Source organism: Heterodontus francisci, chromosome 15 (assembly GCF_036365525.1).
Source record: "Heterodontus francisci isolate sHetFra1 chromosome 15, sHetFra1.hap1, whole genome shotgun sequence".
NCBI classification, from domain to species: Eukaryota; Metazoa; Chordata; class Chondrichthyes; order Heterodontiformes; family Heterodontidae; genus Heterodontus; species Heterodontus francisci.
The window spans coordinates 37638736-37710824 of NC_090385.1; positions in this window are offsets into that span (position 1 = coordinate 37638736).

Below are 72089 nucleotides of genomic sequence, written 5' to 3' on the forward strand. Positions count from 1 at the left end.
ATGGATGAGCTGGGCTTACAGCCAACAAAATCGGAACTCAGTGATGCCATTGATTCTCTAGCCAGCGGAAAAGCCCCTGGGAAGGACAGCATTACCCCTGAAATAATCAAGAGTGCCAAGCCTGCTATACTTCCAGCACCACATTAACTACTTTGCCTGTGCTGGGCTGAGGGAGCAGTACCTCAGGACATGCGCGATGCCAATATCATCACCCTCTATAAAAACAAAGGTGACAGCGGTGACTGCAACAACTACCGTGGAATCTCCCTGCTCAGCATAGTGGGGAAGGTCTTTGCTCGAGTCGCTCTAAACAGGCTCCAGAAGCTGGCCGAGCGCGTCTACCCTGAGGCACAGTGTGGCATTCGTGCAGAGAGATTGACCGTTGACATGCTGCTCTCCCTTCATCAGATACAGGAGAAATGCCGCGAACAGCAGATGCCCCTCTACATTGCTTTCATTGATCTCACCAAAGCCTTTGACCTCGTCAGCAGACGTGGTCTCTTCAGACTACTAGAAAAGATTGGATGTCCACCAAAGCTACCAAGTATCATCACCTCATTCCATGACAATATGAAAGGCACAATTCAACATGGTGGCTCCTCATCAGACCCCTTTCCTATCCTGAGTGGCGTGAAACAGGGCTGTGTTCTCGCACCTACACTTTTTGGGAATTTCTTCTCCCTGCTGCTTTCACATGCGTTCAAGTCCTCTGAAGAAGGAATTTTCCTCCACACAAGATCAGGGGGCAGCTTGTTCAACCTTGCCCGTCTAAAAGCGAAGTCCAAAGTACGGAAAGTCCTCATCAGGGAACTCCTCTTTGCTGACGATGCTGCTTTAACATCTCACACTGAAGAGTGTCTGCAGAGTCTCATCGACAGGTTTGCGGCTGCCTGCAATGAAATTGGCCTAACCATCAGCCTCAAGAAAACGAACATCATGGGGCAGGACGTCAGAAATGCTCCATCCATCAATATTGGCGACCACGCTCTGGAAGTGGTTCAAGAGGTCACCTACCTAGGCTCAACTATCACCAGTAACCTGTCTCTCGATGCAGAAATCAACAAGCACGTGGGAAAGGCTTCCACTGCTATGTCCAGACTGGCCAAGAGAGTGTGGGAAAATGGCGCACTGACACGAAACACAAAAGTCCGAGTGTATCAAGCCTGTGTCCTCAGTACCTTGCTCTATGGCAGCAAGGCCTGGACAACGTATGTCAGCCAAGAGCGACGTCTCAATTCATTCCATCTTCGCTGCCTCCGGAGAATACTTGGCATCAGGTGGCAGGACCGTATCTCCAACACAGAAGTCCTCGAGGCGGCCGACATCCCCAGCTTATACACACTACTGAGTTAGCGGCGCTTGAGATGGCTTGGCCATGTGAGCCGCATGGAAGATGGCAGGATCCCCAAAGACACATTGTACAGCGAGCTCGCCACTGGTATCAGACCCACCGGCCGTCCATGTCTCCGCTTTAAAGACGTCTGCAAACGCAACATGAAGTCCTGTGACATTGATCACAAGTCGTGGGAGTCAGTTGTGAGCGTTCGCCAGAGCTGGCGGGCAGCCATAAAGGCGGGGCTAAAGTGTGGCGAGTCGAAGAGACTTAGCAGTTGGCAGGAAAAAAGACAGAGGCGCAAGGGGAGAGCCAACTGTGTAACAGCCCCGACAAACAAATTTTTCTGCAGCACCTGTGGAAGAGCCTGTCACTCTAGAATTGGCCTTTATAGCCACTCCAGGCGCTGCTCCACACACCACTGACCACTTCCAGGCACTTACCCATTGTCTCTCGAGATAAGGAGGCCAAAGATGAGATGATGTGGGTTTTTGTGATAACGTAAACTAGAACATATATATGCAGCTACTACAGGAGCACACCAACACATGTGTCACTCTGTTGAGTTACACCCACAACTCTCTAGTCATGTGTGATATGACCTCACTTCCTCCAGTGACTCTTCACTTACAGCCTCTTCAAGGCATATCTCACATGTGACTGAATGGCATGTGGATGACAAAGTGTGCCACTTACAACCATTGAACCCTATAGTAATGAGAAGCTTTTTATGTTGTCTGATACAATATTCTTGAAAAGTTTTGGCACCTCATAGCGAATAGTTAACAGACAATGCCTCAACTCATTCCTCCTCTGCCTCTTCGGGATATTGCGTGTCCTTCGCCTCTCCTCATCCTCCATGTCTGAAGGCTTGGGGCTGCAGGTTGAGGACTTGTTGGGGGAAGAGTTCTTGGTGTCATGGAGATACCTGTCCATTCTGGCTGGTTGTGGTGCTGGCAGTTCTCTAAAGAGCAGAAGTGAAGGTGCGGCATAGTTGTTCTGTTGCTGGATTTCCAGACTGCACCATTTGATCTGGCCAGTGTCTGCGAACAGGTGCCAGTCCTTGGAGATTTCCCCTTGGCGATGCTCTCGTGGATTGTTGTGATGTTGCAGTTTTTACACACTGGTAGTCGTGCCACTGCTGGTCCGCTCATGTCTACTAGGTAGAATGTTTGTGGTTTCCGTGCCAACTTGCCGTAGCTGTATTGCATTGTCAATGTGCCACTGCAAGGGTTGGGTGATCTGTTGTATGCAGATAACTTGGCAGTTGTCGGTTGTATCATAGACTTCCAATGACTCCGGTACATATCTTTGAGGATTCGGACTGGTAGGAATTTTGCACTAGTGCCGATGTCAATCTTCACCTTGAATGTATGTTTGCCAGCTTTCTTTGGGCACATGATGTTAATAGTGGTGAAAGCTTCCAATTGTTGGACTTCATCAATGTGATGTGTCAGGTTCACAATGTGGAATGCCTATTCGTCTTCTGTCTGAGTCTTGTCTCGGGTCTGCTTTGCTGTGGACCTTATGTATCGGCTTGTGTTTACGCAGGTCTCTGCCGCTTTCCTTGCTGCTGTTGCCATGTTGTTGCACCTGTCTTCTGTTGGCTCATGTCCTACCAGGGCTTCTGGCTGCGACCTTCAAGCCAGAGTTCTTGCATAGACAGCCCAGTGTCCTTTTGCACTGCAGCCTTGCACAGATATTGAAATGCAGGGCAATTTCGCTGTGAGTTGGACAAACTGCAATTATCACACAGCTTGCTTGCTCTCCTTGACCTGATTATGGTGCCAACACTGTTGTCTGTACCTTGTGCGTGTTGGTGCTGTTGCCCAGCTACAATGGCTTCATATTTCTTGCCATCTTCAAGTAGTGTATCAATCCTGTGACCTTTCTTTGACCCAAAAGTTCTTTCTGAAATGCTTCAATGGGCGTTGATACAATAACCAGCTCTATTATTCAGTCTGACAGCTCAACTTCTGAAAAATTGCATTTGTTGCCCTTATTACCCATCTGCTGATGAACTGGTAGATTGATTCCTGTGGCTGTTGCCTGTAGAACATCAATTCCAGGTGGTGAATTTGAAAATTCACTCTAAATCTGAGCTGATCATCCAGCACTTTCCATATCTTTGTGGGATCTTTCTGGTCCTATTCATATCATCCAGAAGTATTTATTCTGTGCAATCTCTCATTTCCAAATGCTATCATTATTTTTACAGCCTGTTATTCTGGTTCCATAATTACTTGGTCTGTAAAACATAATTGTGTCCTCTGTTGGAACAATTTCAACTCAGATAGGATATCCAAGACTTTCCAGTTCATGCTGGGAAAATTGGTATCCATCATTCTGCTGTTCTTTCGCTTTCCTACTAGCTTTAAGAACCTGCTTTATGACTCTGTACTTGTTTCCCCTTTAAAAACTCTCTTGGCTGCTTTGATTGGCAGGAGCAGGTGTTTGTAAGTGATTTCTGTTTATATAGCTTCCAGCATTCCAGTCTGTTTGTTTATACAGTCTTTCAATCGGCAATTCTTCACACTTGAGTTGTTTTATGTTTTTTTAAAACTTCAGCTGAGTGAATGAAAGCTCTTCAACATTTGAGTGACTTAATGGTTTCTTTTTATAGCTCTAGGTGCAAGCTGCCTTAATGGAGGATTCCTGGACTTTTTGCTGTCGGGCGCCTCCTGTAAGGGAATGGACCCGATCAGCCTACATAAGGGATTGGGTCTTCCCCATTTTTTTGTTCTCCCAGCGAGCCTTTGACAGAAAAAAAAATCATTTTTTAAGGATTTCAAGGCTTCTCTTTTTTTAAACTGGGATTTCTCTACCGATGGCACACTGACTTACCCAATCACAGCGATTGATTTGCAGCCTGTCGTTCAGCTCTGTCTTCTGCAGTTGGAGGTCAGTTTTTTCTTCTTCTTTACAATGTTTGGCCCAGTGTTCCTTTTAACTTTCTCTCTTTTAGTTTTAGGTAATTTTTAAAGCTGTTTTCCTGTGGTCGTCAATCTTGGATTCTGTCTTCTCACCACAGCTGTCACCATGTAATGAGAAGTTTTTTATGTTGTCTGATGCAACATAAACAAGATGCATGGAGTCCAGGTTGTTGAAGATCTCAAGCAGGTTTATTAACAGCTAGCAAGTATGTATAATGCAGAGCTAACCATTTACAGGACTTGGCTCTTGGTGTTACAGTAGCAGAGTGCCTCTGCTTCCAAGTCATATGACTGCACCTGGCACTTAGCTCATTAGTATTCTAAGATCTTAAAGGGATATCACTCTTAAAGGCAATCACACAACACCTATGAATGGCAAGAACAGCAGTTAAGGACAATGAGGCATGTGATTCTACTCGAATTGTGATGAAGAGAATCATAGAGATCTTAAAGAGGCATTTTTGCTACCTTAATAGATCCAGAGGAACTCTCCAAAATGATCCAATGCACGAATCCCACATAGTTGTAGTTTGCTGTAGGTTACTTCATTATGCTATCCAAACAGACCTGGGCATGAATATTCCTACAGAAGTGATTCCAGGGGTTTTGGAGAGGGACAACATGAAGGGAGCATCAAGAGGACTGGTATGTGGAGGAATCCTCGAGGGTTGCTGTGAAGGCATATAAAATAAAGGGAACTTATCACTGAAGTATTCTAATCTGTTTAATCATCTTCCCTTGACACCACTTCTATTGCTCAAATCCTACACCTTCAGATAATTCTATCAATGTAGTACACATCCTAGAACCTCACAGCACCTCTGACTTCTTTGTCTTCACCCAATCCTGCACATATCTACAAAGTTAGTTTTTTTTATATGACTACATCTCTGTAAAGCCATAAGCACAAGCTAAGTCGGCCTTCTCTTTCATTGCAACCACTTCTAGCATGATGATGAGCCATTCTACTTCTCTTGAGACCATTGTTCTCCTTGTCTAAATGTGCCTTGCTTTTTCCTATTCTACTGCTTCTCCTAGGTGCAACTTGTGAGTCAATATTGTGGGAGGTGGTTGACAGTTCTTGTGGTTCAAAAGTCTCATGAGAATGAGCTGGCCATCTTATGGCAGCTTGGTCCTGGGAAGGAGCCACTGTTGGTTGCATCAGTGACATGTTCTGAGAGAAGGTTAGATATCTTACATGCAGTTGCTCTGAGAAATAATAGTATTATGTCTGAATAAACATTCAAATAAGTGTAATAATAAATATCTTTTTAGTTCCAGATCCTCAAGAATCTTCTGTCAAAGAATAACAAAGTAATACAAGAGAGATAAAAACAGAAAGTGCTGGAAATACTCAGCAGGTCAGGCAGCATCTGTGGAGAGAGAAGCAGAGTTAACGTTTCAGGTATGTGACCTTTCTGACCCAGTTCTGATGAAGGGTCACAGACCTGAAAAGTTAACTCTGTTTCTCTCCCCACAGATGCTGCCTGATCTGCTGTGGATTTCCAGCACTTTCTGTTTTTTTTTCAGACTTCCAGCATCTGCAGTATTTTGCTTTTAATACAAGAGTATAATTGCTGCAATGTGCTTACATCTATCAGGGGCCCATCTAGTGGTCACTTAACAACATGACCAGACATATCAGGCAGCATCCTATAGTTTGACTCCAGCCATCATGATTCTAGTGAACCCTGGATCTGGTCCCCACAGGTTAGTAGAATGATTTGTCTCAGGACTGCTATCAAATCATGAGAACCCTGAGAGACAGTAGTCTGCATCTAGGCACCAAGTATCAGAAAGCAACTCTGCCTAATCTGTTCCCCCCTGCCACCAAGGCTGTAGTCTACACTTGCATGAAGATGGTGACATTCAATGGTCCCAGCAGCTTCTGAGGTAGGGTCTGGCACCTCACACCATTGATGCCAGCATTGAGAAAAAATGATTTCCTGACCATACTGCAAATGAGGACTGTAAACTCCAGAGACCCAACTACCAGTTGTGAATCATCCTTCAGTACTGATCCTCATATGATGTTCCTCAAACAGGTCATGCTTTTTTCAAGCACTGGCCTGCAGTTCTGAAGGTGAGAAAGGTGTCACTTATTGCATCCACATGGCACACAAGACATTTTTCTGAGGTTTGGTCCGATGGGCACCCAGCATGCGTTCTCTTTGTTGCAATTTATCCTGGAGAATTTGAAGGTCGGTCTTAGTAAAGTTTTGGGCATTTCTTTTATGCTTCCACTCAATTGCCTGCTGCTTTTTTAGGTGCTTCTGCCAGATCTTAAAGTTGAAAAATTCTTCAAAAATGGCAAAGAGTTTCACATGAACCCATTTATTATATCTATTAACAGTCAAATCAGTGTTGCATAAAATGTAATACTTACCTGCTTCTTCCTTAGTTTGCTGCTGAACTCTTCAACCACTGTAGAATTTTCAAAGGCTGCACGACTTGGGATGAAAGAGAGGTGAAGACATTTGAGGAAGGAATTCCAGAGCTTAAGGCCTAGGTAGCTGAAGGCATGTGATCAGTGATTAAAACCAGGGATGTGCAAGAGGCCAGAATTAGAGGAGCGCAGATATCTCAGAGGGTTAAAGGGCAGGAGGAGGTTAGGGATATCAGAAGGGGTGAAGTCATTGAGAGATTTGAAAACAAGGATGAGAATTTTAAATATTGAGAGGTTGCTCAACCGGGAGCCAATCTAGGTCAGTGAACACAGGGGCGATGGGTGAACAGAACTTGGTGCGAGTTAGGACACTAAGCAGAATTTTGATCAGCCTGAAGGTTATCAAGGTGAAAGATAAGAGGCTGTCCAGGAGTGCGTTGGAATAGTTAAGTCCAGAGGTAACAAATGCATGGATGAGGGTTTCAGCAGTAGATGAACTGAGGCAGGGCCAGAGTCACAAAAGAAGGAGGCAGTTTTAATGACGGCATGGATGTGGTCAGAAATGAATCTTGGGTCAAATACAACACCAAGTTTGTGAACTGTCTGATTCAGCCTCAGGCAGTTGACAGGGAGAGGGATGGAGTCAGTGGCTTGGAAACGGAGTTTGTGGATTTTGGAGTTTAAAAATCATGAGCAAGCTCCTCAAACTGATATTAAAGTTTTCAGGAGGCACAGAAGATGAGTTGAAAGAATTAGAAAGACTAAAGTTAAAGCAAGTAAAAGCACAAGGTCTGGATGGACTTCACAGAAGGGAACTTAAAATAAAAAGCTAGCAAAATCAGTTGTGTCCTTGCTGCTATCATATTGGAATGTATCAAACAGAAAAACAGCATAGATGTGATGCAGGAAACTACAGGACCAATTTAAATGTGACTTATTTCATTGGGCAGAAGGTAGGCACAGAAAATATGGTGCCTGCCCAATGAAAATGGTCAGAGGTTTGAATAATTTTGATAGTCAGAGTGATCTAGCTAGGAAACGAAGTTATGCTGTGAGTTGATCAGAAGCATTTAGTTGTAGTTCTGACTGACAACCTGCCCACACAGCGGGCTGGATTTTGTAGTCCCATCATGACAGCCATCCCCCACGGGACCAGTGCCACCGCGCTGCCGCGATTACACTGTGGGTGGCCACTTTACATATTGATGGTGGCCACACCCTCCAATCACGTGGCGGGGGTGGCCTCGGTGATGCTATGTGTCATTTGATTCATGAGCAGGTGCTGGTGCCCTTTTTAAAAGGCTGCTAGCCCTGCAAACAAAATGCAGAGATGCACCCCCCCTTGCTCCTTGTATACACTGAATGCAGAGTTGACTCCTTCCCCCCCCCCCACCCCATCTATACTCAAAATGCAGCGATGACCCCTACAACTCCTTCGTGGCACCAGCTTCTCCTGGGCAGGAAATCAAAGGTGCTTGAGTGCCACACGTTGTTCTGAAGATTGGGAACGGATGGAAAGATCGCAGCAGGTGACGTGGTAATGTTTTCAGAGAGGTATTTTAAGGTTCTGTTGCAGAGCGGTGGAGGGGCCACCACGGATCTTCCCCGCCGTCGGGAAGATCGAGCCTGGCAATTCCATCATTGGGTTCTGTGGCGGCCGCTGCAGCTCCAATTCTCTGCCCCGCCCCGCCACAAATCCCGATGTCAGGCTGAGAACAAAATCCAGCCCATAGAAAGGCAACACTTTCAAGATGGCTGGAGAGCTACTTGCTTAGAATGAATTCAAAGAAGAGTTGAATTGCCATTATCCATAATGTAAGGGCCCAACAAGAAAGAGTTCCACAGTTTTGGTACAACAATAACTTAGGCACAAAAATGAAGACTGCAAAAACAAATAGCGAAGGGAAATTATGTGGTTTTATTTAGCAAGAATAGATGAAATACAAAGAAAAGTACAGGCTATGCAATGAGACAATATAACTCAAACCTTTGTCCTACCAAATTGGGAAGGAAGATAATTAGAGTATGATAATGGAGGTTCCACTGTAAAATAATTATGGATTGCTGATTGGCAGATAGCTGGTGGTTACAATCACAGTATCAGTAATTTTACTGTCAACAATGCCAATTAAGGAAAACAACTCATTTAAATATTTCAATTCCAATGGTGCATTAAAATGCAAAGCAAAAATGGAATTGACAACTCAGTGTAACCATCATGCTGAATATAATAAAATCATATTTACATGACAAATAGAAATAGGCACAGTGGCGCAGTGGTTAGCACCGCAGCCTCACAGCTCCAGTGACCTGGGTTCAATTCTGGGTACTGCCTGTGTGGAGTTTGCAAGTTCTCCCTGTGTCTGCGTGGGTTTCCTCCGGGTGCTCCGGTTTCCTCCCACATGCCAAAGACTTGCAGGTTGATAGGTAAATTGGTCATTAGCAATTGCCCCTAGTATAGGTAGGTGGTAGGGAAATATAGGGACAGGTGGGGATGTGGTAGGAATATGGAATTAGTGTAGGATTAGTATAAATGGGTGGTTGATGGTTGGCACAGACTCGGTGGGCCGAAGGGCCTGTTTCAGTGCTGTATCTCTAAACTAAACTAAACACTCTTTCACTCACTTAAGCAAAACTTTAGGTAGCTACCTTTGACCTCGGTAGAGCTGCTAACTCAACTGTGGAGTATTATTATTTTATAAGTTTCTAATCCATTATTAGGCAACATAATGCTATAAAAAATAACCCAGATAAAAAATGAGGGCAGTAAATTAACTGCATATTGTATTTGTACAACAATGAATAATGCATACAATCTTCTACCATACAATTATTCTTATACCTGCAGCAGTATTACAGAGGAGTGTGATACCCATCTCTGAACATAATTTGTGTAGCACACTAACATTGATAAATCATATTATATTCACCAATAATAATTGCAAGAAACAAAGTTTATATTAACAGGATAACGCTCAACTTTTAAATGTAGCATTTAACATTAAAAGTAAAGATGTCAATAACTAACAATGTGGCTGTGAATAATTAAAATTGTTTCATTTTAAAAAAACTTTCATTGCTACATTTAATAAGTAATATTTCAGTATTGCTGTTTAAGCAGCTTATGGAGATTTAATTAACAGTGGGGCAGATTTTAACTGCTTCTGCCCAGTATAAATATGGTGTTAATAGCCTGGAAATGGCATTGGGTTATTTACCATTCTGCTTACACTGGTGTTCCAGCCACTACCAAGTTGGGTAGGGTCTTGAGAAGAGTGGCAGAAGCCTCAACCTGTTTCAGGGAAGACACCACTTTTAAGATGCAAATACCGGTTGTATGATATACATAGGAACCCAATTACAATTTTGACATGCAAGTAGTTTGGCCACTTGCTGCTCACACTCCTCCTATTTGTACTGGGATTGAGCAACCTGCAGTGGTTGTTACAGGGGCTGCTGGAGGTCAATCAAAAAAATAGCCTGCTGAAATTAGTAATTTTTCATTTTATAGGGCCAGGAGGAACCTTCCTGCTTTTCTAAAATATAGTTCAGTCTGTTGCTGGCCCAGCGAACCAACGGTTTCCTGCCCTCCCCAACTAGAGAAATGCATTGAAGCAAATTTGGAATTTCAGAGCCAAAGTACTTTAAAATGTCTCTTAGAGACATGGATGTGGATGATTTCCTCCAACGGGGTTTCTGATGGTAGCCAGAGTATGCAACATTGGTCAGCCAACAGACAGGATTTGAAAGCTTTCAAGCTGCAATGGAAAGAGAGAAAGAGAGAGACCCCCACTTGGGTCTGCATGTGTCAGAGTCCAGTTGCTTCTCCTCTCTGTGCTGCAGAAAGACACAAGCTTAAAACCACAGATGGGGAGGGGCTTGTCACATGACAGTCACTCAGTCATTCAAACATAGCAGTTAGCAGTATTTCTCTCTTGCTAAAAAGAATAGGTAGTTCCTTTAAATTTCCTGGGTCTTGGTTCTTGTTGGAGCATGAGTAGACATTTCATCTCCCTCCTCACAAGCATTGCAGTGTTGCAAATTAGGTAACCATCTTAAACTGCCAGCAAATTCATCCTTTTAGCTGGTCTCTTTAAACATGTCTTTTCAAAGACATATAAATTCAGATCTCCAGTCAGTGGATTAAAGGAAAATTATCATTCAACAAAGCACATTGGCGTAACATTGATGACATCAACTGCAAAGGTTTCTGCTTCCTCACCAGTTACTCTGCAATGCATAAAGAAGGATCTTACAGATAAATGCCCAATACAGGCCCCACCACTAACACTGTGCCCACTTATCCCAGACAGCTGCCTCAGTAAATGGTGCTGACCAGTTGTCATTGCCATAAGTGTCACTTAGGAAGGCACTGCTTAAACCTGTTAAGTGCGCTAACTACTTTGGGCAGTTTAAGCAGCTGTTTGCATCTTGTTAAAGTGCAATAACCTGTCATTAAGTTCAACCCTCTCTACCCCAGTGGTCACTACAACTCCTGCCACTGATGCAAGTCCTTCTTGCCAGCTTCTTGAGCTGGACACCATCTGGTTCGATTTTAAAAGTAACATGACAGTCTGACCACCTCTTAAGTGATTCTAAGTCTTTAACCTATTACTTTGTTTTAATTGAGATAGAACTATCTTATTGTGTCATACACTGTTTCAAATTCAGGAGCCTACCAATTACTCATTATGTTGTAACCAGGGATTAAGTCAGTGTTGCTTACTCTGGTTCACCATTAGAACACATGCAGTCTCTGAGCCCTGCAGTTGTTTGACTGCTTTCATAGAATCATAGAATGGTTACAGCACAGAAGGAGACCATTTGGCCCATCATGTCTATGCCAGCTCTCTGCAAGAACAACAAAGCTAGTCCCATTCCCCTGCCTTTTTCCCAAAACCCTGCAATTTTTTTCTCTTCAGATAATATCCAATACCTTTTTGAAAGCCACGATTGAATCTGCCTCCAGCACACTCTCAGGCAGTGCATAAAAAGTTTTTCATCAGGTTGCCTTGGTTCATTTGTCCTCTGGTTTTTGACACTTCTGCTAATGCAAACTGTGTCTCCCTATCTACTCTGACCAGACCCCTCATGATTTTGAACACCTCTATTAAATTTCCTCTCAACTTTCTCTTCTCCATGGAGAACAGCCCCAGCTTCTCTAATCTATCCGTGTAACTGAAATCACTCACTTTAGGAACCATTCTTGTAAATCTTTTCTGCACCCTCTCTAAATGCCTTCTCATCCTTCCTAAAGTGTGGTGCCCATAATTGGGCACAATACTCCAGTGGAGGCTGAACCAGTGTTGTTATGCCAATGTGCTTTGTTGAATGATCATTTTCTTCAATCCATTGACTGGAGATCTGAATTTTTTTAAAGACATTTTTAAAAAGAAAAGGTACAAGGATGATTTTGCTGGCTGCTTAGGATGGTCACCTAATTTGCAATACTGTATCCTACATTGTAAGGGTTATGAGGAGGGAGGCAAAATGTCTGCTCATGCCCCAGCAAGAATCAAGACCCAGGAAGTTTAAAAGAACTACCTGTTCATTTTAGCGAGAAAGAAATATTGCAAACTGCTATGTTTGAATGACTGAGTGACTGTCATGTGACAAGCCCCTCTTCATCTGTAGTTTTATGCTTGTGTTTTTCTGCAGCAGAGAAAGGAGAAGCAAGTAGACTCTGACGTGTGCAGACCCAAGTGGGGGTCCCTCTCGCTCCATTTCAGTTTGAAAGCTTTCAAATCCAGCCTGTTGACTAACCACCTTTGTATACACCAGCTACAATCAGAAACTCCATTGGAAGAAACCACCTTGCTGTCTCCAAGAGACCCACTGAACCAGGCATCTACCTCTTTAAACTAAAAGCCTCAACCACCGAATTCAGCTAGAAGCCAGCCGAATCACCAAATGCCACAGACTGTGCACCCCTTTTTCTATGGACTCTAACTCAACCAATCTAACGTTCCCCACTCTGTAACCTATTTGTGTATGTGCAAACATCTAGTGTGTGAGTGAGAGTGAAAGTTGGCACGTTGTTTATTATTTTTATTAGTTCGGTTTAGATACAATAAAGTTAACCTCTTTCCTTGTTAACTCAAGAAAACTTATCTGACTGGTTCTTGTTATGATCATAGCAAGTACGTAATCAAACACCTACTGAATTGGCCAGTACCTCCACCTTAAGAAAGGATTGAACCTGTTGTGGTCAAACAAGGAGAGGGAAAAGATGGAAGCCCTTCGACCCCTCCTCACTTGACCTTAACAAGTGTTTTATAAGGTTCATCATAATTTCCTTGCTTTTGTACTGTATATCCATAAAGCTCAGGATTCCATATGCTTTACCAACCACTTTCTCAAACTGCCTTTTCAATGATTTGAGCACAGATACCCCAGAGCCCTCTACTCCTGCACCCCTTTAGAATTGTATCCTTTATTTTATATTGCCTCTCCTTGCTCTTCCTACCAAGATATATCACTTCATACTTCTCTGCATTGAATTTCATTGGCTACGTGTTCGCCCATTCCATCAACCTGTCTATGTCCTCTTGAAGTCTTTGTCTGTCCTGCTCACAGCTCAGAAGTCATCATGGGGAGATGGTGGTGTAGTGGTAATGTCACTGTAGTTGTAATTTAGAGGTGCAGGCTAATGCCCTGGGGACATGGGCTCAAATCCCACCATGGCAGCTGGTAGAATATCAGTTTAATTTGTTAATAAGAATCTGGAATTAAAAGCTAGTCTCAATAATTGTGCGATGAAACTATCATCAATTGTCATAAAAACCCACCTGGCTCGCTTATGTCCTTTAAGGAAGGAAATCTGCTGTCCTTGCCTGGGGTCTGGTGACTCCAGACTCACAGCAATGTGGTTAACTCTTAACTGCTCTCTGAAATGGCCTAGCAAGCCACTCAGTTGTTAGGTGCAATTAGGGATGGGTAACAAATGCTGGCCTTGCCTGTGGTGCCCACACCCCATGAAAGAATTTTAAAAATCCACAAATTTTGAAATTTTGTGCTGCACACCCAAGTCTAGGTCATTAATATTGATCAGGAAAAGCAGTGGTCCTAATACTGAACCATGGGGAACCCAACTATATACCTTTCTCCAGTCCGAGAAACAACCATTCACCATTACACTCTGTTTCCTGTCACTCAGCAACTTTGTATCCCTGCTACCACTGATCCTTTTATTCCATGGGTTTTAACTTTACTGACAAGCTTGTTTTGTGACGCTTTATCAAACGCCTTTTTGGAAGACCTTGTACACCACATCAACTGCATTATTCTCAAAAACCCTCTCTGTTGCTTCATCAAAAACTCAATCAAGTTAGTTAAACATGATTTGCCCTTTACAAATCCATGTTGTCTTTCCTTAATTGATCCACTTTTGTCCAAGTTACTATTAATTTTATCCGAGATTATCATTTCAAAAGCTTTACCATCACCGAGGTTAAATTTGACTGGCCTGTGGTTGCTGGACTTAACCTTATACTTTTTTAAAAAAGGGGTGTAACATTTGCAATTCTCCAGACCTGTGGAACCTCCCCTCAATCTAAGGAAGTTTAGAAAATTATGGCCAGTGCCTCCACAATTACCACCCTTACTCGATCAGTATCCTCTGAATTTTTGATTTTTGTCTTAATTGATACACAATACATATAGTCAGAAATACCAATGTTTAGTCATTGGATTCTATAATGTCTCTTAAAATAAAGAAGTTAATAACTGATCTAAAATAAATAACTGAAATCCCTATATAATAACCTCGGATTATCAAGGTTAGAGCAGCTGCTTAAACTCGCAAAGTAGTTAACACGTTTAATAAGGTTTAAGCAGTGCTTTTCTGAGCGACACCTATAGCAATGGAAACATCCCCAACACCAAGTATTTATATAGCACCTTTAACGTAGTATAATGTCCAAGGTACTTCATAGGAGTATTATCAAACAAAATTTGACACTGCCACATTTGGAGATGTTACAGCAGATGACAAAAAACTTCGTCAAGGAGATAAGTAATGTCTTAAAAAGGAGGAAAGAGAGGTAAGGAGGAGGAGAGGTTTCGGGAGGGAATTCCAGAGTTTAGGACATTGGCAGCCGAAGGCACGGCCACCAATGGTGGAGCGATCAAAATCAGGGATGCTCAAGAGGCCATAATTGGAGGAGTGCATGGGGATATGGTGTCCACGCAAGCACACCCACTTATATGTGATGGGGCTGTGCTTGGGGTTAAAGCATGTATCCTTTACCTTCACCTAGTTTTCTTCAAAAAAGAAGATAAAAGGCAATACTTGCTTTTATATAGCACCTTTTATGATGTCAGGAACATCACAAAACACTTTACAACCAATTAGTTACTTTTGAAATGTAGTTGCTGTTGTAATGGAGGAACAATTTGAATATGATGACCGATTCAAAGTTCAGCTGTTGAGAGTTTTAGCTATTCCCTAAAATTCTGGTTAATGGAATTTTTATAATCATTGTTAACACGGTATTATCCAACTATTATTGTAGGCTAATTTTCATCTTAGTTAAAGGTATGACAGACAGATAAGAAGAGCTATATTTGCTATGTACAATGACAAAAAAAGTCATTTTTGGTTTCTGACACCCTTTCTGGATGCCAAAAGTGGAATAACGTTTTCTCAGTCTCTCAGTTGCTATGAGCTGGCCCAGTATTTTTTTAGCCTAGTGGCGAATTGAAATTTTAATTTATTTGCCTTTTTTTAACATTTGTAACAAATCATGAAATTTCAGCTGTTTTGTACATAAAAATGGATTGCTTCAAATAAAGGTTACAAAGTGGATTGTGTATTTCTACATCAAAGAAGCTTGCTTGCCTTTGTTCCTGGGAAATGTGACTTTATATATAATATAATATAATATAAAAAGGCAACGTCAGTTTCTGGGGTTTGGCACATACACCTCCTCCTCCTGACCCACATTAGTGCATCCATCGCAAGAAGAGTCTGGACCTATTTGGAAATGTCATGAATGGATTTGCAGCCCTTGATATTTTAAAATGCTATTCTAATACAATGAATTGACCTTTCTGATGCTTTTAGTTCCTGTTGGCTTTTGAAAGCTGTTCAGACAAAAGAACTATGAGCTTTTAGCTTACATATTTCAAGTGATTTTCTGCTTGAGAATTTATTTATTAATGATTTAGATAATCAGACAGAAAGCCACGTATTCAAATTTGCCAAGGACATAAAGATAGATGACATTGTAAGCAGTGTAGATGGAAGTGTAACATTACAAAGAGATATTGATTAAGTGAATGAGCAAAACTGTAGAATATAGATTTGAAAAAAGGCAACTGTGAGGTCATCCACTTTGGACCTGAACAGGATAGAACAGGGAACCTTCTAAATGGTGAAAAGGTAGAAACAGTGGAATCCCAAGATATTAAGGGGAACAGATAGGGGTGGAATCTTATCACCTTCGTCCCTGCTGGAATGGCGGGACCATTTTCGGGTTGAGAACCCAACTCTAGAATTTGCGGACCTTGTAGTTGCTCTTTCCCAGAGCAAACCAATTAACAACCCGCCTCTGTATTTCCTGACCAATCAGGCAGGGTAGGCAGGATTATGCGCCGAATACAGCAATGAAGGGTCTGTATTTAAAGGGACCCTAGCAGGATTCACAATGGCGGTAGTGTTTGCAGAAAAAAAGTACACTGTGTGGGAGGAAAGAGCTGCAGATTGGATGCCAGATGTGGAAATGTTGTCATCCACCCACCCCAGTTGATGGACTCATTTCTGGAGGTGTTTTGAGCACTGTGGGAATGGAACAGAGCAGGACGAAGCCAACCAGCCTCACCAAGCAAGCGTGGTTTCAAGTTGCTGAGGGGGTGAGCAACAGGAGTGCAGTGCTGAGGGCCTGGGTCCAGTGCTGGGAAAGTTGCTGAGAGGATGTTTCCCCTCATGGGGGAATCTAGAACTAAGGGGCATGGTTTCAGAATTAGATGCCTCCCATTTAAGACACAGATGAGGAGAAATTTCTTCTCCCAGAGGGTCATTGATCTTTGTAATTCTCTACCTCAGACAGCAGTAGAGGCTGGGTCATTGAATATATTCAAGGCTGCACTACATAGATTTTTGATCTATAAGGTAGTCAAGGGATATGGCGGGGTGGGGGGGGGTGGTGGTGGTGGCAGGCAGGAAAGTGTTGAGACCGCGATCACATCAGCCTTGATCTTATTGAATGGTGGAGCAGGCTCGAAGGGCTGAATGGCCTACTCCTGCTCCTGCTTTTTATGTTCTTATGACTTCATGAAGTCCGGCAAGGTGAGTGTCCTGCAACTCTCAGCTGGCAGCCATCATTCTCTCACCTCCCTACCAGTCTCCTGCACAGCACTCCTCTGACCAACATATCCTGCTGCCACACACAGGGATGGATTTTAAACAAGCCCTTGACATCGGGCTCCGTGGCAGAGGGGGCCTGAAGTTGGGTCCAGATGAGGCCTGCCATGAACCTTGACATTGATAGGGCCCAGCCATATCCTCCAGGTAGCGGCGAGGCTCCGTGGCAGCCCCACCACCGCTGGACGACGGGACCTCAATTACAATATTCAAATGAATAAATTTGCATAGACTTATCTGCAATCTTGAGGGCCCCGCGCCTTCAATACCCATCATGAGAAAGGCAGCGTGATATTGGTGAAGAGTGGGGGAGGAGGTAAGATTTTCAGTGCTGGTTTGGGGGGAGCGGGTAACGGGGTCAAATGCACATAATGGATGTAGGGGATTGTGGGAAGTGTTGAACTTCAAACGTTGTGCAGTTTGGTGGGGGAAGGTTACATTTAAAAGGTAAGTGTTTTGGGGGGAAGTGCAAATAGCTATTGTAAATGTTACTGTGGGGTGAGATGGAAAATGGGAATTAGAAAGTTATTTATTTAATTTTAGGGGTATGTCTTTAAAAATTTAAATTGGTGGCAAGGCTGGCTGCCTTGGGTGGGGGGGCACCCTGGATATTTAAATGAGCCGCGCGTTTGAGATTGCAGCGGCCTTCTGGTGTGTGGCCCACGTAAGCACGCCGCCATTTTCTGAGTTTTTCGCCGAGATCGGCGGTGGGCTCTTAGAATCCAGCCCACAATATTTTCTCTGCAGCCGCCTCGTCAAATCTCCATTTAGGGGCGATGGTGGTGGAGTAGATTAGATTAGATTAGAGATACAGCACTGAAACAGGCCCTTCGGCCCACCGAGTCTGTGCCGACCATCAACCACCCATTTATACTAATCCTACACTAATCCCATATTCCTACCACATCCCCACCTGTCCCTATATTTCCCTACCACCTACCTATACTAGTGACAATTTATAATGGCTAATTTACCTACCAACCTGCAAGTCTTTTGGCTTGTGGGAGGAAACCGGAGCACCCGGAGAAAACCCACGCAGACACAGGGAGAACTTGCAAACTCCACACAGGCAGTGCCCAGAATCGAACCCGGGTCCCTGGAGCTGTGAGGCTGCAGTGCTAACCACTGCGCCACTGTGCCGCCCTAATGTCAATAACATAATAATCCAGAGGCCCAGGCTAATGCCCTGGCGACATGGGCTCAAATGGCTGCTGTTGGAACTTAAATTCAATTAATTAATAAAATTCAATTAATTAATTTAAAATATCTGGAATTAAAGTTTGTCTCAGTAATGGTGCCATGAAATTATCATCATTTGTCGTGAAAGCCCATCTGCTTCACTATGTCCTTCAGGGTAGGAAATCTGACGTCCTTAACTGATCTGGCCTACATGTGACATCAGACCCACAGCAATGTGGTTGACTCTTAACTGCCTTCTGAAATGGCTGAACAAGCCACTCAGTTTTCAATACAACCTTCTCAAGGGCAATCAGGTATGGGCAACAAATGCTGGCCTTGCCAGAGATGCCCACATCCCATGAAAGAATAAACAAAACGTATATAGACAACGCACCAGCAATCAATTGCATCCATTCCTCAAAGTCACTTTCCTCAAATGTCTACCCTCCATCCTCAGGAATCATTTCACTTCTCACACTTCTAACTCTCTGTCTTTTCTGATTGCAGAAGAGACCCCACAACACCAGGAAGAGGCAGAGAACTGAGGGTGGAACTGTAGTCACGGACACCCTGATCTCGATGGAGGAGGAAGCACTTGAGATTGGGGGGTGTAGCACCTGTAGAGGCAGCTGATGATAGAGAGATGGTGGTGGCCCTGAGACCCGGTGACAGCATTAGGTATCACACTGCAACTCGGCACTTAACTGTCACTTATGTTGAATCGATGTCACCAATACACGAAATGTTATGATCTGCACTATGCTAACTTGGAATCCTATTTCACCCAGGTTTAGCACTAACTCATGTCTTTCATCATCCACAGGTTCATTGTCAGCACAGGCGATGAGGGAGTCCTCAGAGGAGAAGCACCACCCTGAGGATGTGCCATCACATGACCCCTGTACATTCTCCGCCTGTGCAGTTACACACACCTCAGTGGGTCCAGCTTCTCAGTTAGATAAGGTGCCACATGGTGAAGAGCACATCAGATGTGAACAGGAGCTGGAAACAGGGATAGCAATGGAGAGTCCCCGTCGGAGAGTGCAGGACACTTCAAGCTCTGCTCAGCTGGAGCCTTGAAGGGGTGGGGGAGGGGATCAAACACTGAACAGGTACTTGTGGAGCAGCAATGGAAAATGTGTGTGTACCTGTCAGGATTTCTACAGGCAGTGCACACCTTTGGACAGAAAAATAAATCCATTTCTACCAGGAGTGCCATGATGTCTCAGGAATTTGCACGGATCACCATGTCCAATGAAAGAGGAGTCAACCTTGTGGAGAATCAGATGCAGCAGGTGGCTGAAAGTTGTGGCCTGGCAACTTTTTTTGATTTTTTATTAAAGTTTTTACAATGTGGTTGAGAGGGCACCTGCTTGTTGAGGCACCCTCACAGTTACTTACCTTGTACTGCAGCCGGGTGCTTCTCTGCATCTGGAAGGCCTCTGCCTGCCTTCCAGCTGTGAGAGCCTGTCCACTGCCCTTAATTGGACAGGAAACCCATCTCCATGCCAATTAAGGGTTCACCCATGTGAAAATCTTAACTTTAATCAATTTCCCCAGAGGCGGGTTTCTGAACCAGAAACAAACCCAGCTCCTGTTTCCTGCCTCCATGGTGAAAATTCAGCTTAACATCTCTAAGATGTTGTGTTGGTGAATCCTTGCAATGTAAAGGATGATGTGAAAATGTCATTGTAGAGAATGAATGGTGTAGCAGTGGCCAAGAGAGAAAATAGACAGGTGTTTAATCTTGCATGCCCTCATGCTATTAAACATTTTCTTGGACTGTCTGCAATTCTAGGATGAGAGAGGTGGCACTCAGTCCTCCCATAACCCTTCAATTTTCTTTCTCTCCTTTATTGCATTTTATCCAGAAATGTGTAAAAGTATACCTCAAAAATTTGTGTTCTTACTTGATGGTTTCTTCCAACACCCTGCTTCTACAAAATGTGACATTAGCCATTGTGACAGGCCCCTACCTTTGTGGAGCCTTCTTTCTTTCACAAACAGTAGACCTTGATGAGTCCAAGTTCACAACACCTTGTAATCCGCACCACACCGCACTGCACTGCACTGCATACCATTTAACTCTTCAACATTTAGCCTCTCTGAACCCTTACTTCCTCTGAACCTCCCCATTTACACTCATCTGGCAAGGGAAAACTCCTCCCACTCCAGTGGCTGAATTTTACCAGCCCCTCGACATCAGGGGTCATGGCGGGGGAGCCCGTAACATTCTGCCAGGAGAGGCCCACCTTGACTCCCAACGCCGAGAAGGTCCCGCTGCATTTTACCGGCGTGGTGGGACCTCGGTGCGGTCCCCTGGCCACTCTGCGGCGGGGCCTTCATTTAAATATTTAAATTAATTAAAACAATATGCTAATTAACTTACCTGGTCCCAGCCGCCATCCCACTCCCTTTGGAGTTCCAAGGCGAGACACTGGTTGGGGGGAGGCGGGGGGGGGGGGGGGGATTGAAATTAACAGGGTGGTGGGGGAGGAATTGGGAAAAACAATTCTTATTGGCTGTGGGGATGGTGGGAAGGGGTTGAAGGGCAAATGTGAAGAAGTTGGGGGGGAAAGGTCGGGTTGGAAGTGAAATTGATTTTTTATCAGCCAATAAAACAACCATTGTGAGGATTAGGAAAGGGCCTCCAGCCTTTCATATTTTATTTCCAATCAAATGTGCATTGTTAAACCTTTAAAATTTCTAATTATTGCTGAGGGCCTGAAGCCCTTTAAAAATGCACTGGTGCCTGTGCGGTGGCGCGGACGCCGTTGCCGGGAACGGAGCAGCTGCCCCCTCTATGTCATTGGGGGTGGCCACTCCGCCCCCTCCATTTAATCACGCCCGCGCAAAATAGCGCGGAGGCGCGTCAGGTGCGCTTCCGTGTCGGAAGGCCGCCGACTTCAAAGCACATTGCCGCGATGTGCAGCATGCGAATAAAACTTAGCCCCAGGAGTTTCCAAGCATATTCGAATAAGCTAACCTACGTTTTACAGCAGGGGGAGGGCCGCAGGTGATTAGTGGGCAGAGGCCACAACTCCAGTTGCAATAATGGAACAAATGGCCCTTTGTATTTTCTGACCCTTCTTTAAGTTTCTGATTAAGTTTAAAACCAGCCAACCATTCAGCACCGTTGCTTTTAAATACTTAATGGTAATGTAAATACACATGCAAGTTTATGCAATGTCCATCAAATATGACAAAATAAATGTAAAGTAATAGGTTGTTCAATGCGCCAACTTACAAATGTGTTTCTACAGATGGCCTGAGAATTATTGAGCCATGTTGCTGGTGTCAGGAAAAGAAACATTAGCAGACATTAAATTGTGTGATATTCATTTATACATTATGCATTTTCTATTCATTATGCATGAAAAACAACCCTTAGGCTGCTCAGCATATAATGGCATTTGATATCCATTTTTATTTTTTACAGTTGAGGACTTGTTAATATTTTTTTCCAATATTACTTGGAGCTGTAAATAAACTCATACCTGCAAGAGTCAACATAATGTAAGGCATTGCTGCAAACAAAAAGGGTTCTAATTCTTTATTTTCTTCCCCCATTTCATCAAAAGGCCTCAGATTGGAACAATGCTATTATTCAATGAAATTAACGTAAATGTTATACATACTAGCAGATTTCCAATAGCATTGCTCATGATGAGTCAGAGGATATACTGTTTTGTAACAACCAAGTGAGATTTGGTATCAGGATCACAGATTTACAGTGACTGAGGAAGGCAACTTTTATTTTATTACATGGCTTTCTGAGGTTTCAGTTTCAGCTTCGATTGAATTTCATTACTCAATCCCTTATTTTATCTTGCATGAGTGGCCTTATATCTATATATTCCTTTGATTTAATTTTGACTTCCGGCCACCCTTGCAAGCCAAATTACAGGCCACAGGTAGAGTTAAGGCCAGTGTCTACATAGGTTGGGAGTTTTTGGTTCTGGCCTTGGAAGGGCTGGTATATTGAAAGGCATGAGGCATGCTGGCCTTCACAAAGCTGCATGTGGAAGTCATTGGACACAGCCAGGATCCATGAAACTGTTTTTAAAAGAATTCCAGGATTGGCCCCCTGCTTGAGGGTTGACCAGAGTAGCGGCCATGTTGGAGGAGAGGGAGCAAGGGCAGCCTTCCTGCCTCCCGCACAGACAGGCAGGCTGGCTTCCAGTTTCAGGCAAGTGGGACAGGCGGGTACTAAAGTTGCATCTGAAATGGATGAGTTCCCCATACAAATGAGGAATTCTTCCATTTACCCTGCAGCTCCAAAATAGGGTGTGTGTATGTGGAGTGGGAGTGGAGGTGGGGGGGGGGGGGGGGGTGCAGTGGTAGGGGGTGGGGGAGGGGTGCAGTGTTAATGCTCAAGGGCTCTGACAGGCACACTCCCTGTATAAGGATTGGGATTATAGCCATGGAATTTCAGGGCCCTGATGTGTAGCAGTACTGGACAGGAGGAATGGGCTTCAGTTACATTGGTGGTAGTCTTGTGTTTTAGTGGCACTGGGGAGCAGCCCTGGGTTTTGTTAGAACTGATATGGCGATCCTGTTGGTATTTGGCAGTAAGGTGAGATTCTTCAGGCTGGCATCTTCAGGCTGGAAGAAAATCTGAGACTTACCAGATAGGTTGGGATGTGGGATTTGGTTCACTGGTGGATTCCTGTTGTCTGTCATCAGTGATGGGAGGGGATGAGTCTGATGTTATTGGGGGCTGGAGAGGGAAGTGTTTCATGTTTGGCAGCACTGGTTTTCAACTTTCTGAAAGATCTCTGAAAACATTAGATTTGGTATTTGTGATGAGTTCTTGGAAATTATCTTTGTGTCTGTCTCCCTTTTTGCTTCTCTGTATTTGTGTTTCCCTCTGCAACTCTGGCCAGGATTTTATGAGTGCCACGTTGTTCCTGATGGTGGGACCAGAAGTTGGCGTAATCTCCACTTCCGCTGTATTTCCCGTTTCACACATGATTTTATATGTAACTGATCCATGCGGGCAACAGGCACAAAGGATACATGGGATTATGTGGCAGGGGCAGCCTTTCCTTGGTGGAAACAGCCGTCACTTCCCCAAGCTCCATGATCACCACAGATATAAAACATTCTGTGCTTGCAGCCGCAAGTATCATCAGCCTTCCTTCCATGTAAGTATTTTCAGATTGACCTAAATTGAAGCATTTACTTAATTCAAAATGTTTTTGCCTCCCTTATTTTGTGAAAGTCACCACCAACTTCACATCATTTATTTTCCCTGCAGCAAAAGTGAGTCAGATGTCAGTCTGTAGGCAGAGACCAGCCCCACGGTTCAGAACCCTGCAGGTTCTCCTCCAGGCTGTCAGGAAAAGGCAGGAGGTTCTCTTCCCTGCAGATGGAATCCAAAGACCCTCCGACCTGCCCAAAGCAGCCTGGATGGAGGGAGCAGAGGAGATCTTGAGCCAGGGGGTGACATGCAGAACCTGGGTTCAGTGTCGCAAGCAAATCAATGACTTGCTCAGATCAGTGAGGGTAAGTGGTGTTGCGGGACACTGGTGGGGAGCGGGGGGAACAGGTAAGTATCTCAGTGTGGGAGTGGGGGAGGTGGGGTCAAACTCCTCTGATTGGTATAGGGGATGGTGGGAAGGGGTAAAGATTAAAGTTAGTGAACTGTGGAGGGGAGGAAGGTCAGGTACACTAGGTTATTATTTTGGGGGGGTGGGGAGAGGGCAAGGAAGGAAGTCTATGGTTATTGGGAGGGGTGGGAGAGGGGCTAGAAACACTTATTTTATTTTTTTGATTCCATTTTAATAAACTATATCTTTCAATATTAAATGAAGTGGAAGGGCTCAAAGCCCGTCAAAAATGGTGTCAGCACCTGCGCAATGGTGCCTGACGCTGTTGCCGGAGACAGACCACCCACTCCCTCCATGTCATCGGGGAGGTGGGGGGGGGCGGGGTCTGCCCCGGTCATTCAAATGAGCCGCCACGTTTAATATCGCGATGGCCCCGCGAAGCTTGGCTCACAGGTATGGGCCAACATTGGTTTCGGCCACCAACGATCACAGTGGCAGCAAAATAAATTTCATCCCTTTATGTTTAAACTGTTGCTTCTTGATAAACTTCTTTAAAAACCACCTAAGACTTTGACTCCCCCCACCAACCACACCGCCACCCCCCCACTTCTTTGGATATCTGTGACTCCCGAACCTAAATCTTAGTCATTCTTTCTCAATGAAATATACCTTTGTTGAGAGTTATGAACTATCTCTTTAAATATCGGCCACTGCTTCCCTACTGTCTTACATTTTAACATATTTTCCCTATTCACTTTAGCCAATTCTGTCTTCATACTCTTGTAATTGCCTTTATTTAAATTTAAGATGCTAGTTTCAGACCCAAATTGTTCACCCTTAAACTGAATGTAAAATTCTATCATGTTATGATCACTCTTGCCTAGACAATCCTTAACCATGGGCCCGTTTATTAATCCTGTCCCATTACACATTACCAGCTTGAAATTAGCCTGCTCCTGGGTTGCTTGCAGAATGTATTGTCCTAAGAAACTGTCTAGGTACACTCTATGAACTCATCCTCCAGGCTACCTTTGCCAGTTTGATTAGTCCATCTATATGAAGATTAAAATCAGCCTTGATTATTGAAGTATCTTTCCCACAGGCCCCCTTTATTTCTTGATTTATATTCTTTCCTATAGTGTAGCTACTGTTAGGGGAACTATATTTCCTTTTCTATTTCTTATCTCCACCCAAACTGATTCTACATCTTGATCTTCCAAGCCAAGATCATTTCTCACTACTATACTGATTTCATCCTTTATTAACAGAGCTTCTCCGCCCCTTTTTTGTTTCTCCCTATCCTGCCAACATGTCAAATACCCTTGAATATTTAGTTCCCAGCCTTAGTCACCTTGCAACCAGGTCTCTGTAATGGCTATCATATCCATTTATTTCTATTTTCTCAATTCACAATTCATCATCTGGTTACGAATGCTTTGTGCATTTAGATAAAGAGCCTTTAATTTTGTCTTTTTACCATTTTTCGCTACTCTGACCTTATTTGGAAATGGTAGGCTTTCTTTATCTTTTTAAATACATTTTTTAAAAGATTGTTCAGATGTAACTTGTTGCTGATTCATAAAGATGACATTACAGCCAATTACTTTGCATGTATAACAAGGAGAGAGAAGTGGATAGATTGATCCCCAGGAACACCAATTGCTATGCACCTTGCCAGTTGAAAAGTTCAAAAATATCATACTCCACTATCTTTCTGATAGCTTATCAAGGCCTTCTTGAATATGCCCACATCCTCTTAAGCCTTCCTTGGGTGGCACAGTGGTTAGCACCACAGTCTCACAGATCCAGCGACCTGGGTACTGCCTAGGCAAGGTTAACAAGTTCTCCCTGGGACCATGTGGGTTTCCACCGGGTGCTCCGGTTTCCTCCCACAGCCAAAGACTTGCAGGTTGTTAGATAAATTGGCCATTGTAAATTGCCCCTAGTGTAGGTAGGAGAATGGTAGGGATGTGATAGGGAGTATGGGATGAATGTAGGATTAGTATAAATGGGTGGTTGTTGGTCGGCACAGACTCGGTGGGCCGATGGGCCTGTTTCAGTGCTCTATGACTAAGTTTAATCTTAGAGGAGTATCTTCATCGCAGCTGGAGGGATATTTTCCATTTACCCCACACCATCCATACAGTTCCAGATGGACACGCCAGGATTTCTTAGATCTATTCCCTACTTTCTATTGCTCTTTCCAGCATAGTATAGCTATCTTCCTTCAGTAAAATCAATTTCTGTCCATGTACTCACACCCTCCAATTTTTTCCTCTCCTCTTCTGAAGAACTAGCACAGCTGTCGACAGCTTTTTGGTATCTCAACTAAATAGACATTCTTCCTGCATAAATATGAATAATGAGAACCAGCTGACATTCAATTGAGCAGCCAAGCTTGATCCAGTGCTCACCCAACAATCATAGGTGTACAGTCCCCATAACTTAAAACATTTACCTTTAAAACAAGCATTGGTTTATATTAGCCAAAATGCGATAACCATTATCCATCTGCACTAACATCAATTTCAAAGTTTCCGCTTATAGCATCTTAAGTGTTCCATTTATTTTGGGCAGACTGACCAAAGCAAAGAAAGAACTCTTTTACCTTTCCAATGAATTTGTGCCTAAAACTCATCATATTAAATAAAACACTTCTTGAATCATTGCTGTTTGTAATAAAGCTAACAATGTCAAGATGTAGAGTCATCTGAAATATGAGCCAATCTGTTCTCGTTCAGTTGCGGGCAGCCCTTTCTGTTTTTTTTGTAAGCATCTTTGTTTGTATTGATATTTCAGCTATCTTTATCATCTGTGGCAGTGCGAATTTTAACCATTCACTCTGGCAGTTGTAATTGAAATGATTTTATATTTTCAATGTTATCCTGCTATATTTGTCATCGAGTATAGTGGGCAAATCACATTTGCATGAACGCCTCCACTACAAGTGCCAAGAACCAAGGGAATGGACTCAGGCAAGGTCTGAACTGATCATGGGCAGAGAAGGGTGGAGGGTATGTCTAGGGGAGAGTAAGCTGAAAGTTTACTTTTTCAGACAGAAAGCTCAGTAAAATAAGATTATTTGAACATTCACCTCACTGCTGATTGGGAGACCTTGCTGTGCACCAATTGGCTGCTACATTTCCTTACATGACAACAGAATCCACACTTTAAAACTATTTAATTAGCTGTAAAGCATAATGGGATACCTTGAGGTCATGAAAGGTACTATATAAATTGAAATTCACTCTTACACTGAGCTATAAAAAATATTGATCACATCATTAAATCTTATTCTATCGAACATCAAATTCTTTCCTGCCGATACTTTAACCCCTTCATTTTTTAATATGCAGCTTTTTTAATTGAATGATTTTAGTTTTTAAATACGAAAAGCTATCAGTTTCATTATGCAATAAGATATAGTCAGACAAGTCCAGGCAAAAAAAATAGAAAAGATGCTCTGATTTCACATTAGTTTTGCACTGCTCTGGGTATTTTCACTTGCCAAAGAGTCTCCAGCCATAATTGCAGCTCTGTCTCACCCCAGACCACAATTTCAGGGTCCACTTATGATGCTTTCATGTCGCGAAGAAGTTCTTATGAATTCTGGGTAACGTATCATGTGGAACAAATGTGCAGGATTCTATACCAGAGCTTTCACTTCATGCTTGGGGGTAAGAATTCCTCTGGCTTTTATTTTTAGTGAGCATAAGTGCTTTTGTGAATATTATCTGTTAGAAATAACAAAGGAAATCTTTTCAAACACAACATCGCTATTCAATAGTGACCAGGGAAATTCTTATCCCACGGTGATAGTTTCAGAAAGCATCTCAGAACTGGGAAGACTAATGACCTTTCCCTAAGCCTTTTTTTGACTTTCAACCAACCATGATTTTAATAAACATTCTGTTTGTGCTCTTCAAACATAGTTTGTGAAACCCATCACCATCAAAATGCTGAAAAATCAAACTTGATATTAAGCTACCTATTCCCCACTCAAAGATTACAATATCCTTCACTAAATTTCTATTCCTTTCCCACCAATTTTGCTATTTCTCCTATTTTTACTAAAATCTTCTCCCTACTAAGCATCACCTGCTCTAAATGTTTTATTTGTGATCGCCACCATTTTCATTTTCATCTGTTCTGTCTACTTGATTCCAAAAGCCTTTGTGATATTCAATGTATTTTACCCATTGTACCAAATAAGTTTTAGTCTCCATATAACTGTTCTGTTCCATTTCCTAGCTCACAGTCATCTTTTTACAGGACTACCTGAAAATGGACCAACGACTGAAACAGAATTCTAAACATGTTCTCATTTTCAAATCTACCTGTGTTACCAACCATTCTTTAAGTGAATTGAGTAATTTTAAAATGATAAACAATGCTATGCTTTGCAGACTCTCATCCCGTCTGTTTGGAGTTGGATTCAAAGCAATATGGAAGATCAGTGCTTTGACCTAGTTTGCTGATCGGAGTCAGCCCAAGAGTTGAAATTAATTTATATTGTCAGTTCTCAACTAAGCCACTAGATGGGGCAGCATGAAGCCAGTAATTATTCAATTTTCACAGCAGCTAGGCAGGGGGCAAGCAGTATGAGTGCAATTTAAACAAAAATATATACTGTATATCTCATCCATGGATTACATTTCTCACTGCCCAGTAAAGAAGCAACACTCATCAGGTATGTCCCTGGCCTTGAACTGTCATAATATCCAAGATAAAGGGGAATGTTTTATGAGAGAAGATTCAAGAAGACGGAAAGCAAGGAAGGATGGGAACCACATACCAGCAGATATACTCTTGCTTATTCTCTATGCTATAGTTTGAAAAACTTTTGAGCATAATTTTTTTGACATGAGAATAGATGAGTTAGAAAGCACTATATAAAAAATTGTTCTGCTCTCAGAAATAATGCTGATAATTAACCCTTGAATACTCTGTCATGTGCTTACCATAGGAAGAAATATACACACTTATTGGTGTGAAGTTGAGCCTTAGAGAACAGAAAGGTCTCAGCTTTGATGCCCAGTTTGGACTCTTAATTGATATCAGCAAAGATTTAGTTTAGTTTAGTTTAGAGATACAGCACTGAAACAGGCCCTTCGGCCCACCGGATCTGTGCCGACCATCAACCACCCATTTATACGAATCCTACACTAATCCCATATTCCTACCACATCCCCACCTGTTCCTATATTTCCCTACCACCTACCTATACTAGGGGCAATTTATAATGGCCAATTTACCTACCAACCTGCAAGTCTTTTGGCTTGTGGGAGGAAACCGGAGCACCCGGAGAAAACCCACACAGACACAGGGAGAACTTGCAAACTCCACACAGGCAGTACCCAGAATTGAACCTGGGTCGCTGGAGCTGTGAGGCTGCGGTGCTAACCACTGCGCCACTGTGCCGCCCCAAAAAACAAAGATGACAGCTGGGTTGCTACAATTCATGCTAAAGTCACCTGCTTAAGCAATTATCCAATGTTACCACTCTTGACTGTTATTCAGTAACCTGTGCTGGAAAATGCACCTGTTTGGGAGTCATGGAAGAACAGAGCTTGCTGCCCCCCACACAGTTCATAGTTGAATAGCCAATGAACATTCACTGTTTGGACTCTAGAATGACCAACTACATGGGGGAAATAGAGCAAAATAGCTGGAGCCTAGACAATTTTATTCCTGCATGAGTCACTGGTTTCGGGAGAGGAAGTTAGAAAATGGCACAGGTGGGAGGAGAGAGAATGAAGAAAAACACAAATCAACTTCCCTGGAATTCCTTTAAGATATAACATTAACTTACATACCAAATAGCACAGAGATTGTGCTTCTTCTTTTCAAAATATCACACATAGTAGGTTTCACTATAGAAAGATGTTCTATGTTCATTATTTGTGATGAAATCGTAACCGAGAGTGTAGAGAATGTGAAAGGTGCAAGTTCTTTTTTCATTCATATGCATTTACAGTTTCAGTGCAAATAACAGACAGAATTAATCCTCTAAATTATTTCTCATTATGCCACTCTTCCATAGATCACCAATTCCTTTATTAGGACTGTTTCCACATTTTATTTTTAAATCTTATCCCTCTTTTTACATTCAATTTTTCATATTTTCATTCTAATTCTGCTTTTGTCATGACAGCATTTAAAGCTCCTTCTAAACTTTTTCAAAATACATCATCAGGCATGGCTAAGTGGCTAATTCATTAGACTCAAGCTAAGACTCCAGCATTGACACATATTGTGTATTGTGCCATTATGTCTCCCAAATGAAAAGAAGTGGAAAGTTTACCAAGTGAGCTATACATTCCACACCGAACAGAGGAAGTGTGTCTCTTGCAAGATAACAACCATACTTATTCCTCAAACTATTCATCTTTTTTACAAAGCAGTTGAAATAGGAAAAAAGATTTCAGCACCACATCCTAACAGTTTAAGTGAGTAATTGTCAACCACAAAGTCAAAGGTTCAAAACTAAAGTTGTTCACCATCAAATTTGCTTCATTTAGGACTCAACCAATAGCTAAAAGGATGGTACAAGGTAGAGAGTGGATTGTATGAAACAGTGAAAGTAATCATTTGGAAGCATTGACTATTACAGAGATGTAATTGGTGATGAGCAAATACATGGGAGATTGAGTGAAACAGCAAGAGCAATAGTCAATGGAGCACTGAATAACACAAGACATAGGTGATCATGAGTATGGTATGTCATTTAGAGAAAGTTTATTCAGTTTTTATTGAGCCATTAGATGGATAGCCATATGGTAGTGAGGTATTTATTGGCGGCATTTTGAGGTGGAGTGCTGAGGCAGAATGTAGCAAATTAAACATCCCTAGAGTTATGCTTCCTGTCAAAAAATGACAGAATATTGTCCTTTTTGTACATTGAATTTCTTGAGTAAACCATTCTATCATATGCAGAAAAAGGGAGGAAGAAATGGGGGAAAATATAAATAATATAAAGGGGGAAAATCTCAATTTGAAAACTTGTCTACAGAATACAGGCATAAGGATGCGCCATATTCCCATTATACTGACTCATGTTAGAAGACTATCACTATCTCTATCACTTCGAATTCATACAACTCAGACTGGACACTTTCATCACATGCTGCTTTTCACAGCACAGATAGCTGTAGGAACTGTTTCAACACATGTAAAATACTAACGCTTGCTTGTAACTGAGCAAATCAGTTATGTACTTAAGAAACTAGAGCAAAGTTTGTGCTGGAAATAACTATGGTGTCTGCCAAATAAACCCAACGTTAGAACTCTATTACAATGAAGTGGCAATTTAGCTATTGATCACCAAAAGCAAAAAAAAATCCCTCAAGTCTCTAATCTGTCAGCACCTTTCTCAATCACAACAAGGATTTTTTTTGGCTGCTCCCTTTCAGTTACATTCAGCATCACTGGCTGTTGAACACCCCTTTACCTTTCCAGCCCACTGGTACTGTTACCCTGGTTATGTTCCAGACAGCAACACTTAGCAGAAACATTATGGCTAAATTAATAGACACTTAAAAATAACTGTCAAGAAGTATACATTTCATGTGTATAAATCTTGCAAATTCAAAGTACATGTCTGAAAAAAATTAAGAAAAAGTTTATCTTGTAGAACTATTTACTTTTTGTTCTCCACGTTCGAAAGTCTTCTGAAGGTCACAAAAAAGAGTTAAAGATTATTTTGTGCGGAGTGTTTCTCAAGTGGTTCTGGTTATTAGATACGTTTGAAAAGCTGGCCCACAGTAGTGGACAATACTGAGCTTGTGACAGTGATAAGCAAATGAAAGCTGATGTAAAATTGCTTCCTACCTGGTGCAAGCTGCTACTTCCTCTCTCATTAATCTGTAACCTTGTACGCTTTCTGCTTCTCAGTGAGTGAACATTCCGAGACCGACACAAATTGCACTCGGACGGGGCACAAAAAAATAATTAAGTATGATGATTGCTGGAATCTTCTTCAGACTGTGTCTCTGTATTCAGCTCCTCACTTCCCAGGCACACAGTTTCAAGCAAGTAAGAGAGTGTTTATCCTCTGCTCAGAGGATGCACATTTGTACGATAAACTGCATGTTCCCTGCAGTGTAGCAGGAAAGATGTGATGCGCATACTAAAACAGCTTGTATTACGCTGGGCTTGGCAAGCAAACTCCACCTCTATATCAGTGTACCAGGCTCCCTCCTAGGACGAGTTACACTCAGAAAGCATGTTTCCTTGCACACAAAAAATTGGAACCTACTTGCCTGGCCACCAGTTATCACCTGCAGCCAAGCAAATGTTAGGAGCAACAGAAGCTGAGCATTTCAGACCTCTGTGTGATTCAGATTGACTTTTCCATTCTGCAAGGAAGCACAGGTGATTAAAACTACCATTAACCCTTCACTTGCCTTCCAAATTTTGCAAAGTGAATTAATGTAAAGGGATGTCCTTCAGTGACATTGGTTGTATGTTAGGAATTAGTTGAGTTCCAGTGAAAATAAAGTCACTGTGAGGCTCAGAGACTATCTACTGTTAAGAAACAATTTGTCTTTACTTCTATGCTTGCATATATTTTCCAACAAGTCTCAAGGGAAGTGAAGTTCAGGGTAGTCACAGACATTTTGTTAACAATGGCCAAGTCTGGCTGCTGTGTAAACAATATTCCCTGTTGCCCCACCATTTTTGCTGTTGAGAATGTGCAATGGCTTTTCACACCTTGCCAGTCCTACCAACAATCACATCATTTTCTTTGCCACTTTCCACATTATCAGATGCAATGTTTTAGACGGAAGTTTGTTCTTCCTCTAATTCTTCTGTTATCTCAGATCTACTTTTCATTGTACAGTGTCAGCTGTGGCTCAGTTGGTAGCGCTCTCACCTCTGAGTGCAAAGGCTGTTGGTTCAGTTCCCACTCCAAAGACTTGAGTACGAGAATCTAGGCTGACAGTGCAGTACTGAGGGTGTACTGCAAAGTTGGACATGTGATCTTTCAGATGAGTTATGAAACTGAGGCACAATCTGCTCTCTTAAGTGGATGCAAGTGGTTACATGTCACAATTCCCTCGTGTCCTGTTAAATACTAATCCCTCAGCTAGCATCTGTTTAAAAAATACCAGGTTATTATCACATTCCTGTTTATAGGAGCATGCAAATTGGCTGCCACATTTTCTATACTACCATGTTGACTACACATCAAAACAACTTTGTTGTAAAATGATTTGGGAAGTTGTGAAAGATGCTATATAAATGAATGTGATTTCTTCCCCAGTTTAACCATTGTTTATCACAGCATATTTGTCTTTTTTTTCATAGTTGGGTGTCAGAAATTGGTTCTAAATAAACCAATTGCCCATTGCCACCTTGGTGTTGCCTATTTGGAGTGTTTGTTCATGGTCTATCAATTCAAACAATGGGTGTGTCACTTTTTCCACTATTCGACACAGAGGAAAATTGGTTATCCGTTTCTCCTAATTTCAGAGAATGATACAACACAGAAGGAGGCCATTCAGTGTATCATGCCTGTGCCAGCCCTTTGGTAGAGCTATTCAATTAATCACACTCCTGTGATCTTTCCCCATTACCCTGTAATTTCTTCCCCTTCAAGAATTTATCCACTTTTCTTTTGAATTTTACTATTGAATCTGCTTTCACCATCCTTTCAGGCAGTGCACTCCAGATCCTAACAATCCGTTGTGTAAAATAATGTTTCATCATATTGTCTCTGGTTCCTTTGCCAATCACTTTAAATCTGTGTTTTCTGGTTACTGACCACTGGAAACCTTTTCGCTTTACTTTTTCCTCTTTGTTTACTCTATCAAAACCACTCAAGATTTTGCTAAACAAAACTATTGAAAAACGCTATCAAATCTACTCAAATCTTCTCTGCTCTAAGGGAAACAACCCTAGTTTCTACAGTGTCTCCACATAACTGAAGTCCTTGGATCATTCCAGTAAATCTCTTCTGCACTTTCACCAAGCCCAAGGTCTTGAGATCCATTCTAAAGAGTGATGTCTAGAATTGAACACAATACTCCAGCTAGAGGCTTAACCAATGTTTTATAAATGTTTAGCATAACTTCATTGCTCTTATACTCTATCCCTCTATTAACAAAGCTAAGGATCACATTTTTTTTTAAACAGCCTTCCCAACTTGTCCAGCACCTTCAAAGATTTGTGTACATACACCCCACGCCTCTCTGTTCCTGCAACCCCTTTAAAATTGTGCCATTTAGTTTACATTGCATCTCCTCATTCTCCCTAAGAAAATGTAAGAAATTCCATCAGCCGTACGTCAGCCCATTTCACCAGTGTGGCTGTGTCCAACTGAAGTCTGTTACTATCCTCCTGGTTGCTTACTACATTTCCAAGTTTGTAGCATCTAAAAACATGGAAATTATGCCCTGTATACCGAAGTTCATTCCATTAATATATATCAAAAAGAACAGTAGTCCTAATATTATCTCCTGGGGAACATACAAAATGGAAACAGGAGTAAGTCATAGAGCCCGTCAAGCCTGTTCTGCCATTAAATAATATCATAGCTGACCTTCTACATCAACTCACCATTCCCGCTCTGTCCTGTAATCCCATAATTGCAATAGTGCCCAAAAATCTGTCAATATTAGTCTTGAATATGCATAATAACTGAGCATCCACAGTCCTTGGGGATAGAGAATTTGAAAGATTTATCTCAGTTCTAAATGGCTAAATCATTTCATAAGACTATGACCCGTAGTTCTATAATTTCCAGGCAGAAAAACATTCTCTCATCATCTACCCTGTTAAGCCGGCTAAGAATATCATACATTTCAATGAAATCATCTCTCATTCTTCTAAATTCTGGGGAATATAGGTCCATTCTATTCAATTTCTCCTCATAGGATGGCTCTCTCATCCTAGGAATCAATCTAGTGAACCTTTGTTGCGCCTCCTATAAGACAAATACATCCTTTCTTAGGTAAAGAAACCAAAACTGTGCTGTGTCCTGGTCTCACCAAAGCCCTAAATAATTACAGCAAGACTTCCTTACTGTTATACCCCAACCCTCTGACAATAAAATCTAGTGTACCGTTAATTCTCCCAATTTCTTGCTGTAACTGCATGTTAACTTCTTGTGATCTGTGTACTAGGACCTGCAAATCCCTCTGAATACTAACATTTACTCATCTCTCACCTTTTAAAAAAATTTTGCTTTTCTATTCTTTCTATTAAACTCAGTAATTTCACACTTCTACACATTGTACTTCATCTCCCACTTTCTTTTCCAATCAGTTAACTGGTCTACATCCTTTTGCGGCCTCTTTGCATCCTCCTCACAGCTTACTTTCCTACCTAGCTTTGCATGGTCAGCAAATTTGGATATATTCCACTCGGCACCTTCATCTGAGTCATTGTTATAGATTGCAAATAGCTGTGAAGCCCAAGCGCTGATCCTTGCAGTACTCCACTAGTTATACCCAGCCATCCTGAGAATGACCCATTTATTCCTTCGGTCTGTTTTCTGTCTGTTAACCAATCCTCAATCCATGCTAGTATATTATTCCCAATTGCATGTGCCCTAATTTTGTGTAACAACCTCTTGTCTGACACTTCATTGAATGCTTTCTGAAAATTCAAATATGCTACCTCCATTGGTTCCCCCTTATCTACCCTGCTAGTTACACCCTCAAAGAAACTCTAATAGATTTTTCAAGCATGAAAAATCGTAAAATTGTATTGAATCTGCCTAATCATTTTGTGATTTTCCAGGTGCCCTGTTACTACAACCATAATAGATCCTAGCATTTTCCCTACTACAAATGTCAGGCTAACTCTCTCCCTCTTTTCATGAACAGCAGGATTACATTTTCTACCTTCCAATCCACAGGGATTTCTCTAGAATCTAGGAAATTCTGGAAGATCAAAACCAATGCATTCCTATTTCGGTAGGGATTTTAAAACCCTGGGGTGTAGGCTGTAGGGTTCAAGGGATTTGTCAGCTTTTAGTCGCATTAATTTCTCCAGTACTTTTCATTTTCTATTATTAATTACTTTATGTTTATTACTCCCATTAGATCCTTAGTTCCCACAATTTCTGATATGTACTTTATGTCTACTACTTTGAAGACAGTTACAAAACATTTGTTTAACACCTCTGCCATTTTCTTCTTCTCCATTATATTTTCTCCCATAGCTGCCTCAAAGCAACCCAACATTTACTTTCGCTAATCTCTTCCTTTTTACATACTTGTAAAAGGACTTACAATTTGTTTTTTTATATTTCTTGCTACAGCACTGTATACCTCCCTCCTGTCTGAAAATCAACTGTTTATTACCATCTGCTTTCTGTCCCTTCGTCAATTTTGTATCTATCCTCCCACTGCCCCTTTAATCCTACAGGCTTTAATTTTGTTAACAAGCATATTATGTAGTTTTTGTCAAATGCTTTTTGAAAGTCTATATACACATCACTCACATTACTCTCATCTACCTAAGTTCTGATGAAGGGTCACTGACCTGAAATGTTAATACTGCTTCTTTCTCCACAGATGCTGCCAAACCTGCTGAGTATTTCCAGCATTTCTAGTTTTCATTTCAGATTTCCAGAATCTGCAGTATTTTGCTTTTATGTTACTCTCATCTACCCTTTCTACTCTTTCATCAAAGAACTTGATAAAGTTAGTGAAACACGATTTGCCTTTAACAAATTCATGCTGACTTTCATTTATTATCCCATACTTTTTCAAATGTCAGTTCATTTTGTCCCAGATTATTGTTTCCAAAAGTTTCCCCACTACTAAAAGTTTCTCCATTTCCAACCTGTAGTTGCCAGTTTTAACATTTGTAATCTTCCAGCCCTCTGGCACCAACGCCCATATCCAAAAAAGATTGGAAGATTGTGGCAAGATCTTTTGCAATTTCTACTCTTACTTCTTCTGTAACCTAGGATGCATTCCACTTGGAACATGTCACTCTTCTGTTTTGAGGACTGCTATCCTTTTAAGTACCTCCTCATTATTTATTTTATCCTATCCAATATCACTACTGTCTCCTCCTTTACTGTTATATTGGCAGCATCCTATTCTCTAGTTAAGACTGATGTAAAATACTCATTTTGTAACTCAGGCACGCCCTTTACCTCCTTTTGTGTCCCGAATCAGCCATACTCTTTTACTATTTCTATCCATTGACAAGACTTTTGGGCTGGGATTTTATCTGGACGACAGGGCTCTTGATGTCTGGCCAAAGCGACACCAAGAACCCCGCATTTCCTCTTCTGTGAGAGTCCTGCTGAATCAAGCGCCCATTAGGCACGTAACTGGACAGCGGCCGACCTTCCATAGGATAAAGGACCCCGGCGATGGAAGTCATGCATTCTGAGAGCTGCCAGCCAATCAGAGGCTGGCAGCTCTCTAACTGAGCAATGCCACCGTGAAGGTGGTGGCTGCTGTCAGTGGAGCACCCACCCGAGGCCCAGAAGTGGCACTGGACCCAGGTCACAGGTAGGTCAGGGCGGGAGGTGTCTCTCAGGATGGGGGTCGCGGGGGAGGGGGTGTCAGTAGCAATGGCTATCAGCAGGCCCCCCCGCCCCCCCCACCTTCCCGATGCCGGATCCCTTGATCAGGCACTAAGTGCCTTTTAATGATAAGGTATTAATGATTGAGCATTAATTGCCCAGTTAAGGGCCTCAATTGGCAGCCGGCCAGGAAGGCCATTCACAGGCCTTCCCGCCCGTACTTAATTCTGGCAGAGGTGGGAAGGTGGCGGAATTCCCCCCCACCACCATGCCACCCGATTATATGCTCTCCCTACCTCCAAACCTGCCATGGGGGAGAGCATAAAATTCCCCCCATGGGTTCCCTTTTATGTTAGGCAGTAATCCATTCTCAGGCTCTCTCTTTGCCTCTTACTCCCTTTTTTAGATTTCTCTTGTACTTTTTATATTCAGCTTAGTTTATGTTCTGATTTACAAGCAACCCAACATATTTTGCAGATGGGGAGTAGATTTCAGAGCAGTGAAAAATATTATTAACTGTGAACTTGGGGAATAAGTTAGTCACCTCAGACAAAGAGCAAGATTCAAATCAAATCTGTTTAAGCTTTCAGTCACATTAAATCAACAACATGTGAGGTTGCTGTGCTAGCCCTTACCACACTGTGCTCAATAAATACCTCTTTTCCAGACTTTTCTTTTCACAAGGATATTTCCGACCCACTAAACAACAAAATCATGAAAAATATGAAAAACAATCAAGTCTGTGCAAGATATAGGTGCTGATAATACAAGCCTTGGCACCCAATGTTCAGCACCTCAGATGTAAGATATTACTAAGTGCTAAGGCCCATTCAACATCTTTTTATGTTCAATACCTCATAATGCACAATGGCTTTGGAGTCAACACATCGAGCCTGTGCAGTAGAAGCGAACGAGGCTCATTAAGGTTCAATTTCTAATGTAAATAAGATCTGCTCCGCATAATGTGGCTTGAGCATCTCAGAAGCACTCCAGCCCTAGGCTGTAAAAGAGTACTACAAAAGAGCATCACATTATAGAATCTAATTATTTTTCCTGGGCAGCCCTAACCTTTTAACTCAGTTTACCCATTCCTGAAAACTGACTTAAAAAAGCTTGATTTACTATTGGTGAAATTCTTTATTAAGTAATTTCCCTTCCTTCCTCTCTTCAAAAAGCTTGCCCACCATGACATAGGCAATATACTAGGAGAACTGTCAAGAAATGCTAATAACCTGACCTCACATTTTTGACTCTCAGGCACAACCAGCACATGATTTGCTGTGGTCCCACTGTTTCTTTTTCCTAGTTGTAGGCAATAAACAACTGCATAGGATACATGAAGGGTTAAATGTGCACACTCCAGACTGAGTGACTTGGGCTGTTCAATACATTGGTTACTTCATCCAGATTTAGCTCCTAATACATTGTATTAAGAAACTGGCTTTTAAAAGACAAGCAATCAGTTACCTCTGTCTACTGGCTGTGAGGGTTGTATATATGAAACTAGTTTGGGCACCTCCATCCAGTTCTTAATGGACATGGACATCCCAACACCCCCACCCTTCCCCCCCACTGCTAGCATAATACCTCTCCTAATCCAACACTAACTCTCACTAAATTTTCATTCTAAGGCCACTGATGACTGGTATGTCAAATGGAAAAATCTCACACTGATGCAGCAGGTGATGTCCTTCTGAGGTCAGAGCTAAGTCTCATTTGTTTACTCTGTATCTAGCTGTACTATGCCTGATCTGGAATTGCTTGATATTGCTCAAAATGGAAAATGTTCCATTTCCTTTTACTAACATACCTTGGTTGATGGCCATTGATGGCTGCGCCTTCAGTTGCCTAGGTCCTAAACTCTGGAATACCCTCCCTACATCTCTCCGCCTCTCTACTTCACTTTCCTCCTTTAAGACACTCTTTAAAACCACCATATTTCGTTTTATAATGCGCCTTGGGACATTTTATTACGTTACAAGTGCTATATAACCCTAAGCTGTTGTTGTTATTAATGTGCACAAAAGTTTTCTCAGTTAAAAAAAGAGAAGGAATCTAAAACTCTGGCCTTTGATTAAAGATGAGCCTTTGAATCAAATGTGAAATTAAAGTCAATTTGAATTGGATCCTCTTGATGAATTCTGGTGGAAGAGAGAAAAGAAGGTGTTTGCCCAAATTTTTTCTGATCTCCCTTTATGAAAAATGGCCTTAAATGTACATAGGTATATTTTCTGACTGACACAGCTGACATGCCTGTGCTAAATTGCTATGAGTGCATTAACTATTCATACAGAAACAACACTGGCCAAAAACATATCTCTACACTGGCAGTAAGATGGCAAACTAGTTTGGCATATACTACTACACTGGACTTCTTTCATGAACACCAGTATTTGTATCTCAATTTCAGTTATCTAATGTCGCATCACTTTTATGGGTGAAATTTGCAGTTTATAGCTGGAATGCTAGATCAGATGAAGCAATTTGGTGTTGCCACAATAATGTACTCTACCTCAAGAGTGAGGTTAAGAAAATCAGTCCTTCCCACACTTCCCTCAAACTTCACTTCCTCCTAAAATCTTTGGGTTTTTAAAACCCAAAGTCGGCAATCCCAGTTACCCTTTACTTTGTCTTCTCTTGTAGCTATTCATAATATATTTCAGTAAGTCAGATACAGGAGCCTGGGTACCAGCCCAGCCCAGATTGTTAGGAAGAAAATTAACTCTGCTGGCTATAAGGTTCTGTAAGATAAGACATGATTGTGGGGGGTTTATGCCCCCTTCTCAGGCAGGAAAAGACCTGGAAGCAAACTTTGCTGTGATTCGACTTTATTGAGAAAAAGGTAAGGACAAGTTTGTTAAGTTTTCCGATAAACTATAGTCACAAACTCAGACAGTAATTAACAGTCTAATGCAGATATTATATTACCCTTATTAGGAACTGGACGGCTGGAGCGCATGACTGGTTTCCCTTGCAGCTTTGGTCTTCAAGCTTTTGGTCTCTCTCTCTCTCTATCTATCTCTCTCTGTCTTGTCTCTCGTTGTTCGAAAATTTCTCTCAGCTGTATAGAGACAAAGACAAGACTTCTTTTATCCTGGAGTCTTTCCAATTAACCACTCCCTTTCCACAATCATCTTTAGTCTTGTGTTAAAGGATGTTTTTCTTAACCAACCACGATCATTCTTTGGTTGTTGCTAACCTTTACAATTTATGAAAATAACACCCCTTTGACTACTTTATCTTCAAGCTTTTACATTCCATGGTTCCTTATCACATTGGGAGACAAATCTACAATATGCTTTCACAGAAGCTGTTTCCACTAACTGCTTCAATGTCTCACCCATTTGCTGCAAGTAAGCATTTTAAAATTGACAATCTCCCAGAATCCCTCTACCTTGTCATCTTGTCTATACTGTGCCCTATTTCCTAAGTTTTCCTACTTTACCATACTACAAAGAAGGGTTCTAATAAGGCTCAATGTTAGTTTATAATATTAATTCAGTTATTAGTTAATAATGGCTATATTTTAACAATTAGTATTCTGGTTAGTATGTTACTGTTAGTAACCTAATAGTCTTACAGGTCTTATATGAAATGAGCTGCTGGTGGACATGGGATCGCAGTGCAAATTTGTTCCTAATTTAACACTATTTGATAATCTTATTTACAGAAGCTACAGGGAGGCTGATCTCGGAAATGACAGAATTTTTTTTTAGAGTGGTCCAGTTTAATTTTATCCACAGAAAAATAGTTGAGCCACAAATTGTACGTAGATCATTTAAATGAATTGAGAGCCAGTTTTCCACTGTCTCCAAATTGCCATACATTTTGTCCCTCATGCAGTACTGGATGAGCAGACATTTCCTCCAACCAAATATTGGGAAGATCAAAGCCATTGTCTTCAGTCCCTGCCACAAACTCCATTCCCTAGACATCATCCCTCATAGCAACTGTCTTATGCTGAACCAGACTGTTCTCAACCTTGATGTCATATTTGACCATAAGTTTCTGACCACATATCCACACCATTACTAAGACGATCTATTTTTACGTCTGTAACATGGCCCGGCTTTGCGAGTACCTCAACACATCTGCTGTTGAAACCCTTTGTTACCTCTAGAGTTGACTATTCCACTGCACTCCTGGCTGCCCTCTCATTTTCCACCCTCTGTAATCTTGAAGTCGTCCAACTTTGCTGCCTTTGTCCTAAATCAAGTCACCAAGTCCTGTTCACCCATCACCTTGTGCTTGCTGGCCTACATTGGCTCCTGGTTCAGTAATGCCTCAATTTTAAAATTCTCATCCTTGTTTTCCAGCTCCTCCATAGCCTCAACCTTCCCTATCTCAGTAATCTCCTCCAGTCCCACAACCCTTCGAGATATCTGCGCTCCTCCAATTCTTATGTCTTGAGTATCCCCAATTTTAATCACTCCACCACTGGGGACCATACTTTCAGATGCCAATGCACAAGCTCTGGAATTGCCTCCCTACACCTCTCCGCCTCGTGGCCGCTCTTTCTTCCTTTAAGGCACTCCTAAACACCTACTTTTATGGCCAAGTATTTGAGGTTTGGTGTCAAATTTTGTTAGATAACCCTTCTGTGAAATGCTTTTAGAGGTTTTATGATTTGAAATGTGCTATATAAATACAAGTTATTGTTGCTGTTAAAACTAGTTAATTGTCAAATTATGGTGCTATAATAATGTGCTGCAACGTTTATTTGGCCAGTGGGAGTATAGGAAAAACTAGAGGCAGACATTTCCTGTCCACAATTACATCACTACATCTGTAAAAATAACACAGGTAGAGTAAGCCTGCATGGAAGAGCTTCAATTTAAATCTAATTTTCAAACAAAGTTAAAAATATAGGACATGAATTCTGTATGATTTAGTCAAAAATTGGCAATGTAATGAATATGAGCATTATAAGGATTAAACTTAGAGTAAGAAGTTAACATAACATAATATAATAATTATCTCAGAATTCGGATGAAACTGCAAAGTACAGCTGGTGATACTTTGATCTCCGATCCTGCTGTCTACACCGTCCACAGAGTGTCCGCGGCCACGGCGTGCGGTAAGTCCATTGTAGAGAAGAAGGAGCAGCGGGACCCTAGGGAAATAAGTCTATCACGGAGGGGAAGCCTCGAACACGCAAAAAGCCACGAACGGCTCCTCGGCCGCAACTTCAAAGCGCCCGCGGGAGATGGCTCGGAGAGCATCTGCAGCGCACTGTCGACAATGCTGGAACCGGCGCCCGAGGATGTCGCTCACCTCCCGAAGGACACGGATGAGCTGAACAGGCGTCGATGGTGGGAACTGAGGAAATGGCTTATTACCTGCATCCCCTTTCCCCCCTTCCCCTTCCCCCCCTTCCACTCCCCCTTCCCTTTCCCAGCTCCACTCTCTCAGCTCACCACCCCCCGCAGCCCCCGCACCCTTCACAACCCCTTCCCAGCACCCCCTCACACCCTTCCCCCCTGCACCCCCTTCCCCTGCACCCCCCTACCCCCTTACAGACCCCTTCTCAGCTCCCCCTCGCACCCCCTTCCCTCCAACCCTCCCCCTCGCACCCCCTCCTCCCACCGGCATCCTCCTACACCTGTGTAGGGGCCCTAAAAACCTCACTGCCTTGTGGGCATCTCGGGAGAGACCAAGGCTAAGGGAGTAACAGAAAATCCGGAGCGGAACCCCGAGGGCGGTCATGTGTCACCTTTGGCATGTTTCCGGCAGTTCCTGCAGCCATACCGGTGCCAAACGTTGTGCTCTGCACTCCTTTGGACCCCACCAAAAAGGCCGAGAGGGGGGTTTTGACGCTTGGGCAACTCTCAACCTCCATACATTCGCTCAGGCGTGCGCCATGGAGAGGTCACTCCATAGTCGCCTCACAGCGACTGAAACAACACGGAAGGCAGCAGTTATGGGTTATAAGTCCAGCTCAATTGGCGTAGAGATTGGGCGCCACGGGTTGCCTTTGTCGGGGGGAGAGGTCATCGCACCTCACTGGACAGCTACCGCCCGCCTCAAACCGGGCAGCCCCCGGTCAATAAGGTTCTGTCCCGCCAGAGTCCACCTGCTTCAATGGGTGCTTGGAGCTCAGGGTCACTGCCCGAAAAGTGGACTGCAACACCGCACCAAACAACATGAAAAAAGGAAAGAAGGTACCAGCCCTTCGCTTTGCAAGCTAGAACGTCAGAACTATGTGTCCTGGCCTGTCGGAAGACCTTACACAAATCAACGATTCTCGGAAGACTGCCATCATTAACAACGAGCTCAGCAGAATCAATGTAGACATTGCAGCACTTCAGGAGACATGCCTCCCCGCGAGTGGATCTCTAGCAGAGCAAGACTACACCTTCTTCTGGCAGGGTAGGGATCCTGAAGAACCAAAATAGCATGGAGTGGACTTCGCCATCAGAAACTCTTTGCTCAGCATGATAGAGCCTCCCTCAAATGGCTTGGAACGCATACTGTCCATCCGACTGCTCACCACCTCTGGTCCAGTACACCTACTCAGCATCTATGCTCCAACACTCTGCTCCCCACCTGAAGCTAAAGACCAGTTCTACGAGGAACTCCATAATATCATTAGCAGCATCCCCAACACCTAACACCTGTTCCTGCTGGGGGACTTTAATGCCAGGGTTGGGGCCGACCGTGACTCATGGCCCTCCTGCCTTGGGCGCTATGGCGTTGGAAGGATGAATGAGAATGGGCAGAGAGGGGAGATATACAGAGAGAAGGGGAGAGAGGGACAGAGAGGGGGGGGAGAGGGAGACAGAGGGACAGACAGAGAGAGAATACAAGTGAGAGAGATACAGAGAAGGGAGAGAAGGGAGGAGAGAGAGAGTCATAGAGTCATTTCCTTATGGCACAGAAGGAGTTCATTTGGCCCATCGGGTTCATGCCGGCTCTCCCCGGAGCTATGCAGTCAGACCCACTCCCTAGCTCAATGCCTGTTGCCCTGCAAGCCTATTTCTCTCAAGTGGCCATCCAACTTCCTCTTGTAGTCATTGATTGTCTCCACTTCCACCACCCTTGTGGGCAGTGAGTTCCAGGTCATTACCACCTGCTGTGTAAAAAAGCACTTTCTCATATTCCCCCTGCATCTTTTGCACAAAACTTTCAATCTGTGCCCCCTAGTCCTAGAGGGGAGGGGAGGGGAGGGGTGGAGGGGAGGAAGATAGAACGAGATACACACACACAGAACGCAGGGAGAGAGATCAAGATCTCTCCTGACAGATGGACACCTATCCAGAATACTCTGCATCGCTACACCGTGTGGAGAAATTGACTAGTTATGCAAGCTAAATTAATGCCAGGTATGTTACTACAACAGTTTTTAATATAGTGCAGAGAAAGTAAGCCAATAAATTAGCCATCTCATTTAAAGCTTTTTCACAAAAATGCACATTTGGTGTTGTTTTTATTAGTAAGATAAAGTTTTAACGCCTTTATCTTTCGAAATTTGCTCACTGGTCTCTAGTCTGCAATGCGGCCCTCTGCTTGAAAAGGTTGGACAACCCTGGCACAGAAAGAGCTCCACATTGATAGGATGAGGTAAGGGAGAGTTCAGCCATTTTGTGGTTGTGGATGGCCAATAGCATATGGGATTTGAAGGTGATCTCAGGGTTGAACAGAAAATGATTTTGTGGAGATGGGCTACAGAGAAGAGAAAGTAGAGGAAGATGGCATGGTCCTTATGCTGAATGTTAGAGAGACACTGAAAAAGAAAAAGCAGGTTATCATGCAACAGTCAGTTACTAGAGATATTATCAATTCATTTTGCCAGTGTGCTCCTGGTGCTGTGCTGTAGGGTACAAACTAGTCTAAAAACATCTGAACTGGAAGATATGGACGCAGAGCTGTCTGGCATTGAAGTGAAAGTGAAGAGCAAAAGAGAGAGAAAACAAAGTGATGGAGGAAAGTGAGAGTCAAAAGCAGAACAACCTCAGGAATAGGACATTGGATGGACAAAGCAGTCAAAGATCTGCTTTTTGAGGAGAGCAGTAAAAGAAACAAGTTGAGGCATAAGGACACAGATGTGAAGTCGAGATGGAAGCAGAAATAAAACAGAATTGAAGAAGTTGAGAGATAGAAAGAGAAGTGAAGGAGGAAAGAGAGTAAAAACCAGCAGTAAAGGAGAGTGAGATTGGTGGAAATGTAAGCTCTGAAAACTTGTCTGTACCACAGTATCCACAGCTGGTTAGGTGTGAGAGGCTATGGTAACTTTTCAAAAATTAAAAACAGCAATGGAAACAGAAATACATATGAATGCCATCTGGAGTATCGCTTATCGGAACCTAAATACAGGTAAAAAGATAACTTATTTTTGTGCTTATTTTTTATGCAGTGATTTAACAGATCAGGATAAAACAGATGGAGAATATTGCACTTCCAGGAACATATCCAACACATCATTAATAGCAAAGTATTCTATTTGTTCCGTAATGATTCATTCTCAAGTTTTAAACGTGTTTCTGGGATCATACCGAGATAGCTCTCCGTCAATTTTGCACTATGGTTGGGAGCCAAGGGAAAATAGTTCTCTACTGAGAGAGGAACTGTATGTGAAGCCTGTTTAGCAGGCAGTATTATGATACTAGCATGACAAGTGAGCATAAAAATCACTGGTGCTGTTGATCAATAGCAGACTGAATAGCAGCTACTCCACAGAGCAGCAGACCTAAACTGCAAACTGCTTTGTTTAAAATCATTATCAATTGCTGTTCTTGTTCATTCATTGAAATTGATTCAATGAAATAGATCAATAGGCTGAATTGCAGATTTTTAATAAGATGCTGTTCAGCTGTTCAGCTGGGGAAAAAAGTGTTGTGACTATTTCAAATTTGAAAACTTGAGAACTAAGTAAAAATAGAGTTGATCTGAAATACTGCTTGTTTATTAAGGAATAGCTGCATTGGAATTCACACACAATGAACAGGCTTTAAAACTCAAGCTTAATGTCATCTAATCATTACTTCCTGATTTATGACTCAGTTAAACCAGGAATCTGGAGTTTGTGCTTGTCTATAAATCCACAGCCTCAGTGGAGTCTTATAATGCAGTTCTTAGGCCTCCCCCTTTGCCAACAACAAGTAAGAATTAATTTTGTGCTTGGAAAAATAACTAAGAAATGTGACTGTCTTCTTCTTTGGCCGTCTTGTCTTGAGAGACAATGGGTACGCATCTGGAGGTGGTCAGTGGTTTGTGAAGCAGCGCCTGGAGTGGCTATAAAGGCCAATTCTAGAGTGACAGGCTCTTCCACAGGCACTGCAGATAAAATTGGTTGTCGGGGCTGTTACACAGTTGGCTCTCCCCTTGCGCTTCTGTCTTTTTTCCTGCCAACTGCTAAGTCTCTTCGACTCGCCAAACTTTAGCCCTGCCTTTATGGCTGCCCACCAGCTCTGGCGATCACTGGCAACTGACTCCCACGACTTGTGATCAATGTCACAGGATTTCATGTTGCGTTTGCAGACGTCTTTAAAGTGGAGACATGGACGGCCAGTGCATCTGATACCAGTGACGAGCTCGCTGTACAATGTGTCCTTGGGGATCCTGCCTTTCCATGCAGCTCACATGGCCAAGGCATCTCAAGCGCCGTTGGCTCAGTAGGGTGTATGTGCTGGGGATGTTGGTCGTCTCGAGGACTTCCGTGTTGGAGATACGGTCCTGCCACCTGATGCCAAGCATTCTCCGCAGGCAGCGAAGATGGAATGAATTGAGACGTCGCTCTTGGCTGACATGCATTGTCCAGGCCTTGCTGCCATAGAGCAAGGTACTGAGGACGCAGGCTTGAAACACTTGGACTTTTGTGTTCCGTGTCAGTGCGCCATTTTCCCCCAGTCTCTTGGCCAGTCTGGACATAGCAGTGGAAGCCTTTCCCATGCGCTTGTTGATTTCTACATCGAGAGACAGGTTACTGGTGATAGTTGAGCCTAGGTAGGTGAACTCTTGAACCACTTCCAGAGCGTGGTCGCCGATATTGATGGATGGAGCATTTCTGACGTCCTGTCCCATGATGTTCATTTTCTTGAGGCTGATGGTTAGGCCAAATTCATTGCAGGCAGCCGCAATCCTGTCGATGAGTCTCTGCAGACACTCTTCAGTGTGAGATGTTATTGCAGCATCGTCAGCAAAGAGGAGTTCCCTGATGAGGACTTTCCGTACTTTGGTCTTCGTTCTTAGATGGGCAAGGTTGAACAACCTGCCACCTGATCTTGTGTGGAGGAAAATTCCTTCTTCTGAAGACTTGAACGCATGTGAGAGCAGCAGGGAGAAGAAGATCCCAAACAGTGTAGGTGCGAGAACACAGCCCTGTTTCACGCCACTCAGGATAGGAAAGGGGTCTGATGAGGCGCCGCTATGCTGAATTGTGCCTTTTATATTGTCATGGAATGAGGTGATGATACTTAGTAGCTTTGGTGGACATCCAATCTTTTCTAGTAGTCTGAAGAGACCACGTCTGCTGACGAGGTCAAAGGCTTTGATGAGATCAATGAAAGCAACGTAGAGGGGCATCTGTTGTTCGTGGCATTTCTCCTGTAGCTGGCGAAGGGAGAACAGCATGTCAATGGTGGATCTCTCTGCTGAAAAGCCACACTATGCCTCAGGGTAGACACGCTCAGCCAGCTTCTGGAGTCTGTTTAAAGCGACTCGAGTGAAGACTTTCCCCATTATGCTGAGCAGGGAGATTCCACGGTAGTTGTTGCAGTCACCGCGGTCACCTTTGTTCTTATAGAGGGTGATGATATTGGCATCGCGCATCGTACAAAGCTTTAATCCTTGCATTCATGCTGCCACTAAATAATAATTATCATAGAATATAATGTTATGCATCCTTCATGTAAAAATAGTTTGATCCAGTCAAATAAAAAATGTTTCAGTTGGAGGCTTGTATTGTACATTGAACAATTAATTACATGCAGACTGTTAGATATGAACTACTTTTGCAATACACTGGATATTATCTACTGGACATGTGTCAAAATCCTTTCAGTTAGCCTCTTGACAAGGCAGGAAATTAAAGGCATTCCTGATCATTTTAAGTCACATTACAGCAAAGGAAAGTTTCAGATCCCATTAGTTCCACTGACTTTTTGACCATTTTTTAATCTGAATCACAGCACAGAAAGCACAATGCACATTTAGAGTTTTACTGGAACTGACTGATCGTGGAGAGGAAGTTATTCCTTGTCACTGTTAGATGAGCACAATGTGTATAGATCCACGTGTGAGGCTGTGAAAAGGGTCTGCTGCTTGTCGGTAATTATCAGTCTGACTTGTTAAGAATGACTCAGTCAAACCTAGAATCTTGATATGTTCGTGCACGTCTGTGATCTGTACTTGATTAGGAGCATTTATGGAAGCAGCCGTTTTTATGAAAATAATATTTCCTATTAACACTTTTCAGTCATTCTTGTTATTCATCTCCTGAACATTTTTTGTTCCAATTTCGTCTTGTCCTCTTTTGGTTTCTCAGCTTTTCACACTTTGCGCTGGATTTTACAACCCCCCCAATGTTGGGGTTCGTGACCAGGGGGGCTGGAAAATGCCTCCGGCAGAGGCCCGATATTGCTGGTGGCAGCGAGGCCGGGAAGGTCCCTGCATTGCTCAACGATGGGACCAAAATTTAAATGTATTAATTTATTAAAATAAATGAATTAATTACTTACATGCTCCCGCCGTCCATTCCGGAATGATATTGGTGCCAGTGGCCGGCGCTCCCATGCCTTTGGATACCTGTCCAGGTATCCGAGGCAGAACACTGGTGGGGAGGGGGGAGCAGGTAACTTTTTCACAGTGGAGGGGAGAAGAGGGGTCAAAGTAATTTCATTAGTCTAGAGGGTGGTGGGAAGCGGTAAAGTTGAAAGTTTAAACTTTGGGTGGGGAAGGTCGGGAGCACAAGGTAGCGTTTTTGGGAGGGAGAGGGCAGGTAATTACTTCTATGCTTATTGGCGGGGTGGGGGGGGGGTGTTGGTGGGAGAGGGTAAGGATCACTTTATTTCATTTTTCAGAATCATTACTCCTTTAAGAATTTATATTGCAATCTAGGGCTTGACGCCCTTTAAAATGGCATTGGCACCTGCACTGTGGCGCCCGACACCATTGCCGGGGATGGATCGCCCTCCTCCTGCCCATCATCGGTGGAGGGTGGGGCATTCTGCCCCGGCCATTTAAATGAGATGTTGCATTTAATATCGCAGCAGCTCTGCGACGTGTGGTCCGTGTGGACAGACCGCCATTGTTTATGTCTGCCGCTGAAAAATTCAGCCTCTAATCCTTTTTATTATTTTCCAAGATCACAGAGCTGTAGACCTCCTTACCTTCTCCATCTATTCTTTCCTCTAATACTTTTTAAAAACAAGCATCTTGTCATCAAATTTCTACTTCCTGATTGATTTAGTCTTCCCAGTTATTCTTCTTAATTGTGATAGTGACATGCTCTACCGACCTTGGCTTCTTAATTGAAAATGATATAAAATTTACTTTGTTTCGTATCAATAAACTTTCATTTTTGTCTTAAAATATACCTTCCATTCTGGCAGCCAGTAGTAGCCATCATGAGTGAAAAATAATCCCACCTACTTCTCCAGTGCATTTTGCAAGATCCCACATAACTAGCAAATTAGAATATTCAAATGACAATCTTCTGCCCAAATAGGTAAATTGGTGATAAAGAGAGACTAGAACATCTCCCAGAGAAATGTATTATGAGGTCAGGATGTGACATGGAAAATGTATTTTGTGCAGCCATTGTAACATGACTTGTTACTTTGGTGTGTGACCTATTGTAAGACTCACAGAAGTACAAGAAATATCCAAAGAAAATGTGGGGTTTTATTATAACTTAAAATAGAACACACACACACATATATATATATATATACAAGCTGTTACTGCATGAGCCACATCTAATCTAAACACATCTCTCTCTGTTGGATTATGCCCACAACTTCCTGTTCATGTGCAACATGACATCACTTCCTCCAGTGACCTTCATTTACAACTTCTTAAGATGGCCCTCTTAAGATCGTCCCACAACATCCCACTTTTTTCCAAAGATGAAAACATATGTACAATATACAATGATGCTGTCGTTTGGAATAAATATGCATGATTAAAACAAAATGTTATTTGCAGGTAAGTAAGTTTAACACTCTCTAAAACGTAGAGGAGATTTGCTTATTCAACCCGATCTTGTTATTGTAAACATATTCCCAGGGCTGAGCTCGTCTTAACGAATCCTCTGAGACTCTGGTTTTTCAGAACTCTGGTTGGCATGTCCTTCCTCTGTACTCATAGCCTTTGTACATTCATCTTCAAACTTTGTCTTTGGACATGTCCACAATGCCACAGGGTTGTCACAAGTAGTGTTGTTGTGCAGCTCTCTGAGTTGACTTTGGTTCCATCTGCAAAACGTACCATTGCGTGTCTGGACCTCATACGAACAGGCTGGTTGCATATTCTCGCAACTTCTCCAGGATACCAACACATGATTGAGGACTCCAACCTTCTGCCCTACTCACAATCGAGCTAATTCTGGTTCTGCGTGCCAGTTATACAATGCTTTCATCTTCCCTTGCTTGGAAAGCTTAGAAAAATGATGACTGGCAACATCACCAATCACCAGCAATCCCTCTGGTCTCTGGATACTTGCTGTAATAAACTAAGGCCCAGGAGAGACTCCCGGTTATATCGCCCCTTCATGTCAAGGCTCACAGCCTTTGTGTCATCCTTGACATGGACCAAGCTGATACACTCGACCTGGTTATTTCCTACCATCTTTGGTGCGTTACTGACTTCATGCATTGTGCCTGTTTGTAGAGCTCAGGATATTAGAAGTCCTATAGCGGTTGGTCCAGTTGTGTCTACAATACATTTGTGGTAGCCATTCAGAGCTCCTATAGCTACTGTACAAGGTTATTGTTCCAATGCACTTGATTGGAGAACCATTGTAGGCAGTCAGCCTAGTTGTGGTGGGTCATACCACAGATTCCCATTTCTTTAAGTACATGTCCTTCAGTGTATGGATGGGCAGAATATTTGCACTTGCTCCAGTCTTGATTTTCACTTATTTATTTTTTATTTTATTTTATTTATTTAGAGATACAGCACTGAAACAGGCCCTTCAGCCCACTGAGTCTGTGCCGACCAACAACCACCCATTTATACTAACCCTACAGTAATCCTATATTCCCTACCACCTCCCTACATTAGGGGCAATTTACAATGGCCAATTTACCTATCACCTGCAAGTCTTTGGATGTGGGAGGAAACCGGAGCACCCGGCGAAAACCCACGCAGACACAGGGAGAACTTGCAAACTCCACACAGGCAGTACCCAGAATCGAACCCGGGTCCCTGGAGCTGTGAGGCTGTGGTGCAAACCACTGCGCCACTGTGCCGCCCATTTATGCCTGCCCCTCTTCTGTGGACATATAATCTTGATCATGGTGAATGCTTCAGATTGTGTGATAGCATTGACAATGCAGATTAAAATTAACCACATAAAATGCTTGCTCACTTTTTGAATGAGTACATTCTTCATCCATGTCCTCCTGACAATCTGTCTTTCTGCTGACCTGATGTAACTGCTTGGGCTTTTGTTGTGTGTTGGCATACCTTTTGTTGCATTTTCCATCTTGTCTTGCTGACGTTCTCTCTACATTGCCCTGACCGATCTGGATTTTGATGGTTTGTTTCTCTGGTTCTCTCACTTCTTGATCCAGGAAACACCATTCTATTCACTGTCAAAACAGTTTAAATTCAGACCCTATGCTCAACGTCTTCCAATCTATAACTGGATATCAAAAAGCCAGAGTCTTAATTATCCTGTTCTTTTTAAATATAAATATAGGGTTTTTTACAGGTTTTCTTTTTCACAGGCACACTTCATTTTTCTTGCTTAGACAGATGTGTACAGTATCTGAGCTTGGCCTTTTGCACTGCCTTGCCCAATGTCTTGCATGCCACAAGCTTTGCACTGGTTTTGATACGCCAGACAACTGTGAATTGGGTGAGTTAAGCTACATTTGCCACGAGGCTTAGCAGACTTCTGAGCCTTGGTTACCATACCAATGTTGGAGCCACCCCCAATGCTTGTAACAGTTGGCGCTCAGCCATGATGGCTTCAAATTTCCTGCCATCATTGAGTAGGGCATCTATGTTGTGCCCTTTTTTTCTTTTTTAGTAGGTCTTCTTGAAAGGCCTCTATGAGGTAGATGCAATTACTAGCTCTAAAGTCCATTCTGACAATTCAATATCTGAGTAGTCACAACATTGAGCTTTCTCTCAGCATCTTGCAACAAACTGGTACATGGACTCATCTTGCCTTTGCTGATATGTCATAAATTCAAGTCTATGTAATCAGAAATTTACCTTTACAGTGAGTTACTGTTTCAGGAATGTCCATAGCTTGTTAGGAGCCTTCTGATCCTCAGCTGACAATCCTGATGTTTAGATCTGTTGCAGGCCCTCATTCCCCTGAGCGATCTAGATTTTGATGGCTTGTTTCTCTGGTTCTCTCACTTCTTGATCTAGGAAACACCATTCTATTCACTGTGGAACAGTTTAAATTCAGACGCTATGTTCGGCGTCATCCAATTTATAACTGGATATCAAAAAGCCATTGTCTTAATGATTCTGCTCTTTTTTAAAATAAAAATGGCTTTTTACAGGTTTTCTTTTTCACAGGCACACTTCAATTTTCTTGTTTAGACAGATGCGTTTTCTGAAGGTCTTCCCATTTAAAAGGGAGACTATATTATTTTTTTTAAAGAAAGAGAGCAATTCTTTGTCTGCAGCTAGCTGCAGCTTGCTGTTCTGGCAGCTGTCACAGCCAGCCTTTCTCACTGCGCTGTAGACCTCCAGTGGTGTTGTTGAGTTCTTCCCTCTCTTTTTGGCTTAGGCCCTGCCCATGAACCTAAAAAAAAGGGAAAAATAAAGCAGCAATGGCTTCAGCCACAGCTTTTAAATTTTTCAACCCACAGTCAGATTCGTTGAAAGCTCAGATCTCTTGGCAAAATGCCTGCTGTACTCAGAGTTTCAACACCTTCCAGGGTCCTGTCTGTGGTTCTGGCTCACTGCACTGTTGTGGGGTCTCCTGCCTCTGCTCTCCTGGATCTTCAACCATTCCAGATAAACAACTAGCTGTTATTTGTTCTCTCTAGTGTGTTCTTCAGAAAAAAAATCAATGTTGCCACGATGTAATATTTGGTGGTCTTAAGAAAAAATATATCCCAAACATTGCCACCATGTAATATTACTTGTTCCTTTGCCGTGCAATCTATTGTAAGACTCACATGACTACAAGTAATATCCAAATAAAATGTGAGTTTTATTGCAACTTAACTAGAATATATACACTAACAGTTCCTGTATGAGCCACACCTAAACACATCTCTCTCTGTCGGGTTACACCCACAACTTCCTGGTCATATGTGATATGACATCACTTCCTCCAGTGACCTTCACTTACAGCTTCTTAAGGTGGTCCTATCATGTTCACACATAGAGAAATTATGAACTATATAATGAACTTACAAACCATAAACAAAAACAGACACCTTGCCTGAACAAACAAGATGGAGTCGAGAAGTCAGGTGACCTCATCCTGCACTTCCAATACACATGGAAACCTCAAGAACCCTGAGTCAACCTTCAAGTCTGGACCAGCCTTGGAGAAGGTATTAAAATGCAAATGTCCCATTCATGTGTTAATGGCTACCTCTCGTCAATAAATTGGGTTAGCAATAGCATGGCAAACATGGTGGGCTGGATTTAAGAGCCCGCTGATGATCTCGGTGGCTAGCTTAAAAAATAGTGGCCCGCCTTTGTGGGCTGCAAACCAAAGAGCCACCGAAATCCCCTGTGTGGCGGCTCATTTAAATAGCCAGGGCGGCCCGCACCCGCCCCCCTTCCCCAATTATGTGGTGGGAGCAGGCTGGTCTTCCCCGATAATGGCGTCAGCTGCCCGTGCACAGGTGCTGGCGCCAGTTTTAAATGGCAGCCAGCCCTGCTGCCACATTTAAATTTTTAAAGAATTAACCCACATTTAAATAAATACATTCATATCCACCCCTTCCCCCCCACCACCAAGAACAATTACATTAACTATTTTCCCTTTGCCCACCCAAATATTTAACTTTTACATCTGACCTTCCCCCCAAACTGCACTAAGTTAAAGGTTCAACCCTTCCCACCATCTCCTACACCCATTACGTTTATTTAACCCCGTGCCCCCCGCCCCCATACTGACAAACCTACCTCCTCTCCCCTCCCCACCAGTGTGGCGCCGTGATTCTCCAGACGGGGATCTGAAGGCGCAGGAGTGCCGGCCTCCGTGCCAAAGATCACGGCAGGCCCGCAAGATCGCTGGTAAGTCTATGTAAATTTATGAATTTTATTCATTTCAATATTTAAATTAAGGTTCCGTCGCACAGCGGCGGGCGTTGCCGCCAAGAGCCTCACCACTGGGAGGATCAGACCAGCCCTCCCTGTGTCGAGATCTGTGGTGGGCCTCATCCAGAGCCGTCTTTAGGCACCCTCCGCCATGGAACCCGACATCTGGGGTAGAACAAAATCCAGCCCAGTGTCTCCAAAATTCAAACTCATATGAATGGATGTGAAAAACTTCTGCTTTATCAAAATGGAATGAAGATGAGTGAACCCATTGTCTAACAATGACTCCACCATTAGACACCATTTATAAGAACAATGGTAAAGAGAAACTATGGTCACGTGACAGAAACCAAGGGCTGAATTTTACCAGCCCTCTAACATTGGGGTTGTTGCGGGGGGAGATTCCTCCGGGAGAGCCCGGCCTCGACCCCCGATATCGAGAAGGCCCCACCTCATTTTACCGGCGGCGGTGAGGCCTCGGTGCGGACTTCCCTTTGAATGGTGGTGGACCCTTCATTCCCCGACTAAAATTAATGCAAACACATGTAAATGAGCTTAACTAGACCAGGTGGCTGTTCCACGCTGATATTCCAGTCTTGGACCGGAAGTTCTGTGCCTTCCGATCCCCGTTTGGGGATTCAAGGTGAGACACTGGTGGGGTAGGGGAGGAGCTTAATTTTCAGGTTGGGAGACAGGGCGATGGAGAAACCTTATTCCATTGGATGAGGGGATGGTGGGAAGGGGTTGAAGGGCAAAGGTGACCAGGTTTGGCAGGAAAAGGTCAGGTTGGGAATTAAGTGTTTTTTGATGGGAAAGACCCAAATATAAAGTGTGTGGTCATTGCGGGGGCAGGGGGGGGTGGGTGGTAAAGGGGCTTTTATCTTTTATTGAACATTGGAAAATCAATGGCAAATGAATGCATCTTTAAAAATGTAAATGCACCTGAAGGGCTGAAAGCTTTTTCAAAATGGCGCCGACGCCTGCGCAGTGGCGCTAGACACCGCTGCTGGGGACGTTCCACCCCCTCCATTTAAATGAGCTCCCCTGTAAATGATGGCGAGCTTATAAAATTCAGCCCCAAGGGTCTGATAAGGAGCTTAGTAAAAGTATATGCTGACAGACAAAGACAGAGAGCCAGCAGGAGAGAGATTCCATCTGCTCCAGTGCAAGAAGAAGTACCCTGCTTAAGAAGAACCATTTTTAAAAGTACAGGTAGGCAGTGACTGGATGTAGCCTTGAATTCCATACCTGAGAATTTGAACCAGGGTTTTCAACATTTAACTGTGACTAAGATACAACAAAACTAAGTCTGCAACAATGCATTCGCCCTCTTGAAATTTTCCAAGTTTTGTCTTCAGTGAACCAGAAAAAAGGAAGAACAGGCCTGTACAGTTTTTTGAAATGTTCACCCCTCGCCTCCAGGGAAGATTGCAAGATTTACACTGAACTTTTTTTAAAAAACCATCAGACCTAAACGCATGTTATCTTTAATCTCTATGTTTTCTTGTGTGTGTGTGTGTCTCTGAGTGTGTGAGAGAGAGTGAGTGAAGTTGCGAATATTTTCAGGTGTTGTTTAATAAACATTTATCTTTCTTTAAACCTATGAGAAAATCTGTCATTTGTCTATGTGTTGACCATTAAAACTCTGAGGCGCTAAAACACATTTCTAATAAAAACACTGTCTTAGGTCAGTTGAGAGGTGAAAAAAGGAAACCGTCCGTATCATATCCCACCTGTCCATTAACAGTCTTCTTAAGGTCGGCCCACAACATCCTTCCCGTGCCGTGTGAATACACTGTTTCAGTTCTATCTAGCCAATGACAGAACTCTAGCCAAGTCACAGAGAGTTGGAGGACCATCAATGATGTCTTTGTTGATATTTCATGTCATTTGGCAGCAACCAATTATTACAACAGCAAAACCAAGTCATCTAGCAAAAATCAGCTAAACTAGGACTGGTGTATTTATACCAACTATACACTCCACTGTGGCATTTTATTTTTGCATTGAGCTGAGCTTAATGCAATTTAGCCACTGATCTGTCAAAAGTCAGTGGTATACTGGAGGTTCATCTAGCATGCTGTTAACATCAATGAGCTGTATTTAGTGAAGAAGGGCAGGTACAGCACATAATTAGGAAAGCTAATAGAATGTTATCGTTTATCGTGAGGGGAATCGAATACAAAAGTAGGGAGGTTATGCTTCAGCTATACAGGGCATTGGTGAGACCACATCTGGAGTACTGTATACAGTACTGGTCTCCTTATTTAAGGAAGGAGGTAAAAGCTTTGGAGGCAGTACAGAGAAGGTTTACTAGACTAATATCTGGAATGGGCGGGCTGTCTTACGAGGAAAGATTGGACAGGCTAGGCTTGTATCCGCTGGAATTTAGAAGAGTTTGAGGAATTAAGAGGGCTAAAAGGGGTCATGAAATATCTTTAGCAAACAGGGTTAAGGAAAATCCCAAAGCCTTTTATTCATATATAAGGAGAAAGAGGGTAACTAGAGAAAGGATTGGCCCACTAAAGGACAAAGGAGGAATGTTATGCTTGGACTCAGAGAAAATGGGTGAGATTCTAAACGAGTACTTTGCATCGGTATTCACCGAGGAGAGGGACATGACGGATGTTGAGGTTAGGAACAGATGTTTGATTACTCTAGGTCAAGTCGGCATAAGGAGGGAGGAAGTGTTGGGTATTCTAAAGGGCATTAAGGTGGACAAGTCCCCAGGTCCGGATGGGATCTATCCCAGGTTACTGAGGGAAGCGAGAGAGGAAATAGCTGGTGCCTTAACAGATATCTTTGCAGCATCCTTAAACACGGGTGAGGTCCCGGAGGACTGGAGAATTGCTAATGTTGTCCCCTTGTTTAAGAAGGGTAGCAGGGATAATCCAGGTAATTATAGACCGGTGAGCCTGACGTCAGTGGTAGGGAAGCTGCTGGAGAAGATACTGAGGGATAGGATCTATTCCCATTTGGAAGAAAATGGGCTCATCAGTGATAGGCAACATGGTTTTGTGCAGGGAAGGTCATGTCTTACCAACTTAATAGAATTCTTTGAGGAAGTGACAAAGTTGATTGATGAGGGAAGGGCTGTCGATGTCATATACATGGACTTCAGTAAGGCGTTTGATAAGGTTCCCCATGGCAGGCTGATGGAGAAAGTGAAGGCGCTTGGGGTCCAAGGTGTACTAGCTAGATGGATAAAGAACTGGCTGGGCAACAGGAGACAGAGAGTAGCAGTAGAGGGGAGTTTCTCAAAATGGAGACGTGTGACCAGTGGTGTTCCACAGGGATCCGTGCTGGGACCACTGTTGTTTGTGATATACATTAATGATTTGGAAGAAAGTATAGGTGGACTGATTAGCAAGTTTGCAGACGACACTAAGATTGGTGGAGTAGCAGATAGTGAAGGGGACTGTCAGAGAATACAGCAGAATATAGATAGATTAGAGAGTTGGGCAGAGAAATGGCAGATGGAGTTCAATCAGGGCAAATGCGAGGTGATGCATTTTGGAAGATCCAATTCAAGAGTGAACTATACAGTAAATGGAAAAGTCCTGGGGAAAATTGATGTCCAGAGAGATTTGGGTGTTCAGGTCCACTGTTCCCTGAAGGTGGCAACGCAGGTAAATAGAGTGGTCAAGAAGGCATACGGCATGCTTTCCTTCATCGGACGGGGCATTGAGTACAAGAGTTGGCAGGTCATGTTACAGTTGTATAGGACTTTGGTTCGGCCACATTTGGAATACTGCGTACAGTTCTGGTCGCCACATTATCAAAAGGATGTGGATGCTTTGGAGAGGGTGCAGAGGAGGTTCACCAGGATGTTGCCTGGTATGGAGGGCGCTAGCTATGAAGAGAGGTTGAGCAGATTAGGATTATTTTCATTAGAAAGACGGAGGTTGAGGGGGGACCTGATTGAGGTGTACAAAATCATGAGAGGTATAGACAGGGTGGACAGCAAGAGGCTTTTTCCCAGAGTGGGGGTTTCAATTACTGGAGGACACGAGTTCAAAGTGAAAGGGGAAATGTTTAGGGGGGATATGCGTGGAAAGTTCTTTACGCAGAGGGTGGTGGGCACCTGGAACGCGTTGCCAGCGGAGGTGGTAGACGCGGGCACGATGGAGTCTTTTAAGATGTATCTAGACAGATACATGAATGGGCAGGAAGAAAAGAGATACAGAACCTTAGAAAATAGGCGACATGTTTAGAGAGAGGATCTGGATCGGCGCAGGCTTGGAGGGCCGAAGGGCCTGTTCCTGTGCTGTAATTATCTTTGTTCTTTGTTCTTTGTTCTAGTAAGAGGCGATTTGATTGAAACATATAAGATCCTGAGGGGTCTTGACAGGGTGGATGTGGAACAAATGTTTCCCCTTGTGGGAGAATCTAGAACTAGCGTTAATGTTTAAAAATAATGGGTCACCCATTTAAGACAGAGATGAGGAGAATTTTTTTTCTCTCAGAGGGTCATGAATCTTTGGAATTCTCTTCCTCAAAATGAGGAATTCCAATATTTTTAAGGCAGAGGTAGATAGATTCTTGATAAGCAAGGGGATGGAAGGTTATCGGGGGTAGGTGGTAATGTGGAGAAATCAGTTCAGCCATGAACTTATTGAATGGCAAAGCAGGCTCGAAGGGCCGAATGGCCTATTCCTGTTCCTAATTCGTATGTTTGTATGACCAGGATAGAGAGAAAGAGTAGACAAATGGGAACTAGGAAGGATAAAACTTTTTAGGAACATTCCAAAAACATTCAACAGCCTTAACAGTTCCATCCCTATTTCAGATCTTAATTCCACCTATTAGCTTCACCATATCCTTCAATTCCTTCTCTTTTCAGATCTAATTATCTCAAGCATTGACCGCTTCAATGTTTTTCCTGATAAATTATTCAACAACTTTATTAGTCTGCACATGAAAAGGTTCTGCCTGACTTTTATGTCTCCTATGTTCTTAATTTTGACTTCTGTCAAATAAAGGAGAGGAGCAGGCTGTAGGTGAATGTTTAAAAAGAAGGGAGTGAAGGAAGGAAGGGAGGAGGACAGGTATGTGGAGAGTTACTATCAGTAGACAGGTGTGGTGGATGGCAGGTTAATGGAGAGGCACCCTAAACTGCAGAAGTAGTTGCAACAAGATCTGTTCCTACTGCTGGTAAAACTCACACATATGTAAAACTATCAAAGTAAATTTTCCTATATTGCAATGATTATTGATTATTGCACCCTACTGCATATTTATAAAGAATACTGACAGTTATGTACAAAATACAGATTAACAGTGCAGGCAACTTATATGCGGTCATTAACAAAGAGCATTTTTCAAACAATCACATGCATTATTTTCATTTTAAATCATAACCGCTAAGGTTCAATATGTCACTGCCTCCACAGCATCACATATGGATTCCTCTGTCACAGTCCTTAAGTGCCTCAAGCAGTATCGCAGCAAAATTATCCTGCAAAGACTCGGGGAAGAATACAACTTTGTTTGATGCCATTCGTGATTATAAATGATGAAATCATGCAACCCTGATCTATACTTGGGCCATCACACCAATGTGTGCTGAACAGTGTTTACAAATCTGCCAGAGCATCCAACCTTGAGACGAATGTCCCATAGTGCATCATAATTCACAGATTAGCATGTCTTTGTCAAATCATCAAATACCACACAGAGGTTCTGGTTTCTTCACTATACTTGTTCTGGAATTGTCAGGCTGAGAAAATCATGTCAGATGTTCAGCCCAAAATCTGCATTGGTTTTCTGGGAGTACTAGTTGTTTGTTCTATTGGCAGAGCAGGCTGCAGGTGAGAATTTTATCTGCTACAAATAGAAGTAAAATTCCACAGTAAACATTGCCTTTGCACTTGTAGAGGTGCGCAATGTTGGCATGTTTGAAATCATACCGTACAGTTTCATAGTCCTAGGTTTTATTTTGGAGGTCAAAGAGCTTCCTCTTCAGCTTGTAGCCTGTGTGTTTATGGATCTCTCCAAGGATACCATTCGAATCAGCTGCTTTTTTATCTAACATCTGCTTCATTACAATTTGGATTTCAGCCATTTCAGATAACATTTAGTTGTGGCATACGGTTTATCACAGAGGTTACCAAACTGTGGGTCAGGACCCCGAGGGAGGCATGACGTGATTCTCAAGGGAGGCTTTTGCAGGATGCTGGCAGTATTGCATACACAGGTAATATGTGCAATACATATTCTCTACACTGGTGGCATTTTAGCACTCCCCTCAGCCCTCAGGCTGATTCATCACTCTGCTGTCTGCAAAACTCAGGCCATGCCTGCACACAGTACCAGCTTGTAGACATTGTCAATAATCTTCAGTTTAAAAGTGTTTCATGTACTGAAAAAAATGTTTGCCTTCTGGTCTGTATCTCAGTGCAGCATAAATTTATTTTTGGAAATGCATTTGAGCCCCAGAGTCCTTGCTGACAAACAATGCCTCCCCTGTGCTCCCCACCCCCATCCACTGCCTACCACCACCACCCCCCCCCCCCCCCCGCCCCCCCACCACCCCACCCCACCTCCCCTCCCAACTCAGCTTCAAAAGTCTGTTAAAAGGTTCTTTGCCCAAGTTATGAGCTCTTGGAATTTTTTTTTGATTCCTGCATCAAAGCTAAAATGACAAACTAAAGTATGCTAGCTTAACAGTTTCATCTACGCTAACATTAATTTATCCACAAATATTGTTCCTTAGAAAGAGAGGGGCACTTATAAGGCGTGAATCTCCGAAGAAAGGTACTGAGCAAAAAAGTTTGAGGACCTCTGACTTAGCGCATCAGCAGATACTATAGGGTGACAACTTGCTTTCTGACAGAGCTGTTCATTATTCTGTCATTAACATTCTCTCTGTACAAATGCTTTGTCTTTTACTACAACTATTACCACTCCCGTTGCCTTTTATTCCATGACATCTTTGTCATTTAATCTCTCTGGCCCTTTGCTGTATCATAGACCTTCCCTTTTGTTCTTTTTCCACCCCCTCCCCTTTCACTTGCTCAAAACCTATTACATTTCTCACCTTTGCCAGTTCTGATGAAAGGTCATCTATCTGAAACATTAATACTATTTCTCTCTCCACAGATGTTACCAGATCTGCTGAGTATTTCCAGCACTTTCTGTTTTTATTTCAGATTTCCAGCATCCACCGTATTTTGTTTTTATTTTAGCGACAATGCGGGGTTGGTTGAAATGGTTGTCCCGGCATTTTAAGATTTCTGCTTGATCAGTTAGCAACTTTATGCCATCCTCACCCAGGATGAGGGCAGTGCGACTTGCTTTCGCTTGATATACAGCCTTTAGCATATACAAGAACACAAGATCACAAGAAATAGGAGCAGGAGTAGACCATTCAGCCCTTCGAGCCCGGTCTGTCATTCATTGAGATCATGGCTGATCTTCTACTTCAACACCGTTTTCCTGCACTATCCCCGTATCCCTTGATGTTTTTAATATGTAGGAATCTATCAATCTCAGTCTTGAACATACACAATGACTGAGCCTCCACAGCCCACTGGGGCAGAGAATTCCAAAGATTCACTACCCTCTGAGTGAAGAAATTCCTCCTCATCTCAGTTCTAAATGGCCTGCCCCTTATTCTGGACTTTTATTTGTTTCCTTTATCAAAGTTTGCATGAACCCTTGGGTCTCTGTAATGTTTACAGGAAACAGACAACTAGCCCTTCTTTAAAAAGATTTTGCTACCAGAAAAATTACATTAATGCCCAGTGTTTTACTCATTTCTGAAAAGTTTTATTTTTCTTGCTTGAATCTCATGTTGCTGCATGCTTGGTGTCATCTTAAATTGAGAAATAAATTAATAAATGAACCCCCACTCATGGGCCCTTGATGTTTGCACAAAACAAATTACACTTGTATTTTACCTTCTCCAAAGCAACCAACAGTTTATTACTGCCTGTGTCACTCCCAAACAAGCTGTGCACTGGCCCATTGTAGCTCTGTCTGTGGAGCATTGTTCATCCTGCACCCAAGGGATCCCTAAACCAAAGTGAGGAGAGCCTGACAGTTTTCCATGAAGTTGATTACATTGACAGAGTGACCAGAAAATTGCTAGGATCTGCTCCTGCTTGTCACAGAAACCCTTTCTGTCCTTTTTGTCAGCAGCTGATTGCCGTACTTGAGCCATCCACAGATGCTGTTGAGTATTTCCAGCACTTTCTGTTTATGTTACAGATTTCCAGCACACACAGTATTTTGCTTTAACCAATTCAAAGAGATTTTCTTTTTTAGAACCAGCAGCTCCCAACTTGTTTCAGGTCAGCAGCTCTGGGAAATCTTATTTTAAAAACAACCGCCCAGCTTTGAAGCTGGCTTCTAGAACAAAGAACAAAGAACAGTACAGCACAGGAACAGGCCATTCGGCCCTCCAAGCCTACGCCGATCGTGATGCCTGCCAAAACTAACACCTTCTGCACTTCCGGGGCCCATATCCCTCTATTTCCTTCCTATTCATATATTAAAGTCTTCTTGTAAAACTGAAACCTAAGCTTCAATCACATGTCTCTGGTAAAAACTGATCATTTTATTAACCTGGTTCTGACCTTCCAGAACATTAAAGCTTTTAGTTTCATTTTCAACTCAGGGATTGTCTAAAAAAAAACACATTTTGAATCCAAAGTCATCGCACCAACAGGTCAGCTGCACAGAATTCAGTCTGCACACAAGGACTCTCCATCACATTACCTTTAATGAAGTCAAATACTTCTGCAGAGATTGTGTACACAACTTTAAGGCTTTTCTGCATGCTTTCAACATTGTTCATTTGGTGCATAAGTGTTACATCTACCTGAGTAAGCCAGTTTAAGGTCTCATCTGAAAGACTGTACCTCTAGCAATGCAGCACTCCTTCAGTATTGTACTGAAGTGTTAGCTTAGATTACACACCCAAGTCTTGGAGAAGGACAATGGTCTGACTCAGAGGTGAGGGTTCACCATCTGGACACTTAACAGCTCAAAACAGGCTTCATGTAATCTGAAAAGACCTGCATGTGACATGTGATATATGTCATGGAATAAAAGGTAAAGGGAGTGGTAATAGTTGTAGTAAAAGACAAAGCATTTGTGCAGAGAGAATGTTAACGGCAGAATAATGAACAGCTCTGTCCAAAAGCAAATTGTCACTCCGTGGTATCTCTGTAAAGTCTGAGAGACCGTTGATTTTGATTTTTTTTCTTCTTTAAACATTGGTGCAGTGTCAATGGCCAAAGTACTTATCCACAGCACTCGACACCCCAGTGTGTTTATTCTTTAAAAAATTTCACCTACGTAAATTAAAGAGTTGAGGAATCAGGGCCGGAATTTTACGTTGGGCAGGAGGCCCCGCCCACCATCCAAAACCAACTGTCTTGCAGACTCTGTAGTATCTGCTGATGTGCTAAATCAGAGGTCCCCAAACTTTTTTTTGCTGAGTACCCTATCTTCAGAGATTCACACCTTATAAGTGCCCCTCTTTTTCTAAGGAACAGTATTTTTGGATAATTAATGTTAGTGTAGATGAAACTGTTAAGCTAACATACTTTAGTTTGCCATTGAACCACTTTCTCAAGGGCAATTAGGGATGGGCAATAAATGCTGGCCTAGCCAGCGATGCCCACATCCCATGAACAAATAAAAAAAAATTATTTGAGATCTTAGTTTTGGAAATGAAAGATGAGGATCTTAAACCAAATGAAATAGAAAATGTGTTGGACTTTGCAGTTGGCAATGACTTGACAGTGCTAGCCATTCATTGCTCTTGCACTTGCCCACAGAGTTTCTATAGGTTTTTGCACTGGAACTTGCTGTGACTTATCATACCATTAAAAATTGACTTTCAATGCAATCCACAGGCTCTAATGTTTTCTGGTGAGTTTAATTTATATCTATGGGGTAAGTGCAGCATCTTCAAGCCTTCCCATCTATTTCAATGATGAGTCAGACGGTGAGATGGCATTATCGCATAACCTCTGGAGGAGCAGGGCAACTTGGACAGCAACTTCCTGATTTTGGCATTTAACTGCACACGTGCAATCACTGGAAGTTGCTGTCCAGTTTACATTTTAGCAAACAGTGCGTTTACTTCAAAATCTGGGCCTTTGCATTTGTTTTTCTTTATTAGATCAGTTGAATTTAATAATATATTAAAACATAATCAGCCACTGGAGGGCAGCACTAAGCTCAATTAAGACAGACTGCAAAGGATTTGCAGTATTGGTAAATTGCCAGTGAAACGGATGAAAATAAAAACTACCAACAGGCCACATATGCCCCCTGAACTATCTTTGAATTTGAATCCATTGTAATCAGTATTGGTACCAAGTACAGCTGAAATGGGCCAGAATTTTACGCCCCCCCCCGACCCCCCACACAGGAACGGGCTGGTGCTGGGGTGGAAGGGGGCCGTAAAATTGAGTGGGAGGTGGAGGGGTTCTGTTCCCGAAGCCTTCCCGCCCCCACTGCAATTTTACAAGGGACGGTGGTGGCTAGAAACAGCCCACCGTCCCCAGGCCAATCAAGGCCCTTAAGTGGCCAATTAACTGCCACTTAAGGACCACCTCCCGCGCTTTTACCAGCAGAGGGCGGGCGGCTCAAGCCCCCTCCTTGTGGGCTGGGGGGACGTCCTGATTGGGCACCCTGTGCCCCTTGGAGGGCCACCCCCCCAAAACGCCCCACCGCCCCCACTGAAATAAAGCTCCCCCACCCCCTCAACTGATGCCCCCTGCATCGCTGGGGCCTGGCGAGGCCTCAAAAACTTACCTTGTTTTTGGGGCCATTGTCCCTCTTGCTGCTATTGTCTTGGTGTAGTCCCAGCAGGGGCCACTGCTCCCATTGGCACTGATGGGACTGAGAGCTACCAGTCCGCTGATTGACCGGTAGCTCCATTAGGTGGGACTTCCTGCCTCAGAGAGCTAGAAGTCCCACACAAGGCCAATTAAGGGCTTGGGGAGTGTAAAATCCTGCTGTGGCTCCCCAGGTCCAGCAGAGGTCTGGCAGAGGTGGGCTTGTCCCCAGTGTAAAATTCTGGCCCTGGATTCCTCAACTCTTGTATTTACGTAGTTGGAATTTTTAAAATAAAACTAAACACACTGGGGTGTCGACTGCTGTGGGTAAGTACTTTGGCCATTGTCACTGCACCAATATTTAAAGAAGATAAAAATCAAAATCAACTGGCAGTTTCTGTTGGCTTGCTTCCAAATAACAAGGTTACACAGGCACCAAACAAGCAAGTGACAGTACATTGAAAAATGAGGTAGTGAGCAGATGTCATATATCATTTCTAGAGTGCCATGGAAGTTGGGTGCACTGGAATCTATTTACAATATCCTCAGCAATGACACCCACAAGGAAAATCATCAGCTAGGCCAGCAGATGGATTCCTCTAAATTGCACATTCCACAATTGCAACAGGAGTTCAGAAAGATAAAGTTAGTCATGAAATTAAAAGGAGATCAGCCAACATAATTGATTGAATGTGGAAGTACTTCTCAACAACCAAGGTAGTCTATTGCAAACATCACTGTTGAGTAAATGGGAGGTTAGATGCATATGCCCCTGTAGAAATGAGATCCAACAGGATTCTATCAAAGCATTTGGAAAAGGTAGAAATCAAATAGGTGCATCACCGTGATTATCTGGCCTGTTTGCCTCTGTTCATGGAGTAAATGTAAACCATCCACAGAATTAAGATATTTTTACTTTTTAATCCATTCAAGAGCCTTAAATATTGTCAATTCTAATCAATGACACCACTACAAATTTCCATTTGCCTTGAGCAAACTGTCAGAGGAAAGCTGGACAGGCATTGCTGTAGACAGGGAGAGCAAGAATCCTGAGTAACAAATGTGGCAAAGGTAACTAAAGAAATTACTTGGAGAAGGAAAGGGGCATCATGCAGACCATGGACAATGTCAGGACAAACACAGTCAATACTGTATATGGAAAAAGAAAAATGTTGCAAACTGGAAGAAAGTGTCGCTTTCACAAAAATTGAAGATCGTGTAAACTGATGACAGACCCAGATCCTTGACACAGATGCAGATATTGCATTGCACTTTCCTGCTGCAGCCTCATTCACTGCATTAGGCTCCAGAACAGAAATATAAGCTTCTGACATATTCCTTCTGCTGAATTAAATTGTTAACTGAAGCTCATATTAGCTGGTTATACAGATTTGTAATGTGCATATTCTACACAAACTCCCATTGATATAAATGACCATTTCAGAATACATTCCACACCATGGATATCATTCCTTTTCATTCTGCCTTTTAGGAGAAGTTCTACTTTTTGCAGAATAATTATGAATGGAGATGTGGTACCTTCAAGTGGCAAAATATAATGCAGAAGATCATTCCGACAGTGGCCTGCCACAGAGTGTGACGCCAGGAATGCCGGACCTGTTCTTCCCGGCAGCAGTGAGGCTCCATGGCGGCCTCCCCACTGCTGGGTGATGGGATCCGGATTAACATATTTAAGTTAATGAAATGAATACATTTAAATAAAATCAACAGCGATCTTCCCTTCAGGCCGCGATCTTCCGAGCAGTGGTGGCAGGGGTGGGGGAGGAACTGGCTCTAATGCAAATTACTCATGTAGGGGAGGGTGGGAAGGGGAGACCTCTGCACTTCGATCGGTTTGGGGAGAGGGGAAGATCAAGTGTTGTGGTAAGCGTTTTGGGGGGGAAAGGGCAAATGTTGAATTTTAATTGTTATTGGGGGGGGGGGTAAGGGGACGATAGATTTATTGGTGGTACTTTGGGGGTTTAGCCCTTTAAATATTTTAATGACCTGGCAGGGCTGGCTGCCCTTTAAAAATGGCGCCACGCCTGCACACAGGCAGCTGACGTCATTGCTGCAATTGGAGAGTCCGCTCCCTCCACGTGATTGAGGGGGAGGGGGGGGCGCAGCCCGACCGGCTCATTATCCTGGGCTGACGCAAGGAAGAGCACGGCAGCATGGCGGCGCGTGCGGGCCGCCATTTTTTCACCCGCTGCCGCTCCCGGTGGCGAGAGAAGAAAATCCAGCCTGCAGAGTCTGTAACAGTATTGTGAACCCAGTTTTTTAATTAGTTGGAGAAATGGAGCATTTTAATTTCTTCACGAAGACTTGTCCAGACATGAAAATTAGCTCCGGGTTCTTACAGTTCCATGTGTATTGGCAGGAAAGAAAAAGGCACCTGACTTAGGGATGTCAAAAGAAACCTGTTTACCCAAAGAGTGATAGGAATATGAAACATGTAACCAGAAGGAATAGTTGAGGCAAATAGCATTTATACAGAAGCTAGATAAGCATGAGACAGAAAAGAAAAGAAGGCTGTACTGATAGGGTTAGATGAAGAGAGGTAGGAGGAGGCTTGCGTGGAGCATAAACACCAGCATAGACCAGTTCGGCCGAATGGCCTGTTTCTGTGTTGTAGATTTGGTGTAATGGAATAAAACATAAATGTGGTCATTAAAAGGGTGCTTACATGGTTCAGTACCAGCCCTAACATTTGCTGGTGAGTTTAATTCATTTTACCAGCAGAAATGTAGCAAGATCTTAAAACTCACAGCGAGATTGATGGTGAGCTTCTGTTTTCACAAGGTTTATAACGGAGCAGCATAAATGATCCAGCAATTTGTTGTGATTCACAATTCACAGGGTATCACTTCTTTGTTACAAAATTGCTGGTCGATTTACACACTAATACAGCATGCACGGTAAACTCACAGTTATCCTCCCAGCAAATTCTGGGCTCATTAACTGAAGCAGTCTGACAACCCCAGTCAGCATCTGAAAAGTCTGGTTGCTTGCCTGTCTTATACTCACCTTGATAGTGAGCAACGCAGCTATTTATGTTGATTCACTTTCCCAGGGATGGTGATGGAGAAGTCTGGGACGTTGGCTGTAAGGTACGATTCGGTGAGTATGATTATGTCAGGCTGTTGCTTGACTAGTCTGTTGGACAGTTCTCCCAATTTTGGTTCAAGTCCCCAGATGTTAGTAAGAAGGAGCTGGCAGGGTCGACTGAGCAGGGTCCTTTATCGTTTCTGGTGCCTAGGTCAATGCCGGGTGGTCTGTCGGCTTTATTCTTAATTCCAGTTTTGTGATTATTCCATCCAATGTTTTGTAGTAGATGCATGTTTGGATATATGGTTAACACAGGAAGCCTTCAGAGACAATGTAAGCTTGGAACATATGGCTAAGGAAGATAGCAAGGTAAACTTAATGCTTAAAATATTTGAGCAGTTTAAAACTGAGGGATGTCATTTCTTAATTACAATTACACCTTCCAGGAGTTGTAGGATAGGAATGTAAATGACTAATAATGTTAAGGTTTCATTTTGATCACGATTGAAACCTAAGTCAAGATATTATGCCAAGAAAGAAGATCAAGATTACTTAAAACTCTGGTAATAACTTCAATGCACAGTAATTTCTTGTGCAGCAGTCATTAATTTAACTCACCAGAATCCCCTTATCCATTTATAATTTCAGATATGTAGCAAACATAATCTCTTGGGTTTTTTTTAAGTTAATAGCTTTCCTTTGCATTCGATCCAATTAACAAAATGTTACACTATACTATATTATCTAATATAAATTTAATAAAGTTAATAACATTTAGCTAAGCTCAATGCACCAAGTAACTGCTAAGTCACTTAAACAGAACATGCCAAATAATTTATTAATTCAGTTGTGCAGTGCAGTACAGTTTTCACCAACTTCTTAGAGTAACATGTTTGATTGTGGTTTGCAACATTCTCCATTTATTGTATGAGACCAAGTCCAAATACACACAATAGCTGGAATTTTATGCCCCCCGCCCCACCCCCACCCCCAGCCTCCGCCGCCCCAGGAGCAGGCTGAAGGTGGAAAATCGAGGGGCAGGCGAGGGTGCTGTTCCTATCACCTACCCAACCCCATTGCCATTTTACCAGCAGCGGGGGGAGGTGGAAAATGGCCTGCCTATCCCAGGCAAATTGAGGCCCTTAAGTGGCCAATTAATTGCCATTTAAGGGCCTCCTCCCGCTGCCACTAGTATATTACCAGCGGTGGCCAGGCACTTTGCCAGCTGAGGCGGCCGCCTGTTCTTGTGACCTCGGGGGGGCCCTCCTGATTGGGCACCCTGTGACCCAAAAGAGGGTCCCCCCCCCAGCAGCACAAGCCAATACTGCTGGAGCATCTCCCCCCTGCTTTCTCGATCAACCCCCAACTGCCTCACCAGGGCCCTGCCTACTGTCCCCGGAGATGCCCAAAACCCCACTCACCTTTTTTGAGGCTGGCGCCCTTTTGCTCTTCTTGCTGGTTGCAGTCCCAGCAGTGGCCACTGCTCCCAGTGGTGCTGACTAGACTGAGGAGCTGCCGGCCCTCTGATTGGCCGTCAGCTCTTGGAGATGAGATGTCCTGCCTCAGAGGAGTGAAGTCCCAACCTAGGCCAATTAGACCACGTAAAATCACCATGTGTCTTCCAGGCCTGGTGGAGGCAGGCTTGACCCCGACATTTAAGCCGGTGGGCAGTGCCTCTGCCACCATGTAAAACTCCAGTCAATATCTTTAAACCAAAGACATGCAAAGAAATATCACAATATTACCATGTGTTCTCTTTCCCTGGGTAGAGAAGGACCATTTGTTGTTATTGTTCCTTTTCAGCTCTGATCTCTAAAAATTGCTAAAGGCAAAGCTTGAGATCTTACAGAATCGCTATCATTGATCGCACTTCTGTGACAATTACTCCTAGAAAGGGTATATTTCCTTAAAAACAACAGATGCCACTTACTTTTATCCTGCTAACCAATTGTTCCAACCTTTATATCAAAACAGCCTCGGCTAATATGGCCATGAAGACAAGTCATAAATCTTACATCCTGTGTTTCAATAAATGACTCGAACACAATGGGTGCAAATTTATCTGCGTAGCACTGCCAAAACCCAGTGCCTTACCGCTGGGCACACTGTGCCAGGAACTGCTTCTGGGGTGGCTTGTGTGGCATGCCTTCTTGAGAAGAGCGCCCACATGAGCATCCCCTGCATGGGTCAGAAGTCTCAGAAGGAGCGCCAACCTGATGTCGCGCAACCCTACTGGCTGATGTGATACCAGAATGCCTCACCTGGACCACACAGGTCCAGACAAAGAATTTCCGCATCACTCTACAAAGAGCAAGCGCTGAATGGAAAAAAAGACCCTGCACTAGTGTTATTTAAAAGGGTAGGTACCCAAGTTGCAGGTAAGGTAATTTTGAAGAACTTGTACTATTATAAAATGTCTGGAAGTATTTTGGAGAGCTTCTGGAGGTTTTGAGATGAGTTTCTGATTTGCCAGAAATTGTTGCTGTATCCTCATAGGGATGGCAGAGGAGTAGGTGACCTGTCCACACAAAGGTTGCAACAGTATGGGGGCTGCAGTGAAAATGCCTCTGGCACTGCAACACAACAGGGAGAGGGAGCAGAAGCTGTGAGGATGGCAAGGTCTGCACAGTGCCCTCTGCGAACTTGGAGCCAGACAACCTCCGTGCTACTTGACAGTGGCAGGAGGTTGTCTGGCAGGCCAGCCAATTAACACAGCATATCGCTGTGCATACACATCACTGCTATCCTGAATTCTGCCCCATCGAGGTCCTCATCTGAGTCCTCTGCAGCAGAACTGGCAAACGAACCATCCTTTACCCTTGCCATATCTGTAGTCCACTTGTGCCTAATAGCTTACCCTATGCTGATCCCAACCCAAAGTAGCCTCCAAGGTATGTGCAATGCCAACATCTGAGCTGGTGGCTGTGAGTGTCAGATCAAATGGCAGGGAGGAGAATTTTAGCACCCATTGGAGGCGGGCACAGAAGTGGGTGGGTGAAAAAATTCGTACAGCCACCCAGCATGCCGGTTCCCCGGCTCCATCATGCTCCAGGCCATGTTCCTTGAGGGGGTGTGGGTAACCAATTTAACTAATTAATGGCCTATTGTCAGATGCTGACTGGAATTTTCCAGTCAGACTTCAGGTCCCCGCAGGCATTGGGGAACAGGGCAGTGTTGCATGATTGCCTTAAGAGTGATGTCCTTTTAAGAACTCAGTATGCTAATGAGCTAAGTACCAGGATATAGTCATGTGACTAGAAGTTATAGTCATTCTGCAACTGTAACACCCTAGACAAAGCTTCTGTAAATAGTTTGCTCTATTGCACATACTAGTTTAGTTGTTAATAAACCTTCAGGATATCGTCAACAAACTGGAATCCACGTACCTCATGGTGTTGCTTAAGATAACACAACAAAACCCATGACATGGTGGCAGCAGTGGTGAAAAGACAAGATCTAAGCTTGAAGATCACGGGTAAAACAGCTATGAAAGCGACCTTTCCTACAGCCAAAAGAGAGAAAGTTCAAAAGAAATACTGGCCCAAACAGTGCACAGAAGAAAAAACTTACCTTCAGCTGTGGGAGACAGAGCACTGAACAGGCT